The sequence below is a fragment of the Borostomias antarcticus genome (genome assembly GCF_949987555.1).
Source record: "Borostomias antarcticus genome assembly, chromosome: 11".
Classification (NCBI taxonomy): Eukaryota; Metazoa; Chordata; class Actinopteri; order Stomiiformes; family Stomiidae; genus Borostomias; species Borostomias antarcticus.
The window spans coordinates 18752972-18822819 of NC_140244.1; the positions used below are offsets into that span (position 1 = coordinate 18752972).

At 44.4% G+C, this 69848-nt stretch overlaps 8 protein-coding genes across 10 annotated transcripts; 5 read left to right on the forward strand and 3 right to left on the reverse strand.

Moving 5' to 3' along the window:
- Positions 1-8799: 8799 nt before the first annotated feature.
- birc7 (baculoviral IAP repeat containing 7) lies at positions 8800-12416 on the reverse strand (the record flags this gene model as incomplete). 2 transcript variants are annotated; one of them, XM_084446003.1, is made up of 8 exons in its annotated part: positions 8800-8898; positions 9143-9360; positions 9589-9654; positions 10036-10242; positions 10889-10934; positions 11118-11199; positions 11287-11386; positions 11912-12416. In XM_084446003.1, the coding sequence occupies 7 exons, from the start codon at positions 12414-12416 to the stop codon at positions 9161-9163; spliced, it is 1206 nt and encodes a 401-aa protein (XP_084302129.1). In that variant the 3' UTR covers positions 8800-8898; positions 9143-9160. The 2 variants fall into 2 exon arrangements, with proteins under 2 accessions (XP_084302129.1, XP_084302128.1); XM_084446002.1 differs by having other exon boundaries at positions 9143-9363.
- Positions 12417-13575: 1159 nt separating this feature from the next.
- LOC311314815 (YTH domain-containing family protein 1-like) lies at positions 13576-20646 on the forward strand. Its single transcript, XM_084445312.1, has 6 exons — positions 13576-13932; positions 14467-14491; positions 15304-15383; positions 16585-18231; positions 18490-18534; positions 19084-20646. Exons 1-6 carry the CDS (start codon positions 13906-13908, stop codon positions 19108-19110), a joined length of 1851 nt encoding a protein of 616 aa, XP_084301438.1. The 5' UTR covers positions 13576-13905; the 3' UTR covers positions 19111-20646.
- Positions 20647-21453: 807 nt separating this feature from the next.
- On the reverse strand, positions 21454-27322 carry LOC311315456 (voltage-gated purine nucleotide uniporter SLC17A9-like; the record flags this gene model as incomplete). Its single annotated transcript, XM_084446125.1, has 14 exons — positions 21454-21623; positions 21759-21788; positions 21917-21972; positions 22153-22268; positions 22977-23011; positions 23114-23201; positions 23326-23422; positions 23553-23655; positions 23928-24052; positions 24173-24221; positions 24312-24362; positions 24679-24818; positions 25477-25674; positions 27207-27322. 14 exons carry the CDS (start codon positions 27320-27322, stop codon positions 21454-21456), a joined length of 1374 nt encoding a protein of 457 aa, XP_084302251.1.
- Positions 27323-27764: 442 nt separating this feature from the next.
- On the reverse strand, positions 27765-30808 carry LOC311314854 (glucose-induced degradation protein 8-B homolog). The gene is made up of 5 exons (XM_084445367.1): positions 30656-30808; positions 30184-30318; positions 29505-29701; positions 29150-29347; positions 27765-28893 (listed from the first exon to the last, which is right to left on the reverse strand). The coding sequence occupies exons 2-5, from the start codon at positions 30302-30304 to the stop codon at positions 28720-28722; spliced, it is 690 nt and encodes a 229-aa protein (XP_084301493.1). The 5' UTR covers positions 30305-30318; positions 30656-30808; the 3' UTR covers positions 27765-28719.
- Positions 30809-31786: 978 nt separating this feature from the next.
- Positions 31787-34259, forward strand: LOC311314834 (dnaJ homolog subfamily C member 5-like). Of its 2 annotated transcripts, none has more exons than XM_084445342.1 (5): positions 31787-31897; positions 32872-33003; positions 33159-33372; positions 33552-33723; positions 33827-34259. In XM_084445342.1, the coding sequence occupies exons 2-5, from the start codon at positions 32894-32896 to the stop codon at positions 33931-33933; spliced, it is 603 nt and encodes a 200-aa protein (XP_084301468.1). In that variant the 5' UTR covers positions 31787-31897; positions 32872-32893; the 3' UTR covers positions 33934-34259. The 2 variants fall into 2 exon arrangements, with proteins under 2 accessions (XP_084301468.1, XP_084301469.1); XM_084445343.1 differs by having other exon boundaries at positions 31794-31919.
- Positions 34260-36682: 2423 nt separating this feature from the next.
- LOC311314774 (tumor protein D54-like) lies at positions 36683-42994 on the forward strand. Its single transcript, XM_084445259.1, has 8 exons — positions 36683-37097; positions 37490-37602; positions 37730-37878; positions 38178-38225; positions 38757-38858; positions 40919-40957; positions 42205-42253; positions 42349-42994. The coding sequence occupies exons 1-8, from the start codon at positions 37085-37087 to the stop codon at positions 42400-42402; spliced, it is 567 nt and encodes a 188-aa protein (XP_084301385.1). The 5' UTR covers positions 36683-37084; the 3' UTR covers positions 42403-42994.
- A 721-nt stretch (positions 42995-43715) lies between these two features.
- LOC311314837 (pancreatic progenitor cell differentiation and proliferation factor-like) lies at positions 43716-47257 on the forward strand. Its single transcript, XM_084445346.1, has 5 exons — positions 43716-43883; positions 46169-46247; positions 46440-46517; positions 46599-46692; positions 46821-47257. The coding sequence occupies exons 2-5, from the start codon at positions 46193-46195 to the stop codon at positions 46951-46953; spliced, it is 360 nt and encodes a 119-aa protein (XP_084301472.1). The 5' UTR covers positions 43716-43883; positions 46169-46192; the 3' UTR covers positions 46954-47257.
- A 13603-nt stretch (positions 47258-60860) lies between these two features.
- LOC311315218 (pancreatic progenitor cell differentiation and proliferation factor A-like) lies at positions 60861-64396 on the forward strand. The gene is made up of 5 exons (XM_084445834.1): positions 60861-60997; positions 62937-63015; positions 63388-63459; positions 63949-64042; positions 64161-64396. Exons 2-5 carry the CDS (start codon positions 62961-62963, stop codon positions 64264-64266), a joined length of 327 nt encoding a protein of 108 aa, XP_084301960.1. The 5' UTR covers positions 60861-60997; positions 62937-62960; the 3' UTR covers positions 64267-64396.
- The last annotated feature ends 5452 nt before the right edge of the window (positions 64397-69848 follow it).

Consider the following 69848-nt stretch of genomic DNA (forward strand, 5'->3'; position numbering starts at 1 on the left):
GACTGTGGAGTCAATTGACGTCACACACTCCAGCCGCCGGGCGTGGCAGACCTTCAACAAGGTGACCGGAAGCTCAACAACTCCAGCACAGTGTCCCATCACCGCAAACTCCATCACGTTGCTCCTGCTGAGTAATGGCCGCTTCCCTAACGCAGACAAGGACTTCGCTAGAAGAACACTAGCGAGAGACCATGAATTGCTCAGGGCCCCGGGATGCGATTCCAACCTAGCCACCGATTTCACAACAGCAGAATTCTAGCAGGCCATCAATATCCTGAAGACTAGTAAAGCACCAGGCATAGATGACGTCCACCCTGAGTACATCAAACATCAAGGCAAGAAGGCAACCGACTGGCTGGGCTCCTTCCTCTGCGTGTCTCCATCACTCAAAGCTGCCAAAGATCTGGTGTCGTACAAAGGTGATCGCCCTGCTGAAGCCAAACAAGCTGAGCGACGACCCCAAGGGATACCGGGCTATCTCACTGCTGTGAGTTCCATACAAGCTACTTGAACGCCTCATCCTGGCCCGTCTAAACCCAGTCATTGCTCCCCAGCTGCCCAAAGAACAGGCTGGCTTTCGCAGAGCTAGGTTCGACAACAGACCAGGTGACCCTCCTGTGCCAAAGACATAGAAGACAGCTTCCAGGCAGGTGAGAAGGCTGGCGCCCCCTTCCTGGACCTCACAGCTGCCTATGACACTGTCTGGCTGCGTGGACGATATATGAAGCTTCTGGAAACCATCCCAGACAAGCACATGGTGAGCTTCATAATGAGCAACTGCAGCTTTCGGCCATTCACTAGCAACGGCCAAAGCAGCAGGGTCAGAAAGCTCAAGAACGGAGTCCCTCAGGACTCAGTGCTGGCAACTATGCTGTTCAACATATACATTCACGACCTACCTGCAACAAAATCAAGGAAGTATGGCTAATATGCAGATGGATCTGACCATCCTACTCAGCAAACCATCCAGGGAAGCAGTAGAAGAGGGCCTTTCGGCAGATATGAGCATCCTGTCCTCATACCTAAAAATTGGTGCCTCAAGCTCAGTGTTGATAGGACCGTATCAACGAGGTTCCACCTCTACAACAAAGAAGCGACCCGCGAAATGAACATCATGGTTGACAACGCCCGGCTACAGTTCCTCCTACCTCCTCTCTCTCTCTCTCTCTATCTCTCTCTCTCTCTCTCTCTCACACACTCTCTCATCCCTTTTTCCTCATCACCCTCTCGCTTTCTGTTAATGAAGGCCGTGTGTAATGATTTAGTTAGGTGAGTTACTGTAGGTGTCTGGTCACTTGTAGTAGCTGCGTCATTAAACCTGACTCGGCTCTACAACCCCAAGAACTACATCCCCCACCCAGACTCCCTGACAGGAAGAGGAAGAGAATACCCCCAGCACTGCAGGACACACACACACACACACACACTGAATAAGGAGATTCCTTTCATGCAACAAGGTTGTGAATAAAACCAGGTCCCAGAGGATGGAGGTGTTCTGGATCACAACGCTCAGGCTTGTGGAAAGCGTGTGAGATAAAATCCACTCACACAGACACAGCCAAGGCAGCTCAGCTCCCAGGAAGGATATAACAATAAGCATCACACCCCAGCTGAAAGAATGTCTTTATGACTCAACGCCCCCCAGTAAGGCCAGCTGTAGCTGTGTGTGTGTGTGAGAGCTCGCGCTCGTGTTTTTCTTTGTGCCTTGCTTTTTGCATGTGCGTGCATGTGAAGGCCTATGCATGTGTTATCGGAGCCTAGCAAATCCAGCAAAATCCTCTTTGGAAAGTAGGTCAAAGAGTTAGCTGTCTAGCATTAGCTTAAGCTAGCGTTAGCATGTTGGCTAACTTTGCTGCTCCTCTGTGTTGAGTCACTCTCGCAGAAAATCCCCTGGAGCCAGTGGACGAGAGATGAAGAGCACTGGGCCTGGGCTGTACTGTAGATATCCCATTCAAACACACACACACACACACACACACACACACACACACACACAGACATTTGAACACACAACTGTGTGTAGTCTCAGAGATGTGCAGTGAGGGTCACTCCTCATCAGTTTATTGGCACTATGTTGGTTTCCAGAGTACGTCCCCCATTTTCTGGCCTATCGGTCGTCAAGGGGATGAGATGGACAACTTCATTCCTTCAATACGAACATCCTCCCTTTGTTGCGGTTGATCAGCTTACATCATTTAGAATAAAACACAGATGCACACATGCACGTCTAATCCTAATCCCTAATGTAACAAGCTTCCCCCAGTTCAGGACTGAGTGATTTATGCTCACTGAGGCAGTCACTCAGGGCCACGACGACTGACGTGCCTAGCGTGTGTGTGTGTGTGTGTGTGTGTGTGTGTGTGTGTGTGTGTGTGTGTGCGCGCGCGTGCGTGCGTGTCAGGGCTACAGCCTCTGCTGGGTGTCTCATCTTATCAGTGCCAGATCCAGACAGACTCCTTGCGGTATCTCCTCTACCCGTCTCTCTCCCTAGTCTCCCTTTGTTCTGCTGCTCTCCTCTCACACTCTGTCACACGTCCATCTCATCCGGTCCTAACATTTGTCAAAGTTTGCCAGAAATTAGTCATGATCTCCCAACCTGACAGGTAGACACAGACCCAGTCATATTTGATACACGGACATCTTGTGAATTTAGTAGTTTTAGCTAAGACCAAGGACAATCTCAGAATAGAAACATCTCTAGAATAGATTCAAAATAGAATCTACTTACTACTACAGTAGCTCAAGATTTGTACCTTGGCTATGAGCCTGTGTTATGTTTGCTAAGGTGCACACTGACGTAGGCTGTTCTACTTGATCATTCAGAACTGCACACATGTCGCTATATGAGAAGAGTAGCTAGCTCCTGCTTATAATGAAAACAATTCCCAGGACTACATTTCATGATACTATCCATATCTTTTAACACTTTTACCATTAAATACATATCATTTCAAATATCTTCTCTCTCTCTCTCTCTCTCTCTCTCCCTCCCTCTCTCTCTCTCTATCTCTCTATCTCTCCCTGGCAATGCGTGTCTCTCACTGTTGAAGAAAATGATTTCCATCATTATCACCCAGCCATATTCTTCTGTGCTATGCTTATCAAGGCAAGGGATGGATCCTTGCCTGTTTATAATGAGAAAATCTCTGGTACAGAAAAGTGCAGGGCACACTTACAGTGTGTGTGTATGTGTGTGTGTGTGTGTGTGTGTGTGTGTGTGTGTGTGTGTGTGTGTGTATGTGTGTGTGTGTGTGTGTGTGCATGCATACTGTGTGCGGGGGGGGGGGGGGGGGGGGGTACCCCGAGGAGTTTACGAAACAGTCTCATTTTAATGTGGGTGAATCTACATTATCCACACTTGTTTATGTGTCCATTTTCGACAAATGTTGTTTCTTCTATGTAGTTTATTTTTAGATTATTATTTCTTGGTCGGGTCGTCCAGAACTTCCTTGGAATGACGAAACGATTTACTGCAGTAGCCTACGCCACCGACAAGAGACAGCGCGAGCAAATATGACCATTATATATTTTCAAAAGTAACGTTACAAGTAAGACCTATGTAATTACCTCGTCGGTGGCGCTCGTTCCGTCTTCAAAACACCCGGGAGGCTCATGGGAAATGTGGTCTTTTTGGTCGGAAAACACTTCCGCTTCTCCTCGTAGGGCCTTTAAAGAGTGACATGACTTACACAGTTTGGAGCCTAGCTCGACAATAATGGAAAATGCTAAGCAAACGACTCTCCTCTCTCCCCTCCTCTCCTATTCTCTCCCCTCCTCTCCTCTCCCCACTCCTCTCTCCCCTCAACTCCTCTCACCTCTCCCCTCCTCTCCTCTCCCCCCCCCTCTCTCTCATTCTCTGGTGTTGTTTACCAGAGACCCATGGCCATAAGGACTATGCACATGCTGTTTACACGGTCTCCTTTAACCTAATCTCATTGGCCCCTTGTCAAACAGTGACAAGCATTATGCTCCGTTTTCTCTCTCCTCTCTCTCTCTCTCTCTCTCTCTCTCTCTTCCTCTCCTCTCTCTCTCTCTTCCTCTCCTCTCTCTCTCTTCCTCTCCTCTCTCTCTCACTTCCTCTCCTCTCTCTCTCTCTCTCTTCCTCTTCTCTCTCTCTTCCTCTCCTCTCTCTCACTTCCTCTCCTCTCTCTCTCTTCCTCTCCTCTCTCTTCTCTTCCTCTCTCTTCCTCTCCTCTCTCTCTCTCTTCCTCTCCTCTCTCTCTCTCTTCCTCTCTTCCTCTCCTCTCTCTCTTCCTCTCCTCTCTCTCTTCTTCTCTTCCTCTCTCTCTACCTCTCTTCCTCTCCTCTCTCTCTTCCTCTCTTCCTCTCCTCTCTCTCTCTCTCTCCCTTTGCCCGTTTTATCTCTCTTTCAGTCCACATCCGCGTCACCTCACAGAATAAATAAGCAAGCTAGTAGAACCCTGGGTAGCTGGCTAAGCGAAGGTCACCGTCTGTTTCGGGGGCCGATAAAGGACTTATTTTGACAGCTGCGCAACTTTCGCCTCGCCCCCTCCCCAGCCCGAGAGAACGAGAGAACGTTAGGGAAAGAGAAAGGCCGCGGGTCAGACGCCATCACACTGATACGCCGTGTGCACGCCACCTCCCACACGCGGCCACCATTGCCCTTGGACACTCCATGTTTTCCACATTAATCTAGACCTTTCTTCTCGTTTGTCGTTCACCTCCACACTGTTTCTTTTCACAATGTTGATGGGTGTGTCATTCGTTGCCATTCGGTGTGATCTTTATTTCTGTCCATCATTGTCTGTTTTGATTTACTTTGTAATTTTTGCATTTGATCCTTTGTTTTCAGTTGATTTTATTGGTGGATTTGATCCATTCCCTCTCTACCATGTCAATGAGAAACCATCTCACCTCCTGTTAAAGCCCATGTACCTGTAAGTATGTGTGTGGCGTGTGGTACATATGAATACATAATGTATGTGTGTTTTAAGTGTGACTTTTGGAGTGCAGGTGTGTTCAGTATGTGTGTCCATACATACAGTACGACCATAATGTCAAATGGAGATGTTTTGAAGCAGTTGAAGTTTTCAGCCACATTTCTGTGTCCTGTGACTCTGGTGAATTCTCTCCTCTCTGACTGGCTAGTGTGAATTAAGACGTAACTTCTCCGTGCGAAACAAAATGTTAATTGGTATGAGCTGGTAATTACTAAAGTCTAATTGGCATTTTAGATTTAGCCTAACGAGCCAGTGATTAGTTAAACCGGGTCATCTCTGGGTCAAGGGTAGTTTCTGGATGTTGCGAAAACAGCTGGTCAATCCCAGTGTCAAATCCTCAATGACACCTCTGTGATTGTAGAGCTCATCACGTCCTGTAGCTCATGTAGGTAGGTCCAAAAACCAAGAATTTTGAGGTGGAGATTGTTTACTTCAAAGGGGTCGAGTAGTGTACACTAAGTAGAGTACAGAGTGTTGGTGCTCGTCTGTTGTGTTTGGAGAAGGTCTCTGAGGTATAGCATGAACTGAGGCCTGCTGTTTCCTGTCGGAGGGTTTTAGGGAATATGTACTGTACATGGTAGAGCACTACTGTGTGCGTGTGTGTGTGCGAGCGTGCGTGTGTGCGTTCGTGCGTGTGTGTGTGTGCGTGTGAGTGGGTGTGTGTGCGCGTGTGTGTGCGTGTGTGTGTATGTGTGTGTGTGTATTACTGAAGCAGCAGGGCCGGATACACACAGCCCTTCAACCTGTCTCATATTAGAACCATCCATTAAATTATGCAGCCAACTTAATGACAATGTGCACTGGCAGCCATTTAATATTTCTCAGTTGGATTGAAATTGAATATATTATTAGCCTGAAGGACATCTTACGTGATAGTTTAATCAGCCCCGTTTCCACAGGGAAAATGCAGCCCAGATCCCAATAAATCCTTTGCGTGCGTACCTGTGTGGTTATGTGCGCGTTATGCGTGCATGTGTGTGTTATGTGTGCATGTGTGTTATGCGTGCCTGTGTGTATGATATTTGTACAGTATTTGTGCTGCCACCCACTTGTCATTCACCCTCTGCCCTGTGACTCTCCATCTGTCTCTTCCAGGTCTACGTAAATGAGGCCATGTCATGGAAGGAGCTGACACAGCAGGTTCCCACAGAAACAAAATGGCCGCTCTGACACAACAGTCCCGGAGTGCACTGGGGCACACCAGACATTCCTCTGTTTCTTAAACGTGTCTCTTCTTCAGTAGTTTAAAGGTGTTATTTTTACAGGTGTGCTGATTGGAGAAGACTGCGCTTCACTGTTATGTTCAGGTGTCAGGTCAGGGCAGGTGGGGGGGGGGGGGGGGGTTAACCACGGTGTAACAAAGCCTTGTGTTGTGTCATTGGAATATATCAATCTTTTACTTAACACTGAATAACAAACATTATCGGACAGGGATCTGATATGTCCATGTATTTCTCTCCATTGGAGGGCTGGACCTGACATGTTCTGACCGGACCGGCCAGCCCAGAGCTGCTGCTCTGCGGCTCTACAGAAGCAGAACCCTGTGGTCCGGTCTGGTGTGTTCTGTCGGCTGGTCTCAGATGATTACTGGGAGACTGAATTACAGCGGAGCCTGTGGAATGAACCTATTGTGTGCTAGCTGGCTATTTATGTTAGGCCAGGATCTGTGCATGTAGATACACAAGCAAAGCAGGAAGAGGGAGGGAGGGTACAGGGAAACAAACCAACCTACTGGGACTGCTGTCAAAAATAGAACCTGTGGTGAGATGAAAAAACAATTTAGTGAAATGCAAACTACCTAGCAAGAACACAACACCGTTTGAGAGAGTGTTGATGTTCAACAAAAACACAGTGAAAGACATCCAAGTCTAACATTTTCTCTATCAAGTCTTCCTACGGTGACTTTTATTTATGCCCAAAGCAGTATTTCTCTCACGTACAGTTGTGGAGTCAGGGATAGAGGTGTGTCAGTATACTGTACCATGCAACAGAACGCCGGAGAGGTGGATCAAATGCATAGAGAACTTTTTAGTTAGTTTTATTTTCTACTGGGTGGTCTGGAGGATTGGGCTCATCTCGGGAGAAAAAGCTTGACTAACAAGTACCAGAACTAACTGAAGATGACCTGCTATCACTGTCTTTGACAATGTGTATATAGTTTGTTGGCTGTACACTGCATACAAGTGTGGCTGACTGTCATTTTAATTGATCTGAGATTGTCTTACCATCCATATTATGCACCAAAATATTGAGTGTAAATGAGTGTAAATTGTGTCTAAGTGTAAAATTAGCACATGTATAGCAAAACAAGTGAACTAGATAAACAAAACCAATCCACCATCAATGATTCAACTGAGTTCCTTATTAAGCATGTTCCATGGGCTTTTGTGATGAAATGTATACCATACACAGAAATTCCAAAGCATTTTGGTACATTGATCAGGTCAGGAAACAAATGTAATCTATTTCTTGTCTATAATGCTTTAGATTAATTTGTATTTTCCAGTTGGTCTTAGTAGCAGGTGGCATCCTGCATCCTGAAGCTCTCAATCCATAGCTGCCCAACCACAGATGGGGTCCCTTGTTGCCTTACTACTCCTGTGAGTCACTACTGCCCCCTGGTGCTGAATGTGATCATGTACAAGTTTAAAAAGTAGGAGTTTTTTCCCCTCAAATGGGAATGAAATCCCTCTAAGTCATGTCTCTAATCAGATCTAGAGGTTTGTATTGACATTGTAGAGAGAATGTTAGACATGAGACACTGTAGAGCTCCATCCAGCGCCCCTTCACGACTGACTGTTTTTTCTTCAAACCCACTAAGTCTTACTCCTGATTCCATTCAGAGAAACATCGCTTTCATGTGTGGTTTTCAGTTTCAGTTCATTTGTATTAATGCAGATTAGCCTTTTTAAAATCAAGCTTTTGCTTTTTAATTCATCAAAGGAGCATTTAACAGGGAACATGAAAACGGTCATGTTTGGCTAGCTGTCTTTGTCTGAGCACCTGCTGATTCTGTGTTATGGTTTTTCCCCTGTGGGTTTTCATGTGTTTCGTTGCCAATGCTTTTCATCTAGACTGAGAGGAGAAAACACTCTCTACTCTCTGATCTGACCTTCAGAGTGGTGCTGTACACCATAATGAAGCTACAATGATCATTGTTAATCACAATGTTACTGTACCATGTTCTGATGAGGAGTGTTGAAAAGGAATTCTACTAAATTTTACATTTGCAATGTTTCATATGTTGCAACAATAAATATGCCTATCAATAGTAGAGATACGCCTGAACTACTCAAATAGCTGTAGATCTAATACACCCCTCCCATGTAGGACAAAACAGCCGTAGTACTGACTCGACTGGAGTTGGTCTGTACCTACTAAATGGATACCAGTGAAAAATATTCCACCTCCTTATAGGTTATTCCGTTTCTATAGAAAAGTGGAAAAGAGCTTTTTGTCTTTGTCTGTCCTCTATTTAGTCCTCTTCAGTCCCACACCCATGTGACCCAATGGTGTAATCCCATCTGTCCAAAACTGTGCTTTGTGTTCAGTTGTAAATAGTTGTTTGTTAATAAATAAGAAAATGTGTACTTTTAATAAAATGAATTTGGTTTGTTTGTGGTAATTATACTGTATATTGTGTTCTGTGTAAGTGCAGCCTACCGCTTGAAATGAGTTGCGCCATTGAACACTGTTCAGCTCGCTTTTCCACCAGACATAACGAGACACTTAGGCCCAGTGCACATGTTTATTCTTCTATTAAGTCAAACACAGTTTTACAGCATTTTGCTATTTTGCAACAGCACGGTGACTTGAGTTAGGAGGGACCATCAGCTGGTAGAAAAGCAGAATCCAGAGAGGATTCTCTAAACGGCCTCACAGAAGAATGTTTGTGGTCACGGGATGGAGACTTCTCTCGTTGAAAGCAATCTGAAGGCTAAATAGACACAGAAAAAAAAGTGTTTACTCTTCAGGCAACCTTCCATACTCAGACTCATGTATCTTGAATTAAAACATTCACATACTCTGCACTTTCTACACTAATCAACATGAACCTGTTGACAAAGCACTCATTATTTCCTTAAACGTTTCCTCCTACAAAACATATAAAACATGCTTTAAACTGTGGCACTTATACAACTGACAACACGCGCGCACACACACACACTGGCGGTTCGTACTGTGGTGGAGGGACTTCCTCAGGACATGAAGGCACGGACGCTGCCCCTGATGACCGCCCGGCAGATGGGACAGTGACGCAGGCTGCTGGCGCAGTCACTACACACCACCAGATGTCCACAGGGGATGAAGACGATGGACACCAGCTTGTCCATGCACACCTTACAGGTGCGCTCCTCCTGCAGCTGACGCAGGAGCTCCTCGGGACTAGGCTCCCCCACTGCTGCAAACACACACACACAACACACACACACAAACACACACAACACACACAACACAAACACAATACACACAACACAAACACATACACACACAAACACACAACACACACACACAACACACACACACACAGTACAGACATGAAAGTTATTCAAACAGTACTCCACCTTGGGATATGTGGAAGGAGCGATGTCATGAAAGTGAGTGCGTTTCAAGATGGCGCTCTGACCTTTCTCTCTGATGGGCGTCTGGGTCCTCACCCCAGCAGAGCTGGGCCCCTGCCTGACGTCCGGCTCTGATGACATCACCAAACAAATACACAGTAAACATGTTGTCCCCCACCAACAACTTATCGGGTGAGTTCTAGACATTCAGTTCCTACAGACCAGACCTATCTTATGCAGAATGGGAACAAACAAGAAGCATCTATTGGGCTCTATGAAAGTATCTCCAGAGATCTAGCGACCAGGTGTGTTCCTAGGAATGAAAAAGATATTCCACTGGCCCCTATAATATATATTGATTAGTGGTGACTGGTTTCTGGGCCCCATCCAAGCAGGGGTCCTGTGAATCATTCCCTCTTTGCCCCCTTAACGATGCCCCTAACAGCAGCACACTATTTTTGGATGCAAGTGTAACAGGACCCCAAGGGCTATGAGTGGTATGGGGGGCCTACCTCGACTCTGGGGTCCCCTTTGCCTGTCCTCCTCTTCTGCCTGTAGGACGTCGGTCACCAGGTCAGACACGGAGGTGTAGTGCTGCCCAGCCAGCAGGTACTTGGTCTGGACCAGGCTCTCCACCAGGCCGGCCTCAAAGCCCATCCCTAGAACCGTCTGCACCACGGGGGACAGCATGGCCGACGAGGCTCCCAAACCGCCCACATCTGACAGAGAGACCAAGAGAGAGGACAGTGAAAATACTGGATAACTTCCCCACTATCAAGAGTGAAAACTATCACAGAGATGATCTCTATACAGTATGTGTGAGTAAAGGTGGTCACATTAGAGAGAAAATACTATCTCTTATGTGCAAACCACTGGAACAAACAAATTGGTTTTTCGATCAAACTTTTACCCACAGAGAACTCTTTTACCCACAGAGAACAGCTATGTGGAGGGATCCATCTGTCTCTCAGCACATTCTGCGAAACGGCTGAAACAGGTTGTGTTCGTGCTTCTATCACAATCCATGATTAAGTGCCCACTTATGAAACGCATCCTCCTGGTCTGCAGCCAATCAGGTGCAGCAGAGTATTGGTTTCCCTGACAATCCCTGCAGCCAATCAGGCGCAGCAGAGTATTGGTTTTCCATGACAATGACAATCTGTGTTTATGTTGTTTGTACAGTAGCTCACAGGTTAGCTTGGGAGGCAAACTATGCCGTGATTTCATTAACAGAGAATTAATATGATTTTTCTATAGAGAAAGAGAATCTGATGCTGAATGTTTCCTTTGTCGAATTCAGAATCAAAAACATTTAAAAACAAGTCGATTGTTTGTTATGATGTTATTCAAAGGCGTTAGTCTTACCGTTCCCTGGGCTGATCTCTCTGACTGTGGGCGTGTGAGACCCACCCTGGAAAGTGAAAAGCTCATAATCACACAATCATGGAAGATCAATAAAGGACCCACATTGACAATGTGAGCACGTCTACCAGTTGACTTGGTTGGTGGTAGAGTGGGAAGCCTACAAGCCCTTGGGGCAGAGGTAGGTCGCCAGCTCAACCCAAGGATAACGGGGAGGGATGAGAGGACTTACCCCGGTGTCGCCCACGTGGAAGTGGATATCCTGGATGTTACTGACGTACTCCTGCCCTCTCGTCCGGATCAGAAACTCACATCTGAGAAAGACAAGAGCCATATGAGAAGAACCGTACGATCGCACTCCTCTCTGATATCACCCATAATGGCGGGTTGTTGTAGATTACCGTGGGAACCACTTGGCGTGCTCCTGCCAGGGGTCATCCGCTGGCTCCCAGTTCCTCAGCCCTCCGTCACAGTAGAAGCACCTGACATTGTCACCATGACCTGAGGGGAGGTCAAATACTATCACAATACTGCAGTGCAGTGTCAGATTGTATTATCGCAGACTACAAGGACTAGATTTAGGACTAGATAGACTGAGGACTGCATAGACAGTGTGCCATGAACACACACACACAAACACGTTTATGTGAAAGAGAGATATGTAACTAAGTCGCTCTGTCAATTATCTTTTCTCTGTACTTTAATGACCAAAACAATTTAAACATAAGGCTCGTGCAGTGTTGCTGGCAGCCCTCGCTCTGTCCAGTTTTTTCGGTCCACAAACGCACGAGTCAGCTGGACTATTGTCCAATGAACTCACTCACAAAGGACGGTCTCTAGTAACCACTGCTCCTGCTCTGCTATTTCTGAATACTCAATGGATAATTTGAACGCGCGCGTGATTTGGAACAAGGAAACGGTTGGGTGCCAAAAGAAATTAAGAAGCAAAGCAACGATCAAACAAACATTAAGGAGGACTACATGGAATATCATACAGACTGCCATGTCTTTCTGTTCATTATATACCTGTATAGAAAAACCCTGCCCTCGCAAGAACATCGGGCTGGACCGAGGCGCCTGTGGGCCAGTTATGGTAGGTGGTCAGCCGAGAATCTTCAGTCTCCATCTCCGGGTAAACAGCTTGCCCCGCCGTTCCCTGGTCATCCACGGTCATTCTCTGAAGCTGACTCAATAACTGACCATCCACCGAGTCAGAGGACCCGCGACGGGGCGCGACATACAGCGGGATATTCCCCACTGGTCTCCCCAACACGAAACTACAGGTGGGAAAGTGCCTCTTGTGCTCAACGACTGCACTGTCCCCCAGAACCCAGTACCTTAGAATCCCACCACAACAGAAACATCGAACCTTGTCCGCGGATCCTAAGAAATAAAATCCGTCTTTAGCCAGGTCGCCAGGGGTAACAGGTGCGTCAACGGGCCAGTTTTGGAAAGTTCGAAGTCTGTCCTCCTCGGCGCGCATCTGGGGCTCCGCCAGAATATACACCATAGCACTCCTGTCATCCGTCATGCTGAGTCTTGCGATGTTTTATTTTTCCTTCGATCCTTTGCCAGTCATCCGTTTTCCGTTCCATAGTGGACTGGACAGGTGGAAGCACAGCGCTCCCGCTGAAACATATATTCGCCAACCGCTGTGGCGACGGCTTGCGCAGTAGCCTACATCAGGCAGCGTTCCAGAAAAGTCATTCACCAGATGCCAGAATCTAACAGTGTGGTCCATAAATAACATGCATTCTCCCGCGTCTCACGAGTGGATCAACACAGTGGCAGTTTGGAGAGGACTAGGCCTATATAATGTAATCAGCCACAATTGGTGTATAGTTTAAGACAAATAGCCTATGCATTCATATATTTCATTCAGAATGCTAGCAGACATAATCTACTAGTCCAATGCACTGATGGGCTTAGTAGTATTTATTTTTATATTACTTTATTTAACATGGCAGATTGAATTTGGCCTCCAAATGCTCTTAAAATAGGCCTTTGACGTGGTCTATCTTAACTGAAATGTACAGGTTTCACCATATTTTGTTGCTTTCAATGTTTCTCTGACCCCTTTTGTTAGCGTAAATTAACAAATAAAATGTTTTATTGTGCCATATAGTTTGATTCTAATGTGAAAATTAGATATAGTAGTCCTACTAACACAATTACTGTCTGAAAAATTCGCCATTAGCCTATAATAGGCTACTTTGATTGGGGGATTTTAATATTTTGTCATAAAATTCGGGGGGCAGGCAGGGGCGCCGCTAGAAACGTTGGGCCCTATGAAATAATATAATATTGGGACCCTCAAACCTAGACCTTATGATAATAATAATAATAATAACCCAGATAGCAAGTGGATCTGGGCTATATACAGGCCAGATCTGGCCCTTGTGGCTTAGTTCCGGCCCATATATGGCCCAGAATCATTACATTTAGGTATTTGTATAAGACCGACACTCATGATTTGATAGTTAATCTGTCAAGTACTTATTACATCCTTGAATTTGGTTGCGAACTTTTATGCAACTTAACACTGACTTTATGCTGCCACTGCTTGTGTTTTTGACGTAAAGCCTGGTTCCTTAGAGCCCGGATGGACCAGCCATTGGGGGAAGTGGACTGAGCTTTTTCTGTAACGTTAACGTTAGCTGGCTAGCTAGCTAACTGAGAAGGGATCTCTTTGGACTAAGAGGACAAGCAGAAGAAACGACTGTGGACAGACATTACAACTACATGATACAAAAAGGGCATTCTGTGGAAATTTAAGAACATTATCTGGAATACTTTCGGACATTGAATTCGAGCCGACCGGACAGTGACTTGAGCTGTGCAAGTTCAGTCGGGATTGGAATACGTAGCTAGCTACAGACAGTGGAAAAACACTTGGCTGGTACTGGTGGTAGCCAAGCTAGCATAGCCAGCTAACTGAGCAGTGCTAACGGAACACGGGGGGTTTAGATCCAGTGACCTGCCAAAGCTCCGTGAGAATCCAGGGACTTGCTTGATGAATTATGTCTACCACGAGCATTGACCCCCAGGTATACAGGACGACATATTTTCCCGGGGATTAGCTAGCCAGCTAATTTGACTATTTTATGCTAACGTTAGTTGGCTGGGAAACTATTACCGGTAATTTACTAGCCAGCCTGACTAGCCAGCTAATGTTAGCTTGCTAACTCTTGAAAGCTAGCTAGAACGTTCGCTGAGTATTACTTTGCTATTTCTGCGCTATTCGATGTGTAGCAATGCTAGCTAACTAATAGCGCTATCTACTTACACAATGTGTGAAAATGTTTAAATAGCTAGTTGGTTGATAGTTAGCCAGCTGAGCTAGATAGCTAGTTATGTCACTAGCTAACCTGATAGCTAGAGTAGCTTGCTAAGGTAGCCAGCAAACGCTTAGAAAGCTAGGCAGCCATTGTAACATGAAGTGCCAGCTAGCTGGCTACATTAAGTTATGCTATTATTGCAAGAGTGTTTGGTGATGGAAGCCTAGTTTGGACAGCCAACTGGTGCAGCTAATGCTAATGTTGAATCTTTTTATCTTTTACCATGGTTCCACTGGAACGCAGAGATCAAAGGGACAAGCATCTAAAGGTGAGTCATTCCATGTAGCTAGCTGCAGCTACTAGCTACCTTACTCCGACACATGCGCTCAATACCATTCAGGTTTTTCTCCAAGTAACGTTAGCCTTAGGTAACCAGCTAGGTATACACTTTAAGAGCTAACTAGCATGTTAATTTCTTGTCAATTGTCTTCGCATGTCTTGACAGTAAGGTGGCAGACTTCTTAGTAGCTAGCTACTCAAAGTACTTTGCGTGTGTTCCTGTCAATTGCTAATCCCTTAATTATTTGATGTACAAGTGAAAATGTGCAGAACCACACAGTGTCGTGGACATATCTTCCTTGAATCGAGGTTAGATGACTTAGTCGCTCACTGATTATTCATAGTCACCCACCCCTGACGCTGATTGGTGTTGATGATCATGATGATGGTGATGGTTTTGTGACTGACTAGACTCTAAATGTGTGTCAGACGGTTTGGGAGGCTTGTGGTTGCCAGAGTTTTCCAAGGAGGCATACACGGACACACGTGCCTTGACTCACTGACTGCAGGCAGTGGGCAGATCAGTCTAATTCATGTCCAGATCTGGGCTGTCTGCTTGGCAGCGAGGAGGTTAGGTGGCTGCCAGCCTCATGTCACCGTGATGATGCCTACAGATTATTTGCGGAGGGTGACACAAGGCTCACACTCATAAATACACTGTGTGCACCAGTATCATACCCTCACTTTCCTCCATATAATACTGAAAAGTAAGGACTTCTATCTCACCTGTGTGTGTCTTGAGTGTAATGTCTTATTCGCTTGTTATTGTTCTGTTAATTGGGCTCTGGTTTATCGCTTCAGTGCAAAATGGTTCACTACATCAGAAGGAGACTGTCCACGACAATGACTTTGAGCCGTACCTCACTGGCCAATCGACCCAGGTAATACTGGCAAGACCTTGTTATTGTTTATGTTAATGTCCATATGGATTAGTGATGCACCAATGTGGTAATTTAAGGGCTGATATGAGATGATATCTGATCATCATGGATGATACCGATATGATAACATTTGACTCCCTTTTCTCCATTTTATGAAATGTACAAACAATAATCCACATTCTACATTCAGTGATGTATATAACAATGATGTATTAGAGTCCATAATCATTTTATTTCTGTAGCATTTTTCAATTTGCTCAGGCATTCAAGCTACAAATTAGGCCTGCATCAAGTCTGCTGTGAAGACTATTTCACTGAAAGGCGTCAGCAAATATCTGCAAAAATAACCAATAACAAAAAGATACAAATAGTATTTTCCGTTAATGTGGGCCAAATAAGATATGGCCACCAATATATTGTGCTTTCTTAGTGGGTGTTTGTATCAGTGTACAGAGTATTATACAGGTATAATAGTATATGAAAACAATGCCAGTGTCTGACCAAGGAATACAGTAGTCACCCCTCTGTTTCAGTAGTTCATGAGATGAGCAATCAACTTTCACTGTCGCACTTTTCTCCTAGTAAACGTATTAACTGAAAGAAATATTTTAAAGCCAATAAAGATTGTCTGTAATCGCGTTTCCATTACACCTAGAATTGCGCAAAAACTAAATATCGCAATAAAAAATTGGTAATGGAAACACCTAAATTTCGAAAAACCTCTCAAATTTCGATAAAACGTTTTTACGCTCTCATGAGGTGGTTTTTCAGAAGTTTCGATATAGAATTATATCGCAAAAGCGTAATGGAAACACTTTTTTCGAATTTAGGCAGGAGAAGAAGAGGTAGGGGTCACTTGATTTGCTCGCTTCAAAAAATGACACGATATGTCTCCGGAGCAAGTGGAAGACCCTAAGCAACGATACTTAGCTGAGAAACGCACGCTGTTTAAGAGCGGAGCCGAGGGGAAAGCTAAAAGGAAAGCTAAAATAAAGTTCAAATATTACAACGTAATAAATACAATTGTTTACTTAATACATCCATGGTTTATTTCCTCCCTTTCAATGGAAACACCTGCAAGTCGCAATTGTACTTTGTCGAAACTGTAGAAATATCACTATTATTTTGCGAAAAAGTGTAATGGAAACGCAGCTTGTGCCTAAAATGGATATTGTTACAATGTTGTTTTCCTCTGTTCCAGAACAACAGCTACCAGTCCATGACCGATCCCTACCTGTCCAGCTACTACGCCCCCTCCATTGGATTTCCTTACCCCCTCAGCGAGGCCCCCTGGTCCACCGGTGGGGATCCCCCCATCCCGTACCTCACTCCTTATGGACCCTTGAGCAATGGAGACCACCACTTCATGCCTGACACCGTGTTCGGTCAGCCCGGGGGGCTCGGAAGCAACATCTACCCCCACAGGTTTAACTTTTTCCCGGAGAACCCGGCCTTCTCCGCCTGGGGCACCAGCGGCTCTCAGGGCCAGCAGACTCAGAGCTCCGCCTACGGGGGCAGCTACAGTTACCCTCCCAGCTCCCTGGGGGGCACCCTGGTGCCTGATGGCCAGACTGGCTTCCACAGTGACACCCTCAACAAGGCGCCCGGCATGAACAGCCTGGAGCAGGGCATGGTGGGGCTGAAGATCGGCGGCGACGTCACCGGCCAGGGGTCAGGGGTCAAGGCTGTGGGCTCCGTGATAGGCGGACCGGCGGTGACGGGGAACGGGGGCACGCCCATCGGCATGCCGCCGCCCAAGCCCACCTCTTGGGCCGCCATCGCTAGCAAGCCGGCCAAACCCCAGCAGCTGAAGGCCAAGGTGAAACCCGGCATGCTTATACCAGGGGGAGCCCTGCCCCCGCCCCCCATCAAACACAACATGGACATTGGTACCTGGGACAACAAGGGGCCTGTGACTAAGGTGGCCACGGCCCCTCTGCAGCAGCAGCAGCAGGCCCTGCTGTCCCACGCGCATGCCATGCAGCCCCAGGCTCCCATGCAGCCCCCCCCTCCCCAGTCCCTGGTGCAGCAGCAGATGCAGCCCATGGCCCTCCAGCACCAGCCCCCCCACCACCAGCACCACCCACCCCCTCCCCAACCCTACCAGAACCACAGCCAGCCCCCGCCCCCCCAGGCCCGCTGGGTCGCCCCGCGCAGCCGCAACCTGGGCTACGGCCAGCAGGGGGGGCCGGGGGCGGACGCCGGCGGAGTCATGGGCATGGTGGGCGGTGGGAACGGCGGCCCCCCGGGGCCAGCGGGGCTGGGGGGGGGGCCCGGGGCCGAGTCCCACCCCGTGCTGGAGAAGCTACGCGCCGCCCACAGCTACAACCCCAAGGACTTCGAGTGGAACCTGAAGAACGGCCGCGTGTTCATCATCAAGAGCTACTCGGAGGACGACATCCACCGCTCCATCAAGTACTCCATCTGGTGCAGCACGGAGCACGGCAACAAGCGTCTGGACGGGGCCTTCCGCGCCATGAACGGCAAGGGCCCCGTCTACCTGCTGTACAGCGTCAACGGCAGCGGCCACTTCTGCGGCGTGGCGGAGATGCGCTCGCCCGTGGACTACGGCACCAGCGCCGGCGTGTGGGCGCAGGACAAGTGGAAGGGCAAGTTCGACGTGGACTGGCTGTTCGTCAAGGACGTGCCCAACAGCCAGCTGCGCCACATCCGGCTGGAGAACAACGACAACAAGCCGGTGACCAACTCGCGCGACACTCAGGAGGTCCCTCTGGAGAAGGCCAAGCAGGTGCTGAAGATCATCGCCAGCTACAAACACACCACCTCCATCTTCGATGACTTCACTCACTATGAGAAGAGGCAGGAGGAGGAGGAGGTGGTGAGGAAGGTAATGGCCGACATGTCCTCGTCTTTTCATCCTCCGCAAAGATTAACAGAGAACCTTCAAGGAGTTTCCTGAATAATCGTTTTATCGTGGTTTATAGTTTTTCCATATTTGTAACAAATGGACACAATGGCTTCAAGTAAAGCCTTGTTTGTGTATGTGGTTGATATGCTGTTTAAGGCTTCTCTTTTAATTTGTTTCAACACAGTGTTCATGGGATCTGACCATGAATAATTTCCCTTGTTACTTCTTGTCCAACAGACCTATGAGCCCGCCCCAATACAGAGCCGGTCCCGTCTCGAGCAGGTGAATAGCTTGGGCTGTATAACATTTCAATTGTGCCCCACATTTTCAAAGCCACTAATGAAAAGGTCAGGCTACCTAGAAATGTAACGGTATGAAAATTTCACATCACGATTATAGCGATCAAAATTATCACGGTTATCAGTATTATCGCGTTACTTGTTAAAATGTGCTGGAAATGTTCAAAAACTACTGATACACACTGAAATCGTTTCATCAAGTTTTATATTGAAAAATAAAATTAGCAGCACTGCACTGTTTGTTTGTGTAAACATTAATATAATGCATCTGGGATACTAGTTTTGGTTAATGCTGACAGTATTTACAGTGAGTTTTTCAAAGCATGGTAATCAAACAGGGTTTTAGTGATCATTTTATCGCGATAAATTTAATAACATTTTATCGTGGTTTATCACTAAACCGGTTATCATTACATCCCTAAGGCTACCGTACATCCCCAAGAGCATTTTATACACTAACGATGAGGCTGGTGAGATGAAATCAGGTCATCAGTAACTTCATAACGAGTTTTGTTTGTTCTTCCTTCCCAAGGATCGGCAGAATCGAAGTAAACAGTAGAAGAGTGCTCCTTACAGCCTGGTCGACGCTTGTGCTGCGATAGACATACTGAAATTCAGACTGATCAAAAGAAGAAAGAGGACATAAAGAAATTGGAAACTAATTTTTTTCTCCTATTTAATTTTGATGACTTTGGCCCCAACGTGAAACTTTGAACCACCTTGCTCCTGGTTCCCATTCGTCAAACTCTGCGCGCAGGGATGAAGCCAGTTACACCTGTCAAATTGCTTCAATAGTTGTTTTTCTCCTGTATTTTTTAGCCTGTTGGGTCTTTATTTGCTACCCCACAGAAACACATCTAATATGATTAACAAATATCTGCACGCCTTTTTTTAAATCCCTTGACAACATGCTGCTGATATTCAGTGACTGTTCAACTTGTGATGGTGTGAGTGAGTGTTGGAGAAATGTTAAGTGCTTGTGTCAGTTATTATGAATTCAGAAGAGAGAACAACACATTACTGGACCTTGACAAACCTTGACAAATGTCAACGCTAACTGTATGTGGCCAGTTTTGTTTTGCATAATCAAGTGAAACTTCTATGATACCCTTGTTGTCCATGTGAGGGTGATCTTATAACGTGCTAGAGGGTTGCCCACGCTGAACGATTCTGTCCCTGCTCAAAATGGATAACGTGACAGGTTGTGACATTAGAAGAAAATAACATTGAAGAATATTTTGAATTATGTATCACTTGGGCTTATTACAGCAAGATTATGGTGCAGAAACAACATGACATTTTTATTTGTTTTCAGAGTGGGGCCTTAACATTTCTTCCAAGCGATAGTGTCAATGAAACCTTATATTTGCTGTACTGTACCTCAAGTGTGTCAGCGCAAAGATTCAGGGAAAATATGTTGTCTTGAGAACATGCGCTCATAGGAGGTCCCTCTCTCGTCGACGGGGTGGGAACGCAAACCATACTGTTTGAGTTCAGGGTCAAGCCAGACAATAAGATTTCCTTATGTTGTCTGTTTTCCATGTTGATTTTAATCATACAGTAGATATTACCTTCCTCTGTTCCCTGCCAATTCCACCAGGGGTCTCGGTTTAAATCATTGGGGGTCAACGTAGCATATACTGCGCTTTAAAATCAAGCAAGGCCTGCTGTCACACTACTTTTGACCCTTGTCTTTTCTTAACAGAATTAAAATGTTGACATTTTTGTCGCTATAACCCTTCCACTTCATCCTCAGAAACGTTAAGCTTTAATGTACTGGCAATGCTAACTGAGAACGCCTCAAATGTTTAACCTTAACATTAATGTTACTGATTTATTGTCAAGTGTATGAAAACCCAGAGAATAGTCTATGGTATCTGTGTGTGACTTAATTTTGGACCTGCTTGCTGTACTGTGTGTATGTCTGTATGCGAGTGTGTAAGACAAAGAGAGGGAGTGTGATTATTGAGGGAATCAGATTTATATAATGCTATTGGAAATGATTCATGAGAATATATGAACATTTAAGAAAAAAGTTTAAGTCACCCCTGAATTAAATATACATTGTATCAAAGGTCACTATCACATTCTTAGATTTGATCATGGTCATTATTAAAGGTATACTATATGTTGTTTGTGTGTTTGTTATTGTTTTGGAACATTGTGACTGGCAGGTGCCATGCTTGCCTCTGCAATATCCAGACCTGCACATGAAATCTACTGGATTATACTCTATTTGTATCATTAGCTAAAACGTGTTGTGAGGTCCATGGCTGAATTAGAATGTCATAATGGGGTGTAAGGATTATCCCCTATGTCAACAGATTCCATAACAGTTTATAGGTAGGCCTACAACTACAGCACAACTTTTAAACAGCAAGGACAGGCTTTGTTTGCGATTGGGCAGAACCCATTTTCTAATGTGACAAAGCTGAAGACAGCATGCAAAACCTCAATTAAATATATATATATTTCCATTTTATTATTCTACAACAGCATATCTTAAAAAATACCCCAAACATTCCCATTTACCACAAAACATCAATTTCGATATCCAGCTACTGTAATAACACACACATACAAATGTGCACATTCAGTTCAAATATATAAATAAACGAATAATACATTTTATACATATTTGCCACAGAAAGTGGACATAAAGGCTTCTGATTTTGCGTGAAGTTTCTGCTCTGGCCCACTATCCTCTACCTACCATGGTGCTGAAATTGACCCACGAGCGTGAGATCAGTACATTGAGCACATAACCCACAGAAAGACAAAGCACATCCTTTTAGTCACTTCACAGTAGGCCATACAATTCATTATGCTTTTTAATATCAAACTTTTGTGTGTGTAACGTCACGAACGCACCTCATGTCCTTCCATGCGAGACAGACCATTGTTAGACATGTATGACACAGTTCCTGTCGTCCAGGTCCACACGTTGCGTGTCTCCGAACAGGAGGAAGGGAACCAGGCCCACCGTGTTCACCAGGGTGATGAGGGAGAACACTGACGTCCAGGAAGTGGTGACCTCAATCATGTAACCAGAAACATAGACCAGCACCACTCCTGTACAACAAACACATCTCATTTAGTGAGGCATTCACTAAAATGCTTCACTGTCAACAGAGTAAAAATCACATTTACATTAGCCTATGTTATTGACAAACAGCAACTGCTGGAGGCTTTCTATCTGACACCCACCCATGAAAGCTCCACACATATTCATAAATCCTGCAACAAAAGAGAGAATTAACAGCAATGTCAATGAAAAACTCAGTAATTAAGGTGAATCTAGGCCTACGCAAAATATAACTCATTCATAAAAACATGAAACGAATTGACAGGTTTGCCAGACTGACCGTACAGAGCTCCGGCGCAGGAGGGGGCGAGGTCCTGGACGTTCACCGACACACCGCTGACACACACACACACAACCAGCTCATGCTCAGTTACACAACTAAACAGATCATCACAGGCAGACAGATGGACAATGGAGAACAGGCTGATGGAGGTGTATATTTGCCGAACAGGGTAGTAGTAATTCAAACAAGAACTGTGAAGAATGGAGCAGAGCTCATTAGTCAGGAACACACACCTGATGTTGAACGTGGCCAGGCCGATGGCAGCAGATATGAGGGCCACGGCGGACGGGAAGGTGACCGGCTGACAAAGCAGCAGGATGAACACACTGGACACGCCCATGGAGAGGAACTGAACATGATGAAAGATAATCATAATTTAAGCCTCATTGAGGTAACAGTGGAATATTGTTTCCCAGTCCCTTATTTCCCAAACAATATGAGGTACGCTGCATAATAATATATATAGTGTCGCTGTCATATGAAAACCACTTTGGAGTTTTTATTTATTTTTTATTTATTTTTAACATCAATTGGAAGCTGGGACTACTCTTTACAACCTCTGAACATCTCCCAGCCCTGGGACCAATTCAATCTATTCTAAACAGAGAATCTGAGACTATGTGACATTATGTTCGAAAAAATAGACATTTGAATATTTTTTAAACATTCTGAAAACATTTTAGAGATAAGTGGTTTTCATCTGACAGCGAGAGATTAAGCTAAAACGGATGTTTCAGTTCTTTTTGTGACATCAACATACACAGATTCAACCTGTCTGGACAAACCTCAAAGCGTACTTAATGTATTTTCTGGTGCATGCTTTCACTACTGTACATACTACAGCAGCCCAATTTCAGATAATTGTTATGTGCTAATGTAACAGATATTAATGGTACACTGCAATACTTGCATACATCTAAAATACATCAAAGTATTATATAATTATCAGGTAATAAAAATTATATGAAATGAGGCACACTACTCTCTTGGAAAATGTGGAAAATTTACAACACACAGATGTGTGTTGTAAAATAAAATAAACACAAAATAGGCTTACCTGCATCATCTTCCTAACAGCTGCTGTACCAAATCCTAGACACATATCATGTTTTATTATCAACAAAAGGCCTCAAAAAGGCAGGGAAAGGCCAGCTAAAACAAACATGTGTGTTGACCAAGGTCATTCATGTATACCTTGCTTGATAATGAAATCTGAAACATAGCCTCCAAATAGTGCAGATGGAATGGCAAAAAACCACGGGATTACGTTACCCGTCCATCCCTGGAATGACATGCAGATCGAGGATGGTCAGATTTAGGAGATATAGTAATTTGTAACACAAACTACGATGATACACATGCTTGGATAAGAATCAGACAATGGCTGAGGTGATTGAATTGAATACCTTAGCCTGTGGAAATGTATCTTTGAAGAAGGTTGGCAGCCATGACATCAAGGTGTAAGAAGAACCGCTGCAGCACAGGTGAGCGAAGACCATGGCGCTGAGCAGATACATGAGGGGCAGGAGGAGAAAGAACAGGAGTGAAGTTAGTGTAGTCAAACTAGCGTGCATCTCACAGAGGTATCATAGCGTATAGTGTGAAACTATTGAAGTAAATCTGGGTTGTGTACCACACGGACGGTTGTTTGAGCAGTCTCCGCCAGCATATCCCTGAAAGACTGGACGTTGAACTGGAAGCGTGACTCAACAGCACCTGCATTGAGATGATCTCACCTGTACCACAGAAAACTCATATCATTCATTGCCATATAGTACACATTGTCTATTTGATACAACAATTCGTATGTGGCATTGATGATGCCTACCTGTAACAATTTATTAAATACAACTACATTTCAAAGTTCAAAATGTAAAAATAAATAAATAAATGAATTAAAAAAAAAAAAACTTTTAAAAATAAATTACAACAACAACAAAAATAAAAAAAACAATGTTCAAACACTTGTGCATGTCATAGGATATAGGGAAGCAGAGGCCTGCTGTACCTTTCAGTAGATACCGCCACAGAGTGAAGGCCCAGAGTCCAGCGAATAGACCGGTGCTATAGAACACAATCTCCCAACCGTAGCGTTCCAACATCAGGGACCCCAGCCCCCCAACCACCAATGTTCTGCAGTCACAACGAGGTACAAGAATTTCCTTGTTACACTTACAGTATACTCACATAATCATGATAAGTGTGTGTGTGTTTGTTTGTTTGTTTGTGTTTTGTGTTTCTTACTTAACTCACCCTAGATAAGAGCCACTGCCCATCATACTCATCAGAAGACCTCTCTTTCCTTCAAATCAAATCAAAGCAAACTTTATTCATTAAACTTCATTTATTTCAAATCAAACTTTATTTTTTTAAACTTTATTTTTTATTTTACCGTCATCCACTCGATGAGCACAAAGGCTGGCCAAAGAGGGGAAGTGGACCCCTGGAGAATAGATATCACCATAACATAGATTACCATAACATGGATTATCATAACATGGATATTACAATAAATTGGATTACCATAACATGGATTAACATAACATGGATATTACCATAACATAGATTACCATAGCATGGATTACCATAACGTGGATTACCATCACATGATTATTACCATAACATAGATATTAACGTAACATGAATGTTATCATAGCATGATATTACCATAACATGGATATTACCATGCTACCTATGCCCATGTCACTCTGTCTGAATGAACATTTTCATTTGGTCTATTTTTATTGTCATCCTCTCACCTTGTAACAGCCCCATAAGGAACCTGGCCATCGTCATGGAGGTGAGGGAATTCAGTCTCAGTCGCGCCAGCAGGGGGGTGCTGGCTGTGATGGCAGCCCAAGATATTGTGGACAGAAGAAGAACTCTCTCTCCTCCCATTCTGGTGAAGCAGACAACTACCATAAGGGCCAGCCATAACAGACACAACAGTTCCCAAAGCATGGGCATCTGCTCTGTTTATCAGACAGACAGACAGACAGACAGACAGACAGACAGACAGACAGACAGACAGATAGATAGATAGATAGATAGATAGATAGATAGATAGATAGATAGATAGATAGATAGATGGATGGATAAATGGATGGATGGATGGATGGATAGATAGATAGATAGATAGATAGATAGATAGATAGATAGATAGATAGAAGGACGGACGGACGGACGGACGGACGGACGGACGGACGGACGGACGGACGTACGGACGGACGGACAGACAGACAGACAGACAGACAGACAGATGATAGATAGATAGATAGATAGATAGATAGATAGATAGATAGATAGATAGATAGATAGATAGATAGATAGATGGATGGATGGATAGATAGATAGATAGATAGATAGATAGATAGATAGATAGATAGATAGATAGATAGATAGATAGATAGATAGATAGATAGATAGATAGATAGATAGATAGATAGATAGATAGATAGATAGATAGATAGATAGATAGATAGATGGATGGATAAATGGATGGATGGATGGATGGATAGATAGATAGATAGATAGATAGATAGAGGAGGTTTATGCACCTGTCACTGGCATGTCCTCCCAGGATCTGTGTGAAACAGTAACCCCAGTAGAACCCGCCAAGCACCATGCCAGACTCTGTCTTGCTCCAATGAAACTGGGTCGCCATAGGAACCACACAGATGGGCATGGCCATCCGGGCGCAGTAGAGGAGACATGTGCCCAAGAAGAGCATCCACGCCCATGTTTGAGCCAATGGCCTGCAGACACACGGTAATAGAACAGGTCATATTACTGTAAAAGTGTAGGGCTGGTCAGAGAAACCTCTGGGTACGAGGTGCGTTGAGTTTTTCCCAGGTCAGTTGACCCTATATGAACAACAGATTTAAACATTTTAACATAAACATTTTTAATCCCGTTCCCATTCCTGAACAATATCATCCCCTGTGTGTCAAAGATATCACCTACCTACAATGGTCAACAAACCAATGTTAGAATCATGGTGCATGTGTGTCCAACAGATTTTTTTTTGTGTGTAAATTCTGGTGATGTCTTTTGTGACCTCTATTTAGGCTACATTTCTAATCAAGCTCCTTGATTTTCACAATATTTCATAAGTACAATTGATAAAAGCAATGAAATTCTTGAGTAAGCAACTTGTCAAGTGGTGTGGACTTTGTAGGAATTTTTTATATTGGTAATAACTAAAACTAGCCCGTCTTGGCCTAAAGGAGGAGCGTAAACTGGACACTAGCCTAATATTAACATTATAAGCCTAAAATCGTGATTATCTGATTATCTACATTAGCCTACTTAACACTTTTTGCAAAGAGGTTGATGGGTTAAACTAGAGCAACAGGTCAAATGATGTTAAATCAAACAACTTAGCCTACATTGTAAATACCAAATCAATTACAAGGCATTTTTGGAATAAAGCAATGGTAAGTCGCTTTGAATAAAAACTTGTGTGAAGAGAGAGAAGGAGAGAGAGGGAGAGAGAGAGAGAGAAAGAGAGAGAGGGAAAGAGAAAGAGAGAGAAAGAGAGAGAGAGAGAGAGAGAGAGAATAGCGAAGGCCTTTGAGGAGAAAGCATAGAGGCAAAGAAAAGAGGCTCAAGGAGGAAGAGTGGCAGAGAGGGACAGATAATCTCCATTCCCTTTTAAACAGCCTACCCAACCATAGCCCGGCAACCACTCGAGAATTGCTGTGAGGATGACCAGTCGGACATCTTGACCCTTACTTATCAATATGCAAGGAGTGATGTGTGAGCGACGTGTGAAAATCAACACGATAACTTCACTATAGCAAACATTCACAGAAACATACAGTATCTGTCAAATACAAATAATCATATTGTTTCCCAGGAAGTGAGCTCCAGATTAAGACCGAACATGCCATGTTACAAAGAACACCCCCCACAAACAATAGGCTACTACTGTGCAATAACTGCGTAATTTGTATATTCTTATTTGTATATATTAATTATTATATCTAGGCTACTCTTCATAATTATTATTATTTATTTATTTTAATCTTTTTTTATTATTGGAGCTCCGCTCCAATTTTCGAATTTCGTTGTATGGAAATAGTAGCCTAGGCTACAGTGTCAATTATATTCTATTCTGTTCTATTCTATTCGAAACTCAGGTCTTTTGCAGCCTGCTGTTCTGATCTTCCCATCACGCTACACACCACCGCAATAAGACATCCAACTGCGCCTCATTATGATGGAGGTGAGATCGTTTGTATTTTCTTTTTCAGTAGACTAATATCAAACTTTAAGATAATCTCACCTCGGCCACTGGGTGTCCGCTTCCTCGCCCCGTCCATTAGAACCATTTCCCCCGGAGACCGAACTGACTTTACCTTCATATTTAGGTTTATGATCTAAAATGTGCCCCTCTGCCATTCACCTATCAGTTTAGAGGCTATTTATATGTAGCCTATTTACAGTGTGGCTATAAGGAAACGTAGCCCACTGAAAAATCAGAAACATTGCCCTTATAATGCACAAAACATCCGGAGGTAAACTAGCTAGACAGGTAAAACACGTGTGGGCAGCAGCACGGATTTACCTGTGTTGAGTGGGATGGCTACCTTCAGGTTTCAGTCACATCAATGCGGAATGCAGTACTGTGTGTAGTCACTTAGACCAATCCCTTTCAGTAAGGCAGAACAAAAACAATCCAATTGCGTAGGAAGTGGAACACATGAACCTAATTTAAATCTAATAGATGGAATAACACCGTCTTTGGAAATACCTATTCTAATTTGAACGACACTCATTCCACCCAAATACTTTTCTCTCTAAAAAGAGGTGTTTATTTCAATATTGCAAATTTGATCTCAAAAACGTTCAATACGAGGTATAGGCTGGGAGCGCCCTGTATTCTCTGTGCATGCTCACACAAACTGATGAAATGAAGGATGGATATTTAGCAGCAAGTAAAAAAATAAACAAAACAAGACAACATAACAAAGGCAATGGCGTTAACAACATAACAAATACATGCTCTAGGCTATGCAGCAAATATGAAAATCTAAACTGCTCACGAACATCTTCGGATGTGGTCATGATCTGTCCCATGTCTGGCTCTAGAGTGCTTTGCAGGTGAAAGGTCATGGTTCCTCAATAAATCATTCCCCTAAAATAAAACAGGTTTACTTAAAAGCTTCAGCTGTCTCTCAAAGACACAGGGGAAGTTAAATCAGCCAACTGTATTTGAAAAATATAAATTTTCTGTTGTGGAATAATTTGATCTATCACAAACAAACTTGGAACATGACGATCAACAGCTTATGTTTGGGGGGGAAAGACTGGGCACTCTCAAAAAGGAGGCTTTAATCTAGAAAGCACAGCACTTATGTACCTCTCTATCCTTAGAGGTTTCATTCACTCAACACACTCCACATTATGTAAATCTTAACGATCACACTCTCACAATGTTTAAAATTAGTGGGTAGAAATTAATTACAATGAAAAAAGATTTCCAGAATCCACCATGAAGCAAAAAAAGTGATCAATACTTATAAGACGCTTCTCAGGCAATCAAATATAAACCAACAATTAAAATTTGTTGTTGCAAAGTGTCTATAAATGTGGGTATTCTCTGTTAAATGTTTTTTTTCATACTGTAGCAGTTTTCATAACTTTTAAAATCCAACCATTTACATTTTGCACAAGTCCTCATATATGCCACATGAAAAAACTTGTTCATAGTTATATATATGTTATAACATTATCATCCAGTCGCTGACTGTTTATAAATAGAAGGGGGGGGGGGGTTGTCCATGTCATTGATCTTTTCACTTGGGGTCCTCAATTGTGCCCTTGCTAAGGTCAGTCATTTTGGGGTATTTCACTTTCTTCTGATCCAGCTCATTCTGAGCCCACAAAAGCAACTTCAGAAGCTTGGCCAGTTTGGGCGTGGACTCTCTGTTCTCATAGTCCAGCACAGCCTGGTTCACCTCGCTCCACACCTGGAAGGTCATCAAGAAGTGCATTTCAGATAGATAGATACGCAGAGTTTCCCCACGAGACCATGTTCACCAAAACACAAGAACCTCACTTCAGAACTTAGAAGACCTCTGTTTTTATTACATTCAAGAATTAAAGGATGAATTAATTCAAACATCAGACTTACACGCACGCGCGCGTGCACGCACGCACGCACACACACACACACACACACACACACACACACGCACACGCACACACACACACACACACACACACCTTCTGTCTTTGCATCATGTTGAGCAGGTCTCCAAACGGTGACTCCTCTGGGTTGTCGAAGGCCAGAAGAGCCAGCGTTCTCTCCATCTCAGTCAGGCACTCCCTGCTCTCCTCCCCCTGCTCGGCCAGCTGCGTCTGGGCAAACTCCAGAGCCGACTCCGTCTCCCGCTGCCTGATCAGCTCAATCAAGTGTTGCTGCTGCATTGGGTAAGAGAGAAGAACGCAACTAAATGAGGGTAGCGAAGTAGCAGCTCAATCAAGAGGGAATGTGAGTCGTTCCTATGGACAAAGAATTCTGATAAACAATGTGTTTGGTCAAGTTCAATACGAGACAGCTCATTACAGGTGACCATACCTGCAGATGGAAATATAAGTAGCGGTTAGTGTCGAGAAGCTCTGGATGTAGGCTGTTGATGAGAGCGATGGCTTCCTGTATTTGTCCCTTCAGAATCATCTCCCTGATCTTTATCCTCTCATCCAGAGAATCCAGGTCCACGCTAGGCTCTATTCCAGACTCCATACGGAACTTCTCTGCTGCCTCCTTGAACCCCTCTGAACATGAAGGGGGGTAGTTAGCGCAAGGAAGGATTTACAGCATGGTCATCACAGTCACATTCTCATACACCAAGCCCAGCATTACATGTCACTTTGGGAATGGCCTAATCTGATTCTATGAGAACACGTCCAAGAAATTAAAAAAAGAAGAAATTAAATCTGTTCATTTGTCACACAGCAATTCACACACCAACACACACGCCTATAACACACACACACACACACACATTTTTGTGGTCAACGGTGACCAACACACACGCCTGTACCACACACACAAACACACGCATTTTAGTGGTCGCCAGTGAAATGTGTCTGCGTTGAACCCATCCGAGCTATAGCTATAGGATCCTCCTCCACTGCCAGAGGCAGTGGCGCCCGAGCCGCTTCAGTTTACTCCATGACTATATTACAATTACTCTGTTCACTGAGGGCATCCGTCGGACCGAGGCTTCACAGCAAGATAATGTTATACGACATACCTGTAACTAGATAATTCATAATGAGCCGGTTCATGTCGGCCCTCTGAATATGAACATTATTTAGTTTTTCCATCCATTCGTCTTTCGTGATGTCATCGGTTTTTTCCGCGTAGCTCATCATCAGGCTCCTGAAGTCTGAATACAATGACATGAAAGTTAGCTATCTAGCTAAAGTTATTGTAAGCAAGCTTGACTAGCTAAACTATCCCAGCTAACAACAAACAAGCTAGCACTAAATTAGCTAGAATACGCTAGTTACTTTGCATATGCATATTTAGCTGATATAACGGCTATCCACCAGTCTTACAACTAGCTACCGTTGATGACTACTTGATTGCTATTACAAGATAACTCGTTTGACTTGCTATCTGGTTAAAACAGTTAACGTTATTCTTTCGAATGCAACGATTTTGGTAGCTAAGGTTAGCAGTTCAGTTGCTAGCTAGCTGGTTGTTGAAGCACCACCACCCACCGTATAAATTCGGTATCCAAAGCTTATTCTTCACGAGTGTGAAGTAGCGACTGAATTAAATAATAATGAACGCCACTGCTTTCAACTTCCAGATAGATGTGTTACAGAATTAAACAGTTAGCTAGTTAGCTAATGTTAGCTAGATATCTTGTGTTGTTGGTGCCCTTATCTCGCGAGAAGGTACAGAGCCACTTGATTGGTCAGAGTCAAGGGTATGATGTCATGGTTGCTAGGGAACAGTTCCATCCATTGATCCATGAATTTGTATTATGGGAAATAGAATTTATATCATTGTATCCGTTTCTGTTTTGCAGAATGTAAACCTGTTTTAGACCGCACATAAAACCTGAAATATAATAATATTTATAATAATATAATAATATTTATAATAAATAATTTTATAAAATTCTAAATTTAATATCTATAATAAATACATTTCTAATAATATTTATAATAAATACATATTTATAATATATATATATATATATTTATAATATTTATAAATAATAATATTTATAAATAATACTGCGTGTCGTGCCTAACCACTCCCCTAGCCGTGGTGATATCCGTGACATCCCACTGCTTCTTGTTCCATAATGCTTTAATAGTTCAGAAGTCATACATGGAGTGGAGACATGGCACAGCCTCATCAAAGGAGGTTAGGCTGCTATAGCAATTCTCTTGCATTAGCTTTTGCTATAGCAACTCTCCATTGCTTTAGCAATTCCCCTCCCGGACTTCAAAGCAAGTGTCGGAATGGTGTAGTGTAAATATGCATTGACTAATATGTTTTATACCATTTCTAATTGTATTCAACACCAACTCAAGTGTATCTAACTCTGATATAGTATGGCCTTTTTGGATGATCTATGCAGTAATTGAGCTGGTCAGTTCTTCTTTCTTCACAGGACCCAGTGTCGGCAGTGGGTATTTTACGATGAAGATGCTCTCTACTATTTAAGCATTTCCCCCCGACTCCCAAAGGATGCTAAAACCGGATGATGGGTGTAGACTAGCGGAGAAGACGGGCCTGCTACGCTGCGGGATCCCAATTTAATGTGTGCGCGCACGTCGATATGGGGGTGGTCGGGGGCGGAGCGAGGGTACTGCTGCTGCAGCTGTCCATGGTTGTGTATGGTGAGCGCGCGCGGTTTCTTGAGATGCAACTGCTACTATAGACAGACGGATCTCTTTTTATCCCGTGGAACATTATTTGCGCAGCGCATCAAAGACGACCGAGAGGTGAGCATCCTTGCGCATTCGGGTTGGTATTTCTTTTTAAAATATATTCGCTCCTGTCCTTGAATTACTGATGACTTTCTCGATTCAGTCATATCTTGCATCAAGAGCAGGCCATGAAGCAAACCAACATGGATGCTGTGCACTAAATCAGTGCTGCAGTTACAGAGATTAACGCTCCAAGCATCGCAATCGCAGTGTATTTCTGTTTTAGATATGGAGATAAATCTAGCTGTTTATTTAGAATGAAATCACCTTACGTTCTACAATCAAATCATTATTGCAGATTGTGCATATTGTGTTATGAATTGCACGAGTTATAATAGCACGAATTGTGTGAATTACAAACGTCAGTCATCAGACAATCTTTACGTAATTGTAGGGAAAATGTATTGTCGATTTTACCGTCCGAAGTCCTTTTGGAACTAGTTTTGTGATTTCACGACTATAGTGCGTCATTTTCATAAATCTGCCTATAGCGGCATCCCGGGAGCCTGGATGTCAATAAATGACACGATAAAATAAAATTAGGTTTACATCATTATGATCATAACGGATGTCATGTCGTAAAGATGTTTGGGAAATGTCTCGGATGGATTATTTTGTCATAGAATGTTGACTCAAGGCTCAAGCACATTCTAGTTTGATATTTGTAGTTGGTCATTGCTACAGTACATATTACATTGGTTCTGGTTGTTGATATAGTATGCGGATTTACTATGGCCTACAGTGTATGGTCACTGTGAAATAATAATAAACGAGTTATTATCTTGGTCGTACCAGAGTGGACAGCCACATAGACCCACATTTAGGCATATTTCAAGCATTCAATTCTGCGGGTACTTGGAATACCCTGCTGCTACTCAGTATTTTGGAGAAGGTGTGGCATTGGGTGAACTGCTACTGAAAGAAAAGCGTTAATCTGATGGCTTGACCTCATTAACAGGGTAATGACATTCTTCATTTTCTGTGTCCAGATTGTGAAGGACTTGAGGCACAATGGCAGAACAGCAGAGGCAACGCTCGCTGTCCACCTCTGGGGAATCTCTCTATATAGTGCTGGGGGTAGACAAGCTGGCTACACCTGATGACATCAAGAAATCTTACAGGTCAGTCAGAGACTCTGTCACTTATTCCACTGCCACTTCCACTGCCACTGTCACAGTCACTGTATTAATCATGGTATTACTCATAGGTGAAGTATATTTAGATGTACTATCACTAATTGGTATGTTATCATTGTCTCACTTGCAACTGTCTTCAGAAAATTGGCACTGAAGTTCCACCCTGATAAGAATCCTGACAACCCAGAAGCAGCTGACAAGTTTAAGGAGATAAACAATGCCCATGCCATCCTGAATGACCCCACTAAGCGCAACATCTATGACAAGTATGGCTCTCTGGGCCTGTATGTGGCTGAGCAGTTTGGCGAGGAGAATGTGAACACATACTTTGTCCTGTCTAGCTGGTGGGCCAAGGTGAGAAAGAGTTTTCTTTTCTAACAACAAACACAAAGAAACAAAAAACAAGTAACAAACAAATAAACTCGTACTCTATTTTGTCATGAAAACCATTTCTGTCTGTCCGTCCGATGTGTTACCGTACCTATGGCTGTTGATGCTCTTCCCTCTTTTCTCTCTCTCTCTCTCTCTCCCAGGCGTTGTTTGTATTCTGTGGCCTGGCCACTGGCTGCTACTTCTGCTGTTGCCTGTGTTGCTGCTGTAACTGCTGTTGTGGGAAGTGTAAACCGAGGCCCCCAGAGGCCCACGAGCCCGACTTCTATGTGTCCCCTGAGGACCTAGAGGCCCAGCTGCAGTCTGATGAGAGAGGTGAGACCCACTGGTCTGACTGATTGTCGCCCGGTCACCTCGATATGAAACGGTGTAATGTTCAGCACTGACCGTTACGTGTCTCTCTGTATCTCTTAAACAGAGGGTGGCGGTGAGCCCATCGTGTTGCAGCCGTCAGCCACAGAGACCACCCAGTTAACATCAGACGGCCACCATTCTACCTACCGAACCGACACAGGCTTCAACTAACCCTCCACCCCTCTGTCCTGGCCTGTGGCCCTGCCTGCTTCCCTGCTCCACCATAACAAGATGAACGAGAGGGGCAATCTGTTTCAACTTCACTGAGAGAGCTGCGTGCTGAAGGGGGCGAGAGAGTGGGGTCCACAGAAGGAGCTCGGCCCTCTTCCATAGTCCCCATTGTGGTCCACTTCCGCCTCAATGTTGGAAGAAAGGAGAGGGAAAACCGTTTGCTTCCCTGTCGTTCCTTCTTTCATATTTTTTGGCCTTTACCCTCACAATTCGCCTACCCAACGATCCCTATTCCATATTTGGTGTCATGGTGTAGCATGCACTGGTTAAGAAGAACCATTGTCTTTATTTTCCCTTTGTTTAATGTGACATATTGGTTTGAGAAATTCATTCTGTGGGTGCATATGTACGTGCAATATGTATGTGTGAGTGTGGTTCACTTGGGGTGCAGTTTACTTGGTGTTTTTGCTCATCAGTGAAGAGAGGCTGGGCTCAGGGAGAGGTTGGATAGTGAGGTGTGTTGCTGTTGTCTTTGAAGCATGATGCCAACATTTCAGAGCAGTGCTGTCCCAGCAGTCCTAACACATATGTTCAGTTTACTAATTAGCAATTCCATAGTTCCAAATAAGCTACTATACTCGTTCACTAGTTCATTGTTGTTGTTTTTTTTATCGTACCTGAGGTGGGTTTTGGCTCATCCTTTATTTGTCTTTGCCTGATTCAGTCTTTACTTGAGCTCTGGAAGCAATGATCTGATCTGACCCTGTAACTTGAATTGAATGCTTCTTGAATTTCCTCTGCTTCATCTTACCTGCAGTGACTAACTGGATATCATGATGACTATTATTAGGAGATGATCATTGGTTTGTTTACACCTCACTATTATTAGTGCTATTATGGCTTGCAATTGTGCCATCAATCCCTGTCAGATTAGTGGGACTCTTCTAGGACATATTGCAGCATCACCTCACTATGGGTTTTTAAAATAAAAAAAAGTTAGCTGTGTGCAATATTGAAATTATTCTAACATGGTACTGTAATTCTGGTAAGATAATTGTTATTTGGTTGTTTCAGCAGTTTGAAAACCCACTCACTGACAAAGAGCAGAATGACTTTAAAGGGAAACTAGAAGTCATGTAGTTAATCAATTCCCTGCGTGTTCATTATGGTGGTGTTGTTTTCTCGTCATCTGTTGTATTTCCCTTGGATTTGGATGCAGACTAGGCAAAGGGGAAATGGGTATTACCACCAGTACATTAGTTTAAGACTCAAAAATGTAATCCAAAACAGTGACACCAGTACAGATTATTATATTTGTGGTTCTCCTCATACTTCAGTGGATGTTAGTTGATTTAATCTTGACTGGTTTTACCAGTGCTCTCTCAATGTATCTTTACAATTCCAAACTGATAAAGTCAAGGACCATGAGCTGATCCCCACCCAGAGTCCCTTCTGAGCTGTCTTAATATGAGTGAATGTGGAAAACAAATCATGTGACCATTTTCATCCTTCTGTTTTGATGTTTAGGCTGTGTGTGCAGTATACATGTGTAAGGAAAAGCTCAACGCATTTTAAGAATATGACCTTCTTTCATCTCTAGTTTATAGCGCTAAAGGGAGTTCTGAAGAGGGTTGTGTGTCCAATGCTGTGTTTGTTTACCATCATTGAATTATAAGAGTAAATATTATTAAGCTCACGTCAAATAATCAGTGAGCTAGCACTGCAGGCAGCTCTTATAAGAACCACACTAGATTTCTATTTTATACAAGTGAATATGCATCCAGTGCAGCGGTGTAATAATTTGCCATAATCCAATATTATCCTTATCATTGTATCTGTTTCTTTAAATGCCAATGACGTGTTTCATGGTTTACATTGGGTTTCGGAACTACTCTTGCCTGCCTTCTTCTAGTGATGGTATGGTTGTTGACCTCTGACCCTTATACAGTGTTCCTGTACCCTCCTGAAAAAAACATAGATGTTCCTGTTATGGCTTCTTCACTGAGATATTGGAATATGCTAATTGTTCTGAGTTGAATGCAATGTGTTCCAAAAAAAAACAACTACTGGATCAATGATCAGGAAATGGCTCTATAAAAAATATCTAGATACAGACAACATAGTATATAGTGTAACAATAGTGATATGGTAATATGCATTCTTATTTAATTTCTTATTTTGTCATGTTTTTAATGAGCAGCTTTTAGCAGTTTTAAATGATGTTTCGATGTGGCCATTAAATTTTGCAACGCATGGTTTAATGGTTGAGGTCGCGTGTACATACACTTAAATATGAAGTATAAATCTTGACCGTTATGTTGTAGCATGGTAGTTGTGTGTCTGAAAGAAAACAAGGTGGGTCATTGATCCGATTTGCTGTTGTTAAATAAATGTTCTTGAACATTTACTTTTTTCTCCCTCTGTCATTTCAACTCTAATTCTAATCTGAGAATACTAGACGAAGTGAATCAATTTCAAGCGAAAGTTATCTCAATACATTTAACGATATAGTTCACTTTGTAGAAAATGTCTGAAATGCTTTGCGTCAAAATGTGGAGGAGTGGTGCATTTATAGCCAGTAGATGGAGCCAAAGTCCAGGCTACTGGTTTACAAGACTGCTGAGATGGCTGAAACAGATGAGGTCATTTGATCATGCTCAAAAGGGCTCATAATATTAGGTAATAAACAGGCAGACAACAGATCTTAGTTACATATGACCACCAACACATTTCCGTAGCAGTGCGTTGGACTACAGATATTTTTTCAATGTCCTTTCAACGTTCTGCCTTGAAAAAGAAAACGCGCATCATCCCAGGACAACATCTCGTCATCATCACGGTGCAGTTTAGGAATGACCGGGCTTGCCTGGCTATAGGCATTCACTGAAATACGGCTTTCACTAGCTAGTTAACTAGCCAGCCAGCTAGACCAAAACAGTATTTGATACGATATATTATTTTAAATTAAACAAAATTGTGTTGCACAGGCTGAATTTTTACATTTGGTTATTGAGATTAGAGGGTTGCTTGTTTCGAAGTTTTAGCTGCTGCCTGCTAGCACCAGCTAGTGCTACCCAACAGGTAGTTTGGCTAACGTCAGCTAACCTTACACTGAAATTGCCAGTAGAAAGGAGCTGGTCGTCTGCTCAACATGAACAGAACGGGTAAGATTTTTGATTTAACTGCATAGTATGAGAGTGATGTGCTACACTAAATTATATGGTAGGCCAAAACGATTTAAACTTGACCGTCTTTGTGGTGTCGCTAAGAAACCCAACACTACAGTAGCCTATGTCTGTAAGCGCAACAGGTAGGCAGAGGTACGCCGCCCTAACAGCTACTAACTAGTATGACATGAGCATGATGATGATGGTGGAGTCAGCGCCAATGACAACACCTAAAGTGAGGACATAATATTTCTGTCAAAACTACTTTTGATCGAAACTGGACACATTGCGTGTACCAGTTTTATAGGAAATGAGATCAGATGTTAGCTACATGTAGCCCTGACTTAGCGTATGAATATTATGTTTTTGACTTGACTCTGCTCCTCAAGGTTTTGGTGGGGACCCATCTTTTAACTTTTCTACTGGAAATCAAAGAAATGAAGGCTCGCCTCCAAATCTAACAGAGGAGGATGTGGATAATCTAAAGATGGAGTTAACTAAGGTTTTCATTCATTCATTCATTCATTCATTCATTCATTCATTCATTCATTCATTCATTCATTCATCTATTATGATCTATGCAGGTCCCACCACACTGCAAACTGTAAACTTGTCTTTATTCCACCCAGGTAGAGGATGAAATACAGACTTTGCGGCAGGTGCTCTTGGCCAAAGAGAAATATGCCGTGGAGATCAAGAGTCAACTGGGAATGGGCCCCCTGAGTGGTCTTAAACAAAACCTGGCCAAAGGTTGGCAGGAGGTCCAAACCTCCACCCCGTAAGTGTTTACGCATATAAATCCTCACTCTAGGGCCTGTCATGTTTTATACTACAATGTGTCCTGTTGGCATTAAGCATAGGCTATTTTGAGTTTTGATCACAGGGTCAGGTATAACTAATGTTCCTTCGCTAACTAATGTCCCTTCTCACAATCTCACCACCACCATCAGATTGCCCAGCTTCTTGTACAGTATTAGCAGTGTGATAGTTACATAACCATGAAAGACAAGCTCACAAATGTCATGCTCTCTTTAAAAGGATGCCCTGATAATTATATGCCATTTAACGTGTTCGCAGATATCTCTCAGCGTCAGCGACCCTGGAGGACATAAGCCAGTCGAACACGTGAGTGGTGGTCATCTTGTTTAAATAATTCTATCCCATTTTAGATAGCGGAGTTTGGAGACAGATTGTTTTCCAAAAGTTGTTGTTCTACTCTCACATGTTGTACAGTGAGCTCTTCTTAGGGACAGCTGATGGGATTTTGAGGTCAAACAGGATCAGAGTCCTGTGAATAGCCTGTGAATAGCCTGTCTAATAGTCCGACTTAGCAGCGGGGGGGGAGGGGGGCGAGGGAGCTTCACTTGTTGAAAACAGACTGCGTATTTTAGGAGCTGCTGTGCCAAGATGGAGTGAAGCTGATGGCTTGTGTCCCAGGGTCTTGTGTGGTGTGTGTGTGTGTGTGTGTGTGTGTGTGTGTGTGTGTGTGTGTGTGTGTGTGTGTGTGTTTGTGCCAACACAGCCCTTCCAGTTCTCCGCATGTGTCTTGACTCCTGCCCGTGGCTCACGACAGTGTGACATTAAGCCTAGTGATCCCTCTCTGTTCGTTCACACTCTGTTTCTGTACCTTTGGACTGTGCCTTTCTTTGTCAATAGGTTTAAGAGAACCCGGGAGAGCCTCTCCCATGCAGGCCAGGTGACCACTGCTGCCCTGTCCTCAGTGGGTGTGGCCATCACCAAGAGACTAGGAGAGATGAGGTACCCTGTACCCCTCTGTATCCCCGATCTTCCACTCTCTCTCTCCACCTGTCCACCCTCTCTTAACGCCCTTTTATGTATCCCATAAAACTGGTACCCCCACTCTGCCCTAGAGTAATCCATCCCTGAGTCATGCCTACAGATCCAGTCTCTCTTTTCCTAATCCACTGAATGATTCATCCATATTTTTAATCCAATCAGTCCTTCACTGTCAGAGAAGCCCCACATGGTTACCCGCTAGGCAGTACTTCATGTAATTAAATCAAATCGAACTTTATTTGTATAGCGCATTTCATACACAGAGACAACACAATGTGCTTTACAGAGAGCAATGGGGGGCTGGGCATAGGTCCCACCCCTACATATTCTAGTATTCTATCTAACCACAGTTATAACCCGACAAAGAACATGGACACATTTAGAAGGTTATAACAAGGTTATTCATAAAAAAAAAAGATTTTAAGTTTTAGAAGCTTTAGAATGTTCACTTCTACCTCACTTCACTTATGGTCAGTGGAACACACTACACAAAATTCCACTTCTCCCAGATTGGTCTGCTTCATTTCCTAGGGTAACAGGACCTAGGGTACCAGGACCTAGGCTAACCGCAACAGAAGACAACACAAGACTGCACTGTTAAACCTTCACAGGGCATTTTGAGGCTGAGGTTTTTTAGTTCCTGGAAGGAGGAAATCATAATAATCCAACCATACCTGTACATCTAAGTTGAACAGCGATAGCTGGTACCCCTACGTCTGCACCACTCCTGTCCATTGTTATAGAATTTACATCCAAACACCTTAAACCTTTGTTCTCTCTCTCCTTTTGTAATTCCAAACACCTCCTGAACCTCTGTCTTCCTCACTTCTCTTTTAAGACAGACCCCTGTTGTTGTATCCTCACCAGGACAGGAAAGGCCTCACACTTCAACCTTCCCATCCTGGCTCAGGCCTTTTGTTCCTTTGTCTATATTCAAAGTGTACCACGCTTTTCTTTGCATCCCTCGACCACTGTTTGATATCCGTCACCTTACTATGACGTATATAGATGAGTCAGCCAACCAAATGTCGGCTAGCATCACATCCTTGTTTGAGCACATATAAGGTGGTACCAGACGAGCTTTGGCTCACTTCTCTGGATAAACCACTCTTGTTGCGTTGTCCAGAAAGTCCTTGCGCTCGTATGTTTTCACAATAAACCAGACTCAACCTTTTGAGCGAATCTTGGTAAATCCTTTTTTGACTAGATCTGTTAAAATCCATTACACCATCCCCACGTTCCTACCTTGTACATGGAAGCTGGTGTGACCTGTGACCTGCTCGACCCTAATGTCTGCTTTTCATTTAACGCTGCTGAACGTACAGAGCTCTGCCACTGCCAAGTCCACCTCGGTAAGAAGCTCCTACACCAGCTTATCTCACACCTCGCTTGACGTGATATGTGTTCAAGTCTAGATGTAAACAGGACGTAAATTGGGCCGGAGCAGGACTTATTTGGACCATATGCGCCGGAGCTCCTTTCCATTCAGCAGAGGGCTCTGATCCCTCAGATGTGCCATCCTGCTCTTCTTCGGCCAATGGCTCCCCCCACTCACTTCTATCCATTGACGATACATTGTGAAATGTCCCCTTACTGTAGTTGTTAATGGCCACATTTGGTGTGGCCTCTGAAAGAGGCGTCCGCCAAATTGAAAGGATCCCAATCCTATGTTGTTAACTCCAGCTAGCTAGTCTAGCTAGTACCATAACCCCCTGGTTCCCCTCTTCATTAAACAAAGTGTGCATTATGGATTACTGTATATACAGCCCCAGAGGCTTTGGTAAGATTTTAGATTACCTTAAAAAAAAAGTATAACATGGCTATTTTTGGGTGAGACTTTGGGAGATGTGAAGAATCCAGAGATATCCAGGAGAAAAGGTTGCATCAGTGTCTCAAACGACAATTGTACAAGTACAATAGCGCCTTAAAGATGTGTTTGCTCTGGCTGTTGTGTTCTCCTTCTCCTTTTTGCTGTAATGCTCTTACACCCTTCTCTTCCCACTGCTCTCTGACGCAACCAGGCCCTCCTTGAACCACTCCATAAGCGTGCCTACTATGAGGTAAAACACTCTTCACTGACATCAGGGCTCAGTCACGCTGGTTCCACTTCATATTATTTAGATTAAATGCTTCAATTCTGTGTGTAGGTCTTTTTAAAACCACTATCAGTGTAGCCATTTCCCTACATGACAGACATAATCGCGGAAACTTCAGAGGGCAAATATGTCCAATGACATCACTGACATTGATTTTTTTAAAGCCTACACAAAGAATTTAAGCATTTAATCATAATAACTGAAACAAGTGTGACTGCCTGTTTAGCTGCTTTGTGGTCAGCATAACCGTGGAACTGTGATGGTATGATGGGGGTTTCAGGGCCGGAGCTTGATTGGACATGACTACTGCATGGTCCACATCATACGCCTCATGACTTGCAAGTTCAATCAATCAATCAATCAAAGCTTTATTTGTATAGCGCATTTCATACCCAGAGGAAACACAATGCGCTTTATAGAGAACAAGGGAGGTGGGTATACGACCCACCCCTACATATTCCAGAGGGAAGCAAACAGTAATCACAGTAATCACCCGGGGGCCAGATAAGTGAGCTGTAAAAATTCTTCCCTGACCCCTCTCAACAAGGCGATCGAGCAAGCTCCTGGAGTATGTTTGAGATAAGAACATTTATAAAGCAATAAATTACATTAAATTACATTTTCAGAGTAAGAGAAGCTAAAAAACAACATTGGAGAGACATGGCAAATACTGGTGTGTGTTTGCTATGGCCCAGGCCTAAAGCCGGAAGTGGGCTGGTGTATGTCTGTGTGTATGTGTGTGTGTGTTAACTAAGTGCTACGACATCCAAAGCAGACAAAGGGGTATCTATCGGACTCAGGGAGGTCTGCTGGTGACAGTGGGGCATCCACTGGACCTGGTTAGAAGATAGGAGGGAGAGAGAGAGGCACTAGGGAGAGGGAAGGCAGAACAGGGTTAGCAGCACACAGAGCCATAAAAGCAACACGGATATTAAAACAGGCAACCTGGAGCAAGCTCCTGGAATATATTTGTCTAACGGCTAAGAACATTTATAGAGCAATGAATTACATTAAATTACATTTTCAGGGCAAGAAAGCCTAAGAGCATCAGGTCCAGGCCTAAGCCGGATGTGGTTGATGTGTGTCTGTCTGTGTGTACGTGTGTGTGTTAGCTAAATATACCCAAGAAATTGCAAAAAGAAAACAAACCTGTTATTTTGTGATTACATGACACACAGCAACAAGTGATAAGCATTTCTACTTTCTTACAGGCCTTCCTCAACATTCAAGTCTTTTGAGGACATGGTAGGAAATGTGAAGGTGAGTTGGTCACAATGTAACCAAACCAAAAAGGAAAGGGAAGTTAGCACCTTGGATGTAAAATGAACGACTGTTACGGTACATCCCTTACACAGGACAAGATGGCTGGCAACCGATCGAATGGCGGAAGCACCTCTGGGTTTGACTGAAGCCCCTCACAGGATGGCCCTTTCTAATACATCACATCAGCTCCGCCCTCCTGTCATGTTGCTACGCACCCTTGCTGACTTAAACATGGGACCAGTACCCCATCAGACTTGTTATTGCATAAGAGGTGTATGCAAATTGGATAAATTATGAATTGAAAATGTTGTGTATTGGCTGAGTCTGGGAAAAGAGTGTGGGGGGGAAATAGCTATTTAACCAATGTCTCTGTGTGGGAGATGCTCCTGCCCCCCAGTAGAAGTCCATGTAGGCCACTATTAGGCTGTTTTCCCAGAGTTTCCCGTGTGAGCAGGATAGGCCGATGCATCCAGACCACTGAGGTGCAGATGGGGGGGATATACCGTGTAAACCTCTTTTAAATGGCATTCAGTGAATTGTAAGTACAAACTATTCTGAATTTGCAACCTCTCCAATTATTATAGCTCTGTGTGTTAGACAGCAGGGAGAATATCTGTATGTACTGTAGTGAATACTGTCATGTAGAGACGTTTTACTATCATGCAATAATCTGTGGTTCAGTACTTAACCCAACACTAGCTCAAAACATTGTAAGTCGCTTTTGATAAAAGTGCTGCATTACCAAATTATGAGTGTATTTTTTGTATGTTTCAGAGTTTTCAATTAAAGTCAATTGCAAAGGAAATGTATGAGTTAAGTAGTTATTTAACCCTCATGTAATGTTATTACCCTATAGTAACATTTTTTATTACAAGGCTCTCCGAAATACTCGATTACCGCTATCCTTTACCTATATTACTCTTAATATAATGGTTAACATTATTACTACCAGATCATCATATCACAGTTAAACAAGCAAAGTTATAACGCAAAAACGTGTTCCCTGACCGGGAATCGAACCCGGGCCGCGGCGGTGAGAGCGCCGAATCCTAACCACTAGACCACCAGGGAGGGTGCAAGAACTCAGGAAAGCTGAGAGTATATGTATGACTCAATAATTATATTTTGTATTCAGATTACTCCTGCCGCATTCATCTATTGTGAAAATCACGTTAGAACGGACCATCTACCACTATAGTTCACGTTGCAGTCCATTCTTAGTAGTCTAGTTGTTTTTCGCATTATCTTACTATCACGTTGTGTAGCTAGCCTATGCCAATAATAACCTTAATGTGTTTCACAGCTGCGAGCCGAATCCCCGTGACTTGTCTACCTGCAACCGCATGGTTTGTGTTCTTGGTATGCAAGCAGTTGCAAACGTGTCTTAACTCCGCCCATGCCTGTGCGTGCGGCCGACTTCACCCTGTACACGTAGGTCTATATAAAGCAACCTGTTACTCATCCTTCAGAGCAACGGGATTGAAGGAGCCAGAGAGACCTTAGAGGTCCTAATAGACATCCCGTTCCCTCAAATGGGTCTCAACAACTAGCATATATCTCTACTATCAAGCCTTGCCAGCCAACCTCCACCGCATTTGGTGTTATTCACATCTACACCAATTAAGAGGTAAGATTATTGGGGTAGGCCTAATTATAAATCAAATATAATTAGCACTTTCTGTCAATGATGTCAATGATAATTTATCCTGCTCTGTCAAAGTGATCCAATGTTAATTTAAGCAATGAAACAGTCATGATGATCCACTGCGTGTAGGCCTATAGAATATAGCCTATAGATTGATGACAGGTGTAATGAAATGATTAACGTTGAGCCAACAATTCAGAACATCTTATGTATTAGATTAATTGATGTAAAGAGGAATTACAGGGAGAGAAAAATCCTCTCAGGCATGTTCAAATGTCTTTAACCAGCTGTAACCTGCACACAAACCTTAATACAGAAATAAGATGAGCTTGATTGTAAATAGAATAGATAGTCCTCTGCTGCCTCTCAGTTTTGTCTCAAACCACCATCAGAGGGGCATATCAATCAGGCCTTCCATATCAGTTTTATTGTTTTGATGTATTTTTTTTGCCTAAACACAGAGGGGATTGCCTCTAGGTTCATCCTGGATCTGTGATGTGTTCTACTTATGTAATGCAGGCGAGTAGGCTGCCTATTACTGTAGCCACCTCACACTTGAAATCCCCAGTCAGCTATCTGGAATCTGTATCTGGACTGATCTAAACCAATATAGGATCAAACATGTAATATAGTGTTCAGTCTTGCGTTTTGGGTTGGGGGTAGCACCATTATTTGCATGTACATTTTAACATATTCATATTCTAATAGGCCAATATATTTTGAGGTAGGTGACTTAGGTGTAGGTTCTTTCTAGGTTCTGGTTAATATTATATTATTCAAATGTAGTATATTCATAGAGGCTTTACTGTTAGGTCTGCTTTCTTATTTTATATTATTCACAATATTACATTGTTCAGTCAGGGACATAGGAACTGATAAGCAACTGTGGAAAGAAGCAGGACCAAGAATTCCAATGCACTTGTACTTGTAGCATATGGCAAATACAGTAAAACCTCTTGAACTTGAACTTCCTGACTGGGCGTGCTGTTTTGTGTCACACACACTGACCCAGCCAGCCCAGTTATTTGAGTCAGTTGAAACCAGACTCTGAGCTCAGCTGCTGACCAGCCCCACTATTCAGACTGAAGGCAAGAATGAAGGAATGACCATGTGGAGCTGTGGTGGAATTTGGGAGTTCGCTATCGTCAAGACCTGTCTAGTTTCTACAGGAAAAGTTGACACTTTTGACCCTAAACCAGCCATTCTCAACCAGTGGTCTGTGACCCACCGGTGGTCCACAGAGCGCCATCCAGTGGGCTGTGGAGGCAGTGGTAGCCTACTGCCAAATGGTTAGAGAAAAATAAAATAAAGTTTGGTAATTTAAAAAGTATAGTTATTTTTATATCTGTATATAAACATATGTATCTATATCTATGTACTCAAGAATTAACAAGTAAGAGTCAATAATGTAAAGGTGTCCCATGTCATTCAGTACAATGCTGAGTGCCCCCTCAAATTCTTTTTTTTTTTTCATAATCACAAGTTTATATATCCATGCGTAGACTGGCAGAAATATAACCACCCAGAAAAAATGACATTATTTTATTTTGAATGCCACATTTAAAAAAACAAACGCTCAGCGCTACGCTGAATGACATATATGTCATTGACACCTGAATAAAAAACGTCAAGTTAAAATGCATAATTTCAATGACCTCTTACGTTTGAATATCACCACACCAATCAATTGGTGTTGAGACAAATGTGTTCAACTAACATGCAAACTTCAGTCATGTTATGTTTTGGGAAGGGGGCCCTCAGGATGTTTTTTAACATTTAAAAGTGAGCCTTAAGTTACAAAAGGTTGAGAACCCCTGCCCTAAACTGTTTATCGAGGAGGTGCCAATTTTACTATAACCAGGTGTAAGCATCAAGAGCAATGTCTGGACAAGGCAGTCTTACATAAACCTGCATGATTGTGCCATAGCATCCTGGAGAGTCTTGTCTATTTTGGATTCAACAGAGCAAAGGGATCAGTAGCATGGAGCATGGAGCAAGCTTTCTTTGAAACTTGCCTAGTGTATGAAACACAATTTGTGGTTTCTGCTAGTCACATACAGTGTACATTATACTACATACTGAGATGGAGGCCTGTTAAGCTCCATGCTTTACAACATATTTGTCTGTGGTAAGGATACTGTGATGCTTTCAGTAAAAACCTAGCAGCATCCGTCTGGCTCCTGACCCCCCACTGTTGCGATGTTCCTGTCCCTGTATCTCCCATTTATAAGAACCCATCCTTCTCTTCTCTCTCTCCCTCCCCCAAGGTTTACTATCCTCCATCTTTGAAAATGGCCTCCATTCCATCCACTGGCTCCCTCAGTGCCACCCATGATTACTACAGAAGTGAGTGATACTGCAGATTCTGTAGGATAAAAGCAGACAAATTACAGCATATAATGATTGGGTTCATGTTCAGATCCCAATCCTTGGCTATATTTTCCCCTTTAAACATTCTAAATTTGATATTTGATAATTTGATGAAAACTATTTTACTAACAGCATTATTACAGCATTATCATTATGTGTGTGTTCTAGGGCGTATTGGGTCCACGTCTAGCAACAGCTCGTGTGGCAGTTCTGAATTTACAGGGGAGGTCATTCCACACCACCCAGGTAACAAAAAAACAGGAATAAATGGGGAAAAACATTTGAAATCTGTGACCGTGGTCCTAATGTTTGTTGTGTTCCCCTCAGGACTCCCCAGACAAGACTCTGGCCACTGGTGGTCCTCCTTCTTCTTCTCCAAACAGAACCAGCCAGGCATGCAAAACGGATCAGAGTCCCAGAAGTGAGTCTTCAGACTTTTAAGAAACAAAATGTTCAAATAATGAGTAGGAGCCATGATTGATGTGGTGTGTGATGTCTTCATCTTCTTTGTTTTGTTCCTTGTTATAATTATGTTTCCTTCCATGGCAGGACTGGAACCTACACAGTGACCAACGGTCAGGTGACGTGCGTTGCCAAGGAGATGGCTCTGAAGAGGAAGCTCAGTGAGAGCAGTGACTCTGGGAAGGTGGAGCTGGAATCCCCTCCACCCAACCCCTCCTAGATTCCCTCTACCCCAAACCCCTTCCTCCTCCCTGCCCCTCGTAGCCCCTCTACCACAAACCCCTTCCTCCTCCCTACCCCTCTACCCCAAACCCCTTCCTCCTCCCTCGTAGCCCCCCGTAGCCCTCGTAGCCCCAAACCCACACTTCAGTCTGTTGGATGGAGGTGACCCAGGTTTCTTTTTATACCTTTTAATGATGGAAGTTGCATTTCCTCTCTATTTGCTGTATTTTGTATAATGTACTTATTTTTTTTCACGACCAAAAATACTTTTGCTGTTGAATAAACTAAGTGCATGCAGCCAATACTTGTGTGGTGTGCTGTATTTCATTGGCCTGGCTTACTCCTTACAGGGAACAAAGAACACTGTTAACGTCGCACCGAAAGGGAAGTTGGAGAACATCTTGCTTCCGTACTTTGACGTATTTCCACCTGAAACGGGCTGCAAGGGCGGGACATACGTTTAGATGAATTTCATTGGAAACTTATCGAGCAGGCAGGATATTCAACACTTGAGGCTGCAGAGTAGTTGACCTTTTGATTGACAGGGTGGATGTTGTGAGATTATTGGCCTAAAATCTAAGGTACCTGGTGTCGTAATTGCACGTGACCTACCGTTTTCCAGGAAGTAAGAAATTATATACTTTGATATAAGATTACAACAAAAGTAAAATTTTGTAATTTTTTTGGCATACATCGTTGAATAGGTGAACACTATGACCAATTATGTGAACCAAAATGGGACAGAATGCTTTTTTCATTTCTGTGCGACTTTAAGGGTAGTAAAGGGCAGGAAACAGGCCTCATGGTGTGAGGGGAGAATCCTCTGGCGTCACGGAGCTCGGGAGGTAGAGCAGCCGGCTGGGGGTCAGAAGGTCCCTGGTCCGCATGGTGCCAAAGTGCCCTTGACCAAGACACTGAACCCCAAATAGCTCACGTGTGACATGGTGGTGTAGTACCTAGTACTGTCGCCTCACAGCAGGACAGTCCCCAGGCCTTTCTGTGTGGAATTTGCATGTTCTCCCCGAGGTCACAAGGGTCTCCTCCCAAGAACCCAATATGAAAAAAAAACATGCAGATCTCTAACGCTGACGAAGTCTGACAGGAGCGCTTGGTTGGTCCCCAGCCTACTGGCTGCTCCTGGCTGCCCTTGGGAGACGGACAACGGGATGGGTTAAGCGCAGAGAAACATTTCCTTCTGTCTGCTCTTTGTTCTGGGGGGGTCTGGAGGAGGGGAGGGGACTGGGAGAGTGTGGATAGGGGTTGATAGGCTGTTTGTCTTGGGGGTGTTTTTGTTCCGATTTTGTTTTTGGGTTTTACTAGTGGTGTTCAAAACAGAAAATGTCTGTCTGATCCTGATCTGATTTTCCACTTTTTCAGTGAAATAGAATTTATTTTGGGGGGAAAAAACCCTAGGATCTGCAAGACTAGAGCTATCCCATTATTAAGTGAAGCATCATGTTGCCAGAGAAGTGATGCATCAGCTAAATGGAATCAATCTGGGGACAATATGATTAGCCACCGCTCATTACAAAAGAGGACAGCTGATACAGCTTGAATAATACCCAACCTGTTTTAGACAATGGGTGCCTGCTGAGTCAGGGCCCTTTAACAGTATATCAACAAGACTAACATTATACTGCAATACTACTCAGTACTGTACCATTCTTTCCCTTTAGATTTTTCCCAGTATTTTGAGTATTTTACTTGTAGTAGTTTTGCATACATGCATACATAATAAGAACAGAAAGACAAGACATCTTTAAACCAAGTAGACGGGTAATAATAAGGCAGAAAAGGAAAACATTAAACATCACATTGCAAAAGCCTAACCAGCTCCGTGGCCTTGTGGTTAGAGTGTCCGCACGGAGGTTGGGGGTTCTCAAGGCTACTTACATACAAAAACCTAACATAAAAAGAGCAACAAAAACATTAAGGTGACACAGTAATAGTTTACCCTTCTCTATACTTATCTACAAAAGGGTACGAGGGCGCGTTGTAGAAAGAAAGGGGAGCTCTGTTGGTCTCATTCTTTTTCATTTTGCCTTCAATATAAAAGAATGAAGTGCAGATTACCTGACTGACAATGAAGACTCTCCTGACCTTAACAAAATGTAACAACTTAAAGGCTATCTGTCACGGCCCGCCGGTCACCCTGGACTTCCTGGGCCTGCCTGTCACCCTGGACTTCCTGGTTCTGCCTGTCACCCTGGACTTCCTGGTTCTGCCTGTCACCCTGGACTTCCTGGCCCCGCCTGTCACCCTGGACTTCCTGGCATTTTTTTTTTGTGTCCCCCTCCTCCAGTCCCAGTCCTCCCAGCTTCTAGCCCCCTCTAGTTCCCCTCAGCTCTAGCCCCTCTAGCCCCTTCTAGCCCCTCTAGCCCCTTCTAGCCACCTCTAGTTCCCCTCGGCTCTCGCCCTTGTGCCCACCTCTAAATCAAATCAAATCAAATTGACAAAATTTTATTTGTATAGCACATTTCATACACAGAGGAAACACAATGCACTTTACAGAGAGGAGGGGTGGGAAGAATGTACATAATGATCCTACCCGTAATCTCCCAGAGGGAAGAAAAAAAAAAACAGTTCACCCACAGGGCCAAAAAGAGGTGAACTGTCAAAATTCTTCCCTGACCTCTCAACGAGACGATCAAGCTAGCTCCTGGAAAATGGAATTTGCTATAGGAGCCCTCTAAGATAGATACTTTATTGACCCTCCCAGGGGGAAATTTGGCACAAAAAGAGGTCCCTCTAGTCCCTGTAGTCCTAGATCCCCCCAGCCCCTCGTCCCCGTCCTCCCAGCCCCTGTGTGTATCTGTGTGTATCGGTGTGTATCGGTGTGTATCTGCCTGCTTGTTGAGTATCTGTGTTTATTGTGTTGACTTGCTCAGTTAACCTTCACTGTCTGTCCACTGTATGATTGTATCCGGATTAGGCTTACACATCCTTGTTAGTATTCTCCCAACATGCACGTCACCTCCCTGTTTGTCCTTCCGGTGTCTTTTGTTCTTTTGTGGGATTATTGTTTGTGTCATGTAGCGTGTTTCGTGTCTCCCGTCTATCCTTTTGGATTAAAACTCACTGCACCTTCATTGCTGGTCTGGAGTCTGTTATTGCGTCCTACCCTTGCTAATTTTCCCAGTCCAGCTCTGACACTATCACAGTTTGAGTGAAGTCTGGTCACATGGTCCAGTAAAACTCTTGGCCCTGTTATGGTGCAGGGGGAGGCTGGATAAAGTCTATGTGAGAGTGAGTCACGCTGCCAAGACATGACTGTTGCTGGTCAGTTAACAACATGGAGCTGAGCCAAACAGTTCTTCTTTCATAGATAATATTCATCAACAGCTGCTATAGCAAGAAAATAAATCACTTCAATGGTTCCAATTACACAGGAGTCATTACCGAAAGCACATACTGCTAAACCGGGTTCGTATCTACTGGGCCAACCCCTCCACCCAACCCTACCATATCCATTACCCTAACCCGGGTTCATATCTACTGGGCATCCCCTCATCCCAACCCCTAACATCATATGTATCTAGCACTTTGACTGCTGATGTCACTTTTTCTTGTTTAAGGCTTTGACACTTTTACTCTCATGCAAGCAACATATCTTGTAAGCATGCATGATTTATGTGGTAGCTACATATTCAGATCTATAACTAACCCGAACTGTAAAGGAAAATGTTCAACCATCTGTCATCACTGAAGTGGAATACAGCAGGTGCAAAGTGCTGAGCTAATGTCCAACCTCCATAGATAAACTGCCACATGGCAATTGTTTGCAACTAACTAACACAGAAAATGAACAAAACAGGAAGAACAACAGTCTACCAGTCTCAGTGTGACCTTTATCCACACTGAGCTCATCTACCCCCCCCCCCCCCCACCCTGTTAGTCCTGACCTAGCGTGGGTGAGACTTTGTATCTAAACATACCCTAGTTTCTAAATACAGCACACAGTCAGTCAACAGACATGTATATGCTATCCTCTGACTAAACTCTGATGCTCTGAGATGGGACAGGTTATTTAATGGTTTAGTTCATAGGTTAAAGAGGAGGAGAGATAAAGGGAGGTGATGTTTTGTTGAGGGAGAGAGGGAGAGAGAAGGAGAGGAAGAGAGAGAGAGAGAGAGAGAGAGAGAGAGGGAGAGAGAGAAGGAGAGAGAGAGAGAGAGAGAGAGAGAGAGGGGGGGGGGGGGGGGGGTATGTAACCAGGTATGTAACGTGATCTTCAGGAATATCCATTCTGGAAAGTCGACCGAGCTCCAGGGAAGTCAGTCCCCCCCCCCCCCCCCCCCCCCCCCCCCACACATACACACACGCACATGCTCATACACGGAAAACACTTCCGCTTCCCGAAACTCCTCGTAGGGCCTTTAAGTGCCTTGCTCAAGGGTACAATGGCAGGCAATAATTATCAAGTGGCCTGGCACTGTTTTGAACCAGCAACCTTTCAGAACTGTTCAGTCACTGGTCAGCTGCTCTAACCAGCGGGCTACATGCAACCCAGTCCAGTCTCATATTTTAATGCGAGTCTGGGATGTAACATGGGACTGTGGGTGAGAGTTCACTTGGCAACAGGAGGAGAGCGTGCTGGAAGGTATCTGGTCAGAATGAATCTGTCCAATGACCTAGTTATATCTAACGACTCAGGACTCACAATGTGGTCGCACCTTCATATTTCACAAGTACTACAACAATCCTCCCTCCTAAGCACTTATTGTATTGTATTGTATTGTTTGGTATTTTAGATTACTATTCTTGGACTTTGCCTTCAGCACTAGATTATGCTCTTAGTCACTTGTTTTAGAGAGAAGATGCACTTGTGAGTTCTGGCAAGTAGTAGTACATTGCCTTTTCCTACGTTAAATGCAATTATTGTTAGCCGCTTTGGATAAAAGCGTCTGCTAAATGACTGTAATGTAATTTCATGTAATGTCACTCTGCTCAGGCCTCATTAGGGTTGTGTCATTGTGAGGAAGGTTGTGATACTGTTCTGTGGTCGTCCTGTTGTGTATCATCGGGTCCCGTTGTTTCATCATTATTTATATTGAGCCACGGCCAACTTGATTGATTGATTAGAATACCCTGTAAATATCTGATGCTGCATTTCTTTCTGTTGTTGCTGTGTTTAAATGGTTGTGGGGAATCTGGGGCAAACCAAAGCAGCTGGCTGAGTCTACATCAGCTTATGCAAGAACTCTAACCCCCTTAATCTACTCAGCAAGAGCTACAGTCACCACTTTCATACCACCCACTGAGAAGGAGGACGGGTCACACTGCAGTGAATATGAGTCAGAAGTGAGTCTGGGAATGAACATTAGGAGTGGGACCACCATGTTTGATCAGTCTGGTTGAAGAGCTGCCAAGGGTACCAGGTTCACCACTGTTTGCCAGAGTTAATGTGTCACTCTACCAAAGGACTATTTTTGATTATACAACGGTTAGTTCTGGTTCTTGATTCTGATTGGCTGGAAGCCGTGTTAAAATACTTTGTAACACACACCTGGGACCGCATATCATTCCATTTTCAGTATTAATGCGCCTCCCATTTGATCCAATGCATTGTAGTTGTTGTTGTTGCTTGGCAACCCTTTTGTTAGGGGAACTATTTTGCTCCGCTTCGCTTAGTGCCTAACAACGCCCCCTAGCTGTTATAAAATCACTATAACACGCGGCCTCAAGTGGTTTATTGCTTAATTTGATTTCAGCATGCTAGTATGCTCTCTGAGTGTGTGCACGCGTCTCAGTGGAAACTTTCATGGCAAACAATGTTCTGTGAAGTGGGGAAGTGGGCCCCCTCTATATTGATGGATTGTCTATGCAGGGCCTGGGGTGTCCTCTGCTATGGCCACAGTCAGGACCCGTCTCATGAGGTCAACTGGGCAACGTCCCACCCTTTTTATATATCACTGGGCAACGTCCCACCCTTTTTATATATCACTGGGCAATGTCCCACCCTTTTAGCCCTATCACTGTGACGATCATGTTTCTGTTAGACTCCAGAGCTTTTTACATGAGGCAGTGAACCTGAGCTTCCTCTATGGAACACTACAGAGCTTCAGAAATATGAAACAACCAAGTGGAGTATGAGAAGGGAACAGTGTTGTTCTAGTTCCGGAAAACCTTCTACCCTAAAGAGAGGTGAAACAGTGCTGGTATCATGGTGGGTCACGATCGTGTCTCCCTCTCAGCGTGTCTCCCTCTCAGCGTGTCTCCCTCTCAGTGTCATCATGGCGTATTTCCACAGAGGGGGGCTCAGATTGTGAAAGTACCATCCAGCCAGATATGAGGCAAGATATGCCCCCCAGACATCCCCTAGAAACCTGGAATCCTAACTCCACCAATGCTCTGGGATCTTAAACCGCTCTCTCAGCCCATTCGGAACATTCATATTTTAAACGGGCACTGCACTAGTGTTCCTGTGTTCTCCTTGAAGGTCAGTAGGGGGGAATGGCTTTTACATCACGGAGGAGATGTGATGACAGATCAAAGGACATGTATTATTAGCATTTAACGATCAGGTTCACCAGTTCTGCGGGCCACCCTGTAGCAGGCCCTGGAGACCCCCCCCCCCCCTCGTCCTCGGCCAAAAGTCCACCCTATGGCTCCTGGAAAGGCCCCCTGCCTCCCCATGACTTGTTCCTTCCCACTCTGTGTCGTCGGCTGTCCCTACCCAGCAAACCCTACCTATTTTTTACCTTTGGCTCTTTGCTTTCTGTTTCCCCACCTCTGCCTTGTGGTATTCTCTATGAGCCTGTTCTGTTAAGTGTGTGCTTTGTTATATGATTCACTCAAATTTCATATTAGAGACTACAGTGATAGCTAACACATAATGGCCTACCATGCAGGCAACTTCTCTGTAACTATTTGTGCACTCTCCTGTTAGTCATGTCTCTCATGAAGTATCTAGCCCATGTTTACTGCTCTGTATATGTTCTTAGCCAATAGACAAATATTATTGAGTTTGCTCGATCGTCTCGTTGACAGAGGTCAGGGAAGAATTTTTACAGCTCACTTTTCTGGCCCCCGGGTGAAACAGTTTTTTTGCTTATCCCTCTGGAATATGTAGGGGTGGGACCTATGCCCACCCTCCCATTGCTCTCTGTAAAGCGCATTGTGTTGCCTCTGTGTATGAAATGTGCTATATAAATAAAGTTTGATTTGATTTGATTTGCAGAGGAGGAAGTCTGCAGAATCCCGGTAGACAGTGATCAGCTGACGCACCACCGTCACCTCCAGGAGGCGGAGCTGAGCTGAGGCTCCGCCCCCAACGCCACCCTGACCGTAACTGTTGGCTTCTGGGAGTCTGCAGCTTCCTCCTCCGCTCAGCCGACGAGCTGGAGAACCGGATCCTAAACAGAACTGAGTCCAACCAGGCCAACTAGATATTTAGAGCTTTTACTGACCTTTTTATAGTTCTCATCATCATCATCATCTTCATCCGCTTATCCGGGGTCGGGTCGCGGAGGCAGCAGCTCCAGCAGGGGGCCCCAGACATCCCTTCCCCTTGCAGCATCAACCAGCTCTGCCTGGGGAATCTTTAGCCGCTCACAGGCCAGTGCGGAGATGTAGTCCCGCCACCTAGTCCTGGGTCTACCCCGCGGCCTCCTCCCAGCCGGACACGCCTGGAACACCTCCCTAGGGAGGCGCCCAGGAGGCATCCTCACTAGATGCCCAAACCACCTCAACTGGCTCCTTTCGACGCAAAGGAGCAGCGGTTCTACTCCGAGTCTCTCCCGGATGACTGAACTTCTCACCCGATCTCTCAGGGAGACCCCAGCCACCCTCCGGAGAAAACTCATTTCGGCCGCTTGTATCCGTGATCTCGTTCTTTCGGTCATGACCCATCCTTCATGACCATAGGTGAGGGTGGGGACGAAGATAGACCGGTAGATCGAGAGCTTTGCCTTTTGGCTCAGCTCTCTTTTCGTCACAACAGTGCGGTAAAGCGACTGCAGAACCGCACCAGCTGCTCCGATTCTCCGGCCAAACTCCCTCTCCATGGTTCCCTCACTCGTGAACAAGACCCCCAGATACTTGAACTCCTTCACTTGGGGTAAGGACTCATTTCCTACTTGGAGCGGACAGGCCACCGGTTTCCTGCTGAGAACCATGGCCTCAGATTTAGAAGTGCTGATTCTCATCCCAGCCGCTTCACACTCAGTTGCGAACCTATCCAGAGTGCTGGAGGTCGCAGGCAGATGATGCCATCAGGACCACATCATCTGCAAAAAGCAGCGGCGTGATCCCCAGCTCACCGAACTGCAAACCCACCTCCCCACGGCTACGCCTCGATATCCTGTCCATGAAAATCACAAACAGGATTGGTGACAAAGTGCAGCCCTGGCGGAGGCCAACCCCCACCGGAAAGGAAGACGACTTACTGCCGAGGACCCGGACACAGCTCTCGCTCTGGGTGTACAGGGATTGGATGGCCCTCAGTAGGGACCCCCTCACCCCATATTCCCGCATAACCCTCCACAAGACCTCTCGAGGGACCCGGTCGTAAGCCTTCTCCAAGTCCACAAAACACATGTCGTAAGCCCCCTCCAAGATCCTTGCGAGAGTGAAGAGCTGGTCGGTGGTTCCATGACGAGGACGAAATCCGCATTGTTCCTCTTCGATCTGAGGTTCGACTATTGGCCGGACCCTCCTTTCCAGCACCTTGGAGTAAACTTTCCCTGGGAGGCTGAGTAATGTGATGCCTCTATAATTCGCACACACCCTCTGGTCCCCTTTTTTGAATATTGGGACCACTACCCCAGTCTGCCACTCCTTTGGCACTGACCCAGACTTCCACGCAATGTTAAAGAGGCGTGTCAACCAAGACAGCCCCTCTACACCCAGCGCCTTCAGCATTTCTGGACGGATCTCATCAGTCCCTGGGGCTCTTCCACTGTGGAGTTGTTTGACTACCTCAGTGACCTCCTCCAAGGAAACTGACGACCCCCCATCATCTTCCAGCTCTGCCTCGATCGTAGAGGGTGGATTAGTCGGGTTAAGGAGTTCCTCAAAGTGCTCCTTCCAACGCTCAACAACCTCCTCAGTTGAGGTCAGCAGTGTCCCCTCCTTGCTGTATACAGCTTGGATGGTCCCCCGCTTTCCCTTCCTGAGGTGTCTGATGGTCTTCCAGAAACACTTTGGTGCCGACCGAAAGTCCTTCTCCATGATTTCTCCGAACTCCTCCCACACCCGCTGCTTTGCCTTGGTCATGGCCGAAGCCGCAGCCCACCGGGCCAGTCGATACCCTGCAACTGCTTCTGTGGTCTCCCGGGCTAACATATCCCGCAAGGCCTCCTTCTTCAGTCGGACGGCTTCCCTGACCACCGCTGTCCACCACGGTGTCCGAGGGTTACCGCCCCTTGAGGTACCTATGGCCCTCAGGCCACAGCTCCCAGCCGCAGCTTCAGCAATGGAGGCTTTGAACACCGACCACTCATGCTCGATGTCCCCAACCTCCACAGGGATGCCTGAGAAGCTCCGCCGGAGGTGGCAATTGAAATCTCTCCGGACAGGCTCTTCCTCCAGACGTTCCCAGTTCACCCTCACTACACGCTTGGGTTTTCCAGGTCTGTCCAGAAGCTTCCCCCGCCATCGAAACCAGCTCACCACCAGATGGTGATCAGTGGACAGCTCTGCCTCTCTCTTTACCCGAGTGTCCAAAACACATGGCCTCAGATCAGATGATACAGTAACGAAATCGATCATCGACCTTCGGCCTAAGGTGTTCTGATGCCAGGTGTACTTGTGGGCATCCTTGTGTTCGAACATGGTGTTTGTTATGGACAAACCGTGACTAGCACAGAAGTCCAACAACAAAACACCACTGGGGTTCAGATCATGGTGGCCATGCCTCCCAATCACGCCCCTCCAAGTTTCTCCATCATTGCCTATGTGTGCATTGAAGTCCCCCAGTAGGACAGTGGAGTCCCCTGCAGGAGCCCCAAATAGGACTCCACTCAGGGTCTGCAGGAAGGCCGAGTACTCTGAACTGCTGTTCGGTGCATAAGCACAAACCACAGTCCCCCCCCCCACAGTCCTAAGGCGCAGGGAGGCGACCCTCTCGTCCACTGGGGTGAACTCCAGCACAGAGGCGCTCAGCTGAGGGCTAGCTAGTATAGCCACACCTGCCTTACGCCTCATACCGTGAGCAACTCCGGAGAAGAACAGGGTCCAACCCCTATCCAGGAGTTTGGTTCCGGCGCCGGTGCTGTGCGTGGAGGTTAGCCCCACCAGGTGTAATTGGTATCGCTCCACCTCCCTCACAAGCTCCAGCTCCTTACCCCCCAGCGAGGTCACGTTCCATGTCCCCAGAGCCAGCCTTTGCCGCCTGGGTCCGGTCCGTCGGTGCCCCCCGCCTTCACCGCCACCTAGTTGGCAGCGCACCCGACCCCGACAATTCCTCCCGCGGGTGGTGGGTCCACGGGACGATGGAGGAGGAGATGATGCTTCCACGTTGCTTGTTCGGGCTGGGCCCGGCCGGACTCCGTGGTAAGCCCGGCCACCAGGCGCTCGCAGGCGGGCCCTCCATCTGGGCCTGGCTCCAGACGAGGGCCCCGGGCATCCTCCGGGCCGGGTCTCTCTTCCTTTTGGTTGTTCTGTCATCAGGGCATTTTACCTGTTACCCCAGGTAGGGGGGCTAGGGGGTACTACCACTTGCCCAAGGTGGACCCCCAGGAGGCGTCTTACTTCTCCATTCTAGTCTAGTTGCACAGAAAACTAGCCACTGCCCCATGGTGCTTTTTATAGTTCTTATCATCATTTTACTATTCACATGCATCATTTGTCCACTGTTATTGATTGTGTGCACTATGCATGTTTTTTATTTTTTTTTATTTTTTTATTATTATTATTATTATTATTATTTTTTTATTTAATTTTATTTATTTGTTTGTTTGTTTGTTTGTTTGTTATGATGTGCTCTTGATTCTTGTTCTTATTCTGCACTTCTGTTCTGTCTTTTTTATGCTGCTGTAACGCCCAAATTTCCCCCCTGGTCTTGGCCCAACCAGGCCCAACCAGGCCCAAGCAGGCCAGTCCAGGCCCAACCAGGGGCCTCATTTATCATTGAGATACGCCTTTTTTTACACGGTCTTTTCCCCGATTTCAGGCATACGCCATTTCCCCCCCCCACAGCGCGATCTATCAAGCCGAAAGGGCAAAAATTTTGTCGCCTTTCTACGCGCTTTTGTAGGACACCTCTCAAGTAGACGTACCGATTTACACGGTTTTCTACACCCTTTTTGAACACAGGGGGAACTGGCGACGCAGGTGGTGCGTCGGTGAATTACAATGTTTGATGGAGAGAATAAGAGCGACAGTTCATGAACGCACAATCATGTAGGCTAATAGCCCAATTCAGCACAAACATATATCGCAATGCAAGATTAGACGTGTCCTCTAACCGGCTCATTCATGGTCCGATATGGATTTGTTCCCCAAACTTAACCTATGCGCTGTCCCAAACCTTTCCGCGCTATATGTCACACACCTAATGCAGGCACTCCATCAAACGGCAATAATTGACCAATTAGATTGTCATTAATATGTGATCTCTGCGCTACGATCGGATTGTTGCTGACGAATGACGACGACAATATTCTCGGCACCAACAACGATCGTAGCGCAGAGAATGTGAGCCGGAGAATAGCCAGTCTGCGCGCTGGCCTGTGTGCATGCGTGCTGGAGGAAGTGGGGAAAGGCGTGTAAAGATCATATTACAGAGGCTAAAGACCCCGTATTTGAAAACCACTACAATGCCTCGCGTTGAGGAATCTCAACTGTCGATTCATCCAATCTGATTGATGAAAACAACCGTTTAGCGGCCGAAAATAGATTTTGAGAAACTGCATTCTCAGTGCCCCGATCACCGTCATTACATGGATATACTGGCTCGCGCTGGATTTTAAATTTCTTCTACAGACCTCCGAACTACACCAAAGTGATCTCGGTGAGTCAAACTTCTTATAATATGTCGTAAATAAGGTCCAGGTTGTCAAAAACGAGCATTGCCCTTTAATTTCCTAGAGGGGAAAATGTTTAATGTGGTCTAACATTATGAAGTGGTCATCTGTGTTATCGTTCCCTGTTTTTGGTCCTAAATCAATCATAGCCTACCACAGAATGTGTGGAATGTTTGCTTTCCTCACAGCCACATAATACAGCATGTCCGTGTAGCCTACGCCAAATACAGGATGCATGAAATGTACAGTAGGCTACCTAAACTGTAGGAGCAATCAGACAAATGTAGGCTCGTACAAATAGCTTACCTTCCGAAGATGATTTTCTTTCCCCGCGTGGACCTCACCAACAAGCACATGCACCTCCGTCTCTGAAAAGTTTCTCTTCTTTCCGCGTTTTTCCATAAACGTATTTGTCTTTCCTATGCTCCACGTTATATTATGTCGGTTCCTTCCGGGGTATCCACGTTGTGCGCTGTCATAGTTTTGACCATATATGGTTGGATTTGGGCGTGGCGAGGGCGGAACACGGGGCGCGTGCGCGTCCGCTCTCCTCTACGCCACCGTCGGATTTTTCGTGGAGGAAATGGCGCAGCAGCGTGTCCGACATTTTTGATAGATCCGAAAAGCGTGTAAATATTCTCGTCGTACGCTACATTTCGCATTTTCCGCGTTTTCGTCGTACGCCCTCTTTTACACCTGAATTTACACGCTCTTTGATAAATGAGGCCCCAGGCCCAAACACGCCCAACCGTGCCAAGCCCGTCTGTCCGTATCACTCCTGATCACAGCACCAGGCTAGATTCTTGCTCATACAGAGACGCAAACACACACGTTCAGGAGTGAAGCTGCAGCGCACAACTGGTCTGCACAAGGTACAGGAGCTTGACATTCCTGTATTTGTGTTGCATAGGAGTGGAGAACCATAGTAGCAGTACCGCCCCCCTCCCACTTACTCCCCAACAACTATCACTTAACATACTTAAACTATCACTTAACATACTTAAACTATCACTTAACATACTTAAAGAGTAGTAAAGGGAAAAATCATGTTTAGCCCTGTTTTAAGGTTACTTATGATCATATACAATGGTTCAGATCAAAACGTTGACAAAACTAGCACTTTTGAGAAAGTTGATAATTGCTCTACCACCGTTTAGGTCATACAATGGATGTGGGTGGGCACCTTGAAAAATAACTCAAAAACATGTTAAACTCTCGATTTCAAAGACAAGAAGCTCACCGAGGGGGTAATTGGTGTCCGTTGGTGTTCTGACATCAAATTCGCCGCAAAGTATGAATCCTGTAGGGTTTTATTGATCATTTTATTAAATCCATTGACTTGTATTGACGCGACCGTTGTAGATGTGTAGATCAATCTGCAGAGGGGATCAGGAAGCGGAACTACTTACGGTAGCTATTGTTATTGTTTATGTTGCTAGGCTACCTAGTTTGCGGAACACGTATGTGCTGCGACTAATATAAATAGTTCTATGTTAAATATTTTAAAAAGCCTTTCCAGATGAACTAGAATCAGGATGGAGTAAGGAGTAAGGAGATCAAGGTCTATTATAAAATACACACACTGTGTCAATTTAATGTTACAAGATTGAAATCGATGAATAAGTGAGTAGCTGGAGGAGCTGGAACGCAGCGTGACGGGCCACAGACCTTATCCTGAGATCAGGTGGACGGAGGAAGAGAGAGAGAGGAAGAGAGAGAGGGAGAGAGAGAGTGAGAGAGGGAGAGAGAGAGAGAGGAGCAGACAGAGCATAGGTCATTAGCAATTCATAGATTCATCATGAATATCATCACTGACCGGACACACAAATGTGTCTCAACTCCACCCATGCCAGCCGTGCGACAGGCATCACCCTGTATACGTAGGTCTATATAAAGCAACCTGTTGGTCATCCTTCAGAGCAACAGGATTGAAGGAGCCAAAGAGACCTTAGAGGTCCTAACAGACATCCTGTTCCCTCAAATGGGTCTCAACAACTAGCATATATCTCTACTATCAAGCCTTGCCAGCCAACCTCCACCGCATTTGGTGTTATCCACATCTGCACCAATTAAGAGGTAAGATTATTGAGGAACTTACATATTAGCCCTTTCTGTCAAAGATATTTGTCCTGCTTTGTCAAAGTCATGCAATTTCAATTTTAGCAGTGAAACAGTTAATCGTCCATTGCGTGTATGTTCGACTATATTGAGACCAGTGTAATGAAATGATTAATGTTAAGCCAGCAATTCAGATCATCTTAGAATTAGATTCATTAATGTAAAGAGGAATTGCAGGGACAGGAAATCCTCTCAGGCATCTTCAGATGTCTTTAACCAGCTGCAACCTGCACACAAACCTTAATCCAGAAGAGCTTGATTGTAAATAGAATAGATAGTCCTCTGCTGCCTCTCAGTTTAGTCTCAAACCACCATCAGAGGGGCATATCAATCAGGCCTTCCATATCAGTTGAATTGTTTTGATGTATTTTTTGCCTAAACACAGAGGGGATTGCCTCTAGGTTCATCCTTGATCTGTGATGTGTTCTACTTATGTAATACAGACAAGTATTAACTCACCTCACAATTGAAATCACCAGCCATCGGTATGTGTTGTCTGGAATCTGTGTATCTTTACCTACAATATATAGATAAATACAAATACAGGATCAAACATGTAATATAGAGTTCAGAGTATTGAGTTTTGGATTGGGGGCAGCACCATTGTTTGCATGTTTCATTCCATTGCTGTCTGAGAGAGTCACGTGTGTCTATCAAGGTTAAACTGAGCGGTGAGATAAGGAGAGTGATTTTGTTCTCTGTGGAGAGGCTGAACACTATCAACTATGGCTCCTAGCCACACAATCAGGATCCCGCTGGCCACCGAAGCACAGGACTGTTCGTTTCCTGGCTGGCTGCCCTTTGTTTCCTTATTGTTTTGTGCCACACACACTGACCCAGCCAGCCCAGTTATTTGAGTGAGTTGAAACCAGACTCCTAGCAGAGCGGCTGACCAGACAAGGCAAGGGCAAGTTTATTTGTACAGCACATTTCAGCAACAAGGCAATTCAAAGTGCTTTACATGAGACATTAAAAGCATCAAGACAAAGTGCAAGAAACACATAAAAGGTCATATAAAACGAAATGCAAAAAAGGACATTTAAAACAAAATGCAGGAAAAAATAAAATACAGGAATACAAGTTACAGTGCAGTGTACGAATGAATAATTATTTGATTTAATAAAAAGCAGCGGCGAAAAGAAAAGTCTTGATTTAAAAGAACTGAGACTAGCACCAGGGGCAGGACTACAGGACTGGCCATGTGGAGCAAAGTGATCAGTAGTCTGAAGCACAGCAGGGAACAAGCTTTCTTTGAAACTTGCCTATGACAACACATTTGACATAGCTGTGAATGCTATACCTGGTTATCCAGAATGGTGCTCTGCCAGTCTGGTTTCTGTTCGTCACATCAGTATACAGTACCTACATACTGGGATGGAGGACTGTTAGTTTTTAGTCTGTGGTAAGGATACTGTGATATGCTGCTTTCAGTAAAAACCTAGCAGCATCCGTCTGGCTCCTGACCCCCCACTGTTGCGATGTTCCTGTCCCTGTATCTCCCATTTATAAGAACCCATTAGGGTTGAACATTTCAAGGAATTTCATTAATCGATAACCGTTAAGCTTAACAAACAATGGTTGATTAATTGATAAGAACGTCCCGCGCCAGACTGTGCTTTGGTCGCTCCATTTTTATGTCTTTCTTCCGCTGTGTTGCTGAAATTTCCCAGCATCCCAATTTAGCCTTCACTACAGTACGTGGCGTGGCAGCCTCATGTGCAGTCAGACCTTAAATCATGATTACATTTTCACGCAGCTCCCGTTCCGTTCCATTAACAAGCAATTAATCGAGTAACCAAATTTTACTCAAGTAAATTCTTATCGCCAATTAATCGATAGTCGATTAACTGTTAACATCCCTATAACCCATCCTTCTCTTCTCTCTCTCCCTCCCAAGGTTTACTATCCTCCATCTTTTAAAATGGCCGCCATTCCATCCACTGGCTCCCTCATTGCCACCCATGATTACTACAGAAGTGAGTGTTACAGATCCTGTGGCATAACAGTGGATATTGGGTTAATGTTCGGATCCTTTTCTCGGATCTATTTTCGACCGAGAATGGAGTTCTAGATCTGATGGGACCCTAGCCTGGGTCCAGACATTCAAATCCGCCCACTAAAAGCTTACTGATTGATTGATTGATTGATTGATTACTTTATTGGAAATGGAAATTAAAATAGTCAGCATCACATAAAATACCAAAACACTTACGAAGTGCAACATACACACACACACTCTTGAAGATCTCATCGGAGTGTAACAAGCTGACAATTCTGTCTGCTATCAGGTTATTGGGACCCCATAAAAACACTGTATTCACTGCTCAGCATTCTTGTGTGTGTTTCAGGGCGTAGGTCCACCTCTAGCAACAGCTCATGTGGTTCTGAGTACACAGGGGAGGTCATTCCACACCACCCAGGTAAGGGTCAATGAACTACGCTCTGCTACCACAGGGTGGTTGGTTGCCCCATCACTCCGAGGCTCCTGCAGTCGGTTAACACGGTCACAGCTTTTTTCGGTCCTGGCCCCGCAATGGTGGAACGAACTGCCCACTGACGTCAGGACACGTCTATCTTTTGCCACAGGTTAAAAACTCACCTCTTCAGGAAGTGCTACACAGATCCTTCCTCTTAAGCACCTATTGTATTTATTTTTTGCTACTCTTGCACTTTGGTTTTAGCACTACAGTAGATTATGCTCTTAGTCACTTGTTTAGAAAGGAGATGGACTTGTGAGTTCTGGTGAGTAGTAGTAGTACGCTGACAGCCTACAGTAAATGCAATTATTGTATGTCGCGTTGGATAAAGTGTCTGCTAAATGACTGTAATGAAATGCAATAAATATTGGGATTTGAAAAATGTTGATCTCCCTGTGACCAGATTCCTAATGCTTGTTGTGTTCTCCTCAGGACTCCCCAGACAAGACTCTGGCCACTGGTGGTCCTCCTTCTTCTTCTCCAAACAGAACCAGCCAGGTGTGCAAAACGGATCAGAGTCCCAGAAGTAAGTCTTCAGACTTTTAAGAAACAAAATGTTCAGATAGACATGATTGACCTGGTGTGTGATGTCTTCATCTTCTTTGTTTTGTTCCTTGTTATAATAATGTTTCCTTCCACGGCAGTAATGGAACCTACACAGTGACCAACGGTCAGGTGACGTGCGTCGCCAAGGAGATGGCTCTGAAGAGGACGCTCAGTGAGAGCAGTGACTCTGGGAAGGTGGAGTGATGGAGGTCACGTTTCTTCTGTATTTGTATACTGTACTTACTTTTTCACAAACAAAAATACCCAAAACATAAGAAGCTGTTTGTTTCTGCCATGATACCTTTTGCTGTTGAATAAACTAAGTGTTTATTATTATTAACTTGTGTGGTCTGCTGTATTTCATTGGCCTGGCTTACTCCTTACTACAGAGAACAAAGAACATTTTTAAAGGAGCCGTTCGGAATTTAGCATTATAAGCCACAGTAAATGGTTATTTACAATCATATACAGCAGCAGATACTGTATCAAAGTTTCATCAAACGGTGCACTCTCCAGATATAGCCCGCCGCCGCTAACAGATTCAGTGGATCCATAGGTGCATAGACAAAATCCATCAAAAACACCATAAACTCTCGTATTCAAAGACAGGAAACTCACCAAGTGGTCACTGGTGTCCATGGATGTTCTGACAAAAAAAATCACCACAAAGTAGGTTATGCTTCCAATCGGGTTTTATTTATCATTTAGTATAGAACTATATTCACTCACAGTGCATACGTTTGTAAACTTCCTCTTAAACTTTGGGAGGTCTTGACTGAGTTTGGAAGCTACCATAGAAGAAGAAGAGCCACTTCCGGGTCACAGGTCAACTGTACACAACAAGTCGAGAAGTTTAGGATTGCTTTGCAGCTGTTGATAGTGTTAGGTAGAAGTGTTTGTTGATCAAAACAAATATGGGATGCGGATGAATCTAAACATCTCTGACTTTGCTGTCAATACAAATCAATGGATATAATCAGGGCTTTAGTGGAGGCTAAACTCACGTAAACACCATTTACACACCTCCTACATTCATTAAATAGCGTTTGCACCTCTAAATAGCATTTACGCAACTCTAAATAGCAATATCAGCATTTACGGTATCTGTGTGACCAATTCCGTCGTCTGTGTGGCGGAGGGGCTCCCAGCACAGCTGTTTGGGGCTTGCATGCTTGTTATAATGTTATAGGCAGCTATGCATTAGCTACATGACAGGATTCAAATGGATATAAGCCTCCCCCTGCCAATGCCAACAAAAGATCACAGGAGACAGAGAGGGCATGGAGAGAGAGGGGGGACAGACAGAGAGAGAGAGGACAGAGAGAGAAGAGACAGAGAGAGGACAAGGAGAGAGAGGGGGGACAGAGAGAGAGAGGACAGAGAGAGAAGAGACAGAGAGAGGACAAGGAGAGAGGAGGAACAGAGAGAGGACAAACGGAAAGATGTCACCCATATATTTTTCTGATGATATAGCTTTTATGGCACCCTGTGCACTGTGCGGGCGATCTCAAACAACACCTTGATCACAGAGTTCATAGTTCACCCCAGCGCCGTCGGATAGAGAGCCTCAGCGGAAGCAGGAAGAGCCGTCCCATGGCACCTTAATTCAGAAAAAATATGTATGGTAGTCAATGGGGATAATCAAATAATTTCTTGATCCCGTTTGAATTGTGCCATGACCATCTCATAGTATGTTTGTCAATTTAAAACATAATTTTGCAAGTTAAGAAAGTTGCTTGTCGTAATACTTGAAAGCAGTTATTCCAGAACGAGTTTACAATTATTAAAAGGGTGTAAATCACTATTAGTCTGGCCATGTTGAGAGCTGCAGGAATGCGAAGAGAGTTGGTCAGTTCTGTAAGAGCTGGCATGTGAGATTTGTGTTATAAGGTTTTGGTGTTACAACGTTTTGGTGTTACAAGGTTTTGGTGTTACAAGGTTTTGGTGTTACAAGGTTTTGGTGTTACAAGGGTTTAGTGTTACAAGGTTTTGGTGTTACAAGGTTTTGGTGTTACAAGTTTTTGGTGTTAGAAGGTTTTGGTGTTACAAGGTTTGGGTGTTACAAGGTTTTGGTGTTACAAGGTTTTGGTGAGTGTTCCTCTTCTGGTTTGGCAGAGAGATCCGGCGGTTTTCCTCCCACAGGATGTGATGGATTCTGAGGCGTAACTTGACCATGTAGATGAGCGCCTCTTAGCACTTCTTCCTGTCACACACCACTCTGTTGCACTTGTTGAAGAGTAGGCTACTGACCTTTGGACCTCAAGGTGATGGCTTATTATGTCCCTACCACGGCTTATAGAACCTCACCACCAGGTTTTATTGTTATCCGCGGCTCATGAATCTAATATGTTATTGCTTAAACTACCATCACATGAGTCAATCAGTCACAGCCTCTCTTAAAATGCTTCTCCCAATTCTCTCTCCCAAATGTGTGTGAGCTCCAATGCGCTCTCTCTGTCAGAGCGATGCCACTTGATTTAGACCTCTGTTTGTGCTCACAGCTCAAAGGTCAACTCCTCAGTGTCAACTCACACACACGCATTCCTCTTCAACCTCCCTCTCCGGAAGAAAGGCCCAGGTTAGACACTCTTTAGTCGACCGGGGCGGACGGGCCTAATCGCCCTGCTGTAAGACCTTTAAGCTAAATCTCAATCATCAATTCAATGCAATATCAAGCAAGATATATCAATACTCACCAAACCAATAAAGGCGAGGAGAAAATATCTGATGCAAGGGTAAAAATCTTTATATAACATTTGATGTTATACATAAATTATACAAATAATCCAGTTACATGAAAAATACAGGTTACAAAAGAAAAACATGAAAGAGAATAGCTCCCAGGTCTCCAGCCTCTGACTTCTTCCGCGCCTCTGTTGGTGGAAAGAAAAGTCTGACTTGCTCCATTCCTCTGTTTTTTTAACCCCCTTCCAGGAGGGCAGGGTGTTGACGTCACGTCTCTTCGGGTGAACACAGTCCTTCTCTCCTCCCTGGCAGATTAACAATCCCTGCATTCAACATCTTATCTCTCTCTCACCCAAAGCAGGACATCACAGAATAAATGTCTAATTAACGTCTTATTAAATATCCTACTTTAAGGATTACCTATATACTCAAACAGTTGATACATGGATACATTCTCCAATCATTACATTGTCATTACTGTCTCACACGTATATGAGGTTACATAGTTGATATTAACTAAGAACAGATACATGACTTATAAATGTCTACTTCTACTTTAAGTGATTACATTTCCAATAAATGATATTCACTCTTTACATTGTTACTTGCTTGATTACAGACTGTTGGGCTGCAAATAATAGATGTTAAAAGGAGAAGGTGTAATTTACACCTTCTCTTTTTAACATCTATTATTCGCAACCTCATACAGGAAAGTTGTTTGTCTTCAGGCAGTTCATCCAACACTATCCCTTTGTTCCTTCTGATAAGCGCCAGACCCTGGCTAGAGAGGGGGGGTGGGGGGTTTCCCTATCACCAGAGCTAGCCAGGCCCTTGTCAGTTCCATGTGTGTGTGGACCATTCATTATTCATCCATCCATCTGTTTTTTAGAGGGATCCACTTATAATATTTATTACTAACTTTCCGGCCTGTCCCAGGTGCTCGGGCCGGATCTGCCACCGTAGGCCTCTCATCTCTCATGTCTGACTCTTGGGCCTAATGTGCCAGCCCTTGGTGCACTTGACAGTCCACCTCATTCCTGACTGGTGGTCAGGATCACTACAGCACTCACTGAGAACCTTCATACTACTGGTAAATAACCCCCCCCCCCAAGCCATCTCTGTGTATAACTGAGATGATGCTTTTTCAAAAGTTATTTTCCAGTGCTGTGATTAGATCAACCTCTCCCAGGCTGGACACTTTAAAGCCCTTTTCTCCTAGGTTAAGATCAGTGTACTGTTTGTAACTCAGAAATGTGTACCGTGGATCATCAGAGACATCTGTGGTCAAGATGTTACATTCTTCACAATGACTATACTTTTCTACCACCTTACTACCTATATACCCAGCTGTGTAAACTAGAGCATTGCCATCATGGTCAGTTCTGTTCACAGGCGCTGATATCGGTGGCGTCATCACACTCAGCAGGTCCAGCGCACGCTGTAGAAGGACAGCACAGCATCACTGCTCTGAAAGAACAAAATACAAACAAATCAAATCAAAATTCTTGTCCATCTGTATATGGCTGTGATGTGATGCCTTTTTGTGTGTGATATATCAACAAGACTACACTGTGACAAAGTACTAGATCATTCTTTTTCCTTTTCAAATACTTTCTATATCAAAGGATGAAGTGATCGCCTAACTGAACAATGAAGTCTGTCCTGACCCTGACAAAATGCAACAACACCTTGTTAAAGGCTATCACTCAGTTTGAGTGAAGTCTGGTCACATGATACAGTAGATCTGACCCAGGTTCATGTCTATTGGGCCGACCCTTCCGCCCGGCCCGTAACATCATATGTGTATCTAGCGCTGTGACTGCTGTCACTTGTTCTTATTGACGGCTTTACTGACCATGGCTGAGATGTACAGTCAGTTCACTTAGTCTCTGTACAAATGGACTTACTGTACTTCGCTTTGGATAAAAAAGGAAGAATGAAATGAACGTTAAAGAGGCTGGGGGCCGTGGGGAGGAAGCTGCCTCCGTGGCGTGCAGATGAGGTCCTGATGGACCGCAGCCTCCTGCCTGGGAGGAGTGTCAGGAACAGATCGCGGCCGGGGTCGGAGGGGTCGGCCGCCATCTTCCTGTCCCGCTTCAGGGTCCTGGAGTTGTGCAGGACCAGGAGGGAGGGGCAGGTTGGACCAGGAGAGAGGGCAGGTTGGTCCAGGAGGGAGGGCAGGTTGGACCAGGAGGGAGGGCAGGTTGTAGACGATCACCTTCTCAGCGGATCGGATGACGCGTTGCAGTTTGACCCTGTCTTTGGCCGCCAGCATACATGATTTATGTGGTAGCTACATATTCAGATCTCTAACTACCCCGAACCGTGAAGGAACATGTTCAACCATCTGTCGTCACTGAAGTGGAATATAGCAGATGCAAAGTGTTGAAACCAATGTCCAAACTCAAACCTCTGTATGACAGAGACATTGCCTCACGATAGCAATTGTTTGCAAGTGTTGAACAGAAAATGAACTAAGAACAACATGGCAACCAGTCTCACTGTGTCCTTTATAGACACTCAGAGAACATACCACAGGCCTCACTCATCTACATTATAACCCCTCCCCCTCAAACGCCTCCCTTTCTGTCCGTGAGCTACCCCCCCCCCCCCCCCCCCCGATTCTTGACGTAGTGTGAGTGAGATGTTGTGTGTCTAAACATACCCTACTTTCTAAACCCTACTGAGCATGTTCTGAGATACAGGACAGGTTCTTTAATTGTTTTTTGTCTGCCCCCAGACAACCCCCAGAATTGTGTCATCCATCAATGCTCTGAAATCTTAAACCGCTGTCTGCAATCGTCCCATTCTGTACACGCACGTTTTGAACGGGCACTGCATTAGTTCAAGTTGGATCAAAATCTAGTCGCATCTCTCATAGATTCATGTTTCCTGAGCTTCATGTGTTCCCCTTGAAGGTCAGTAGGGGGGAATGGCTTTTACATCACGGAGGAGACGTGACGACAGATCAAAGGACATGTATTATTAGCATGAAACAATCAGGTTCAACAGCTCTGCAGAGGAGGAAGGCTGCAGACTCCCAGTAGCCAGTGATCAGCTGACACACCGCCGTCACCTCCAGGAGGCGGAGATGAGCTGAG

Bases quoted from the DNA above. Each gene is read 5' to 3' on its own strand.
- LOC311314815 (XM_084445312.1), top strand. From the start codon at position 13,906: ATGTCTACCACGAGCATTGACCCCCAG. The intron at 14,492-15,303 runs GTGAGTCATTCC...TTATCGCTTCAG, and splicing joins AAAGGGACAAGCATCTAAAG to TGCAAAATGGTTCACTACAT. The intron at 18,232-18,489 runs GTAATGGCCGAC...CTTGTCCAACAG, and splicing joins AGGAGGAGGTGGTGAGGAAG to ACCTATGAGCCCGCCCCAAT.
- LOC311314854 (XM_084445367.1), bottom strand. From the start codon at position 30,304: ATGATGAGCTACGCGGAAAAAACCGATGACATCACGAAAGACGAATGG. The intron at 29,702-30,183 runs GTATGTCGTATA...CTTCATGTTCAG, and splicing joins TATGAATTATCTAGTTACAG to AGGGGTTCAAGGAGGCAGCA. The intron at 29,348-29,504 runs GTATGGTCACCT...TACCCAATGCAG, and splicing joins ACTTATATTTCCATCTGCAG to CAGCAACACTTGATTGAGCT.
- LOC311314834 (XM_084445342.1), top strand. From the start codon at position 32,894: ATGGCAGAACAGCAGAGGCAACGCTCGCTGTCCACCTCTGGGGAATCT. The intron at 33,373-33,551 runs GTGAGAAAGAGT...TCTCTCTCCCAG, and splicing joins TGTCTAGCTGGTGGGCCAAG to GCGTTGTTTGTATTCTGTGG. The intron at 33,724-33,826 runs GTGAGACCCACT...TCTCTTAAACAG, and splicing joins GCTGCAGTCTGATGAGAGAG to AGGGTGGCGGTGAGCCCATC.
- LOC311314774 (XM_084445259.1), top strand. The intron at 37,603-37,729 runs GTTTTCATTCAT...TATTCCACCCAG, and splicing joins TAAAGATGGAGTTAACTAAG to GTAGAGGATGAAATACAGAC. The intron at 42,254-42,348 runs GTGAGTTGGTCA...TCCCTTACACAG, and splicing joins ACATGGTAGGAAATGTGAAG to GACAAGATGGCTGGCAACCG.
- LOC311314837 (XM_084445346.1), top strand. From the start codon at position 46,193: ATGGCCTCCATTCCATCCACTGGCTCCCTCAGTGCCACCCATGATTAC. The intron at 46,248-46,439 runs GTGAGTGATACT...TGTGTGTTCTAG, and splicing joins CACCCATGATTACTACAGAA to GGCGTATTGGGTCCACGTCT. The intron at 46,693-46,820 runs GTGAGTCTTCAG...CTTCCATGGCAG, and splicing joins AACGGATCAGAGTCCCAGAA to GACTGGAACCTACACAGTGA.
- LOC311315218 (XM_084445834.1), top strand. From the start codon at position 62,961: ATGGCCGCCATTCCATCCACTGGCTCCCTCATTGCCACCCATGATTAC. The intron at 63,460-63,948 runs GTAAGGGTCAAT...TGTTCTCCTCAG, and splicing joins GGTCATTCCACACCACCCAG to GACTCCCCAGACAAGACTCT. The intron at 64,043-64,160 runs GTAAGTCTTCAG...CTTCCACGGCAG, and splicing joins AACGGATCAGAGTCCCAGAA to TAATGGAACCTACACAGTGA.